Below are 72,089 nucleotides of genomic sequence, written 5' to 3' on the forward strand. Positions count from 1 at the left end.
CGAAGACAAAGGGCTGCATCAACAAACTTTCCCTGAACTGGTGAATCAGCAGAATGGCCAGGACCTCACCAACTCTAGATCCTAAACAGAAAGCTTTTTACCAACAGCCTCCCTGTTCTGAGCTCTTTAGGGCCAGAAGAAGAAAGGCCACTTGGAGGTATAGAATTCTTCTATCTGTTCAAGGCTGGCAGCTGTCAATACCATCAACGAATACAGAACAGTAGCATCTTCTTTCCTACTTCTCAGACCTTGAGCTTTTCACAATTTTGGTTCAATTCCAAGATCCTGGTGGTTGTTTCAGTTTTAAATGTAAGATGCTGAGGATTCTGGGAGATTCTCTTTATTTGCACCAAGAAATGAAAGTATCCATCCCTCTGTTGCCTGAGGAAATGGTCCTTTTCTGTGAGGCAATGATTAAATAAATAAAAATCTGTGCATAATGACCATTCTTAATATGTAATGGTTGCTATCTATGTATCTTTTGTTAATAGACTAATTCACTTTGAGTCTCCAGGGTATTTTGGTAAAACAGGGAATCTAACAAGTAAATATGTAAATATTGCACACATATATCCATATATGTTAGACAATTATTGAAACTCTGTAAATGTAATCGGTATTTGAAAACCCCACTAACACTGAAATAATAAACAGTAATAGTCAACTGCTAATCCTGCAACACTCTGTATTCTTAATTGTGTCTTATATTGGCTTTTAGAATTGGTTTGTGTATAATGTCTATGTATGGAGTCAATTGTTCTTTTTAACTAAATGGGATCATGCAAGGGTGATATCCTTGAACCACTTGAGTCATAGCTCTACTTCTGGCTTTTAAAGCCAGGAGAAGAGTTGAAGAATCTCATGAACTTTCCTCCCCAGTCTGGCTTTGAACTGTGATTCTCAGATCTCCATCTCCTGAATTGTTAGGATTGCAGACTGCCCAACCAATTACTTAAAAAAAAATCTCATCAACATTAAGGGATTCTTGTTACCCCAACTCTTCTACACTTATTCTTGTCCTGTAAATCCATTGTTTAGTGTTGCATACTTTCTAATGTTCTTATTTTGATTTTCCTCTCCACCTGCTTTGTGTTACCTCTGCAACAATATGCAATATTCAGAGGCAATAGGGAATAATTAGTTACATTATGAATTTATTTCTCTAGATTCTACAGCCTTACTTTATTTTCCAATGAACTCCAATGGATGAGTAAGGGAAACTTCTTTTCTTAGTCTTTCCTAAGGTTTAGCTTTAAGTGTCTTAGTCTTTACTAAGGACCTCTGCTTGGCATTCCACATGAATTTCCCAAGCTGTGTTTGCAGGGTCTGAGTAGTCCAGAACATGACATTTCAGTGGGCAATGGCCATGAACTTTGGTTTTGTTTTTTCACAGGTCAGGTGGTTTTAGCTGGCACATAAGCAGAAACAGATGTCGAGAAGGGCGAGGAGATGCACGGTGCCAGTATTTTGGTTCTGGGAAAAGGAAACACTTCACAGAGAATAGGTGCCACCTGTAGGGAGTCTGCAGTTTGCCAAGCAAAACCAGTCTGGCTAAAGATAGCTAAAACCCCAGGGTATAAGTGGTAATGCTTGTGTATACATGACATTGAACAGGGGTGTGTCTGAGTACGTGTCTGGCTATGTGTGTGCCTTGTGCATATTTCACACTAAGCTGGCCCTTTGACCTATTTGTGAAACCAAATGTAGAAAGAAAATTTTAATTTAATATCTTAGCTGTGGAGAACAGAACTATTAAATAAGTTTTGAATGGATGTAGTCAAAACAACTATCCCATAGAGATTTGCTCAGCTATCCAGAAGAATCGGGGGCTTTGAAGAATTATGCAACATCACATATAAGTCTTAAAATACTACTTACTTCTTCCTCATAATAGAACGTGGTTACCTTTGAGGAATTACTTATATTAAGTTCTTTAGATGGAATTATTTTGAGATATTATTATTATTATTATTTTTGTCAGTTGTGAGGCTGAACTCTGGGCCTGGGCACTGTCTCTCAGCTCTTCAGCTCAAGGCTAGCGCTCTACCACTTGAGCCACAGCGCCACTTCCGGCTTTTTCTGCTTATGTGGTGCTGAGGAATCAAACCCAGGGCCTCATGCATGCAAGGCAAGCACTCTACCACTGAGCCACCTTCCCAGTCCTAGATGGAATTATTTTGAAAGTCATCTCTCTGTAGGTGAATTCCTGGACTTCTTGTGATTTAATTTTCTCATATTTAAATTGAGTATAGTAACTGTACTTGTATCATAGAATTATTGACATGACTGAGTACTCTAAGAAAGCCATACTACATAGCATACAGGAAATTATCTATTGCTACTAATATATTGTTGCCATGACCAACCATCATTTTAAAACTTAGAAAAACAGAACCATTTACAATGGCACCAAAAGCATGAAGCATTTTGGGATAACTCTATTAAACTCTGGTCAATATTTGGATGTTCAAAACTATAGTATGCTAATGAGAGAAAGTAGTCAACTTTAAGATGTTCCCAATTAATGGCTTCTGTCCTGGTACTAATGTGCCCTCACATTCAATATGCCTAACTTGTGAAGTAATAAGACATTGTGTATGATTTCTGACTCTAGATCATAAAAAGACATTGCAGATTTCATCTTCCTATCTTGAATCACTTGGTATAAGGAGGTCAAGTCATGTCATGAGAGAAACTGTATGGAAGGTCTTTACCGTACAGGGAGGGGGACACTACAGGTATCCTTCTATCACTAGCCACACTAGAAATAGGTGTGGACACAGTCAAGCCATCACATGACTGACTGTATGTCTGGATACTATTTTGCCTACATTATGTGCCATCAAACCAAAGCAATCCAGATAGACTCTTTCCACGCTACTGTCCCACAGAAACGCTAGGATAATACATTCTTATTGATTTTACACATTCTTACTGTTTAAAACTACTAACACACATATGGAAATTTTTAATTTTTTTAAACACACAGATACAAAGAATTTCAAGCATGGTTATAATCTGGACTTCTTATTTTAGACCATAAAGAAGAATTTTTGACCATAGATGTAAGAGCTATCTGAATATATTACTCTACCTTATTGGAATTTGGCTTTGACTTTAGGAAATGTGAAAGACACCACAAAATATATTGAATTCAGCAGTGTATTCATATCAGAAAAACCGATTTAGGTCATTTATTTTTGTCAGAATAAATCTGAGTGCCTTCCTCCATCCAATCTCTCTCAACTAATTCTTCCTTCACCCAATGGCATTTAATGAAAAGTATAACTCAAAAAATGGAGAACTTAACTTGTGTCTGAAGAAAAAATCTTAGAAAGCTATAATTTTCTATCATATGAACTATACTTTCTAGTCTTTGACCTCAAACTCCAATTTCCTTGACCTTTTTATTTGTGCCAGTAGTGGGACTTGAACTCAGGGTCTAAGTACTGTTCTTGAGCTTTTGCACTGAAAGGTAATGTTCTACCACTGGAGTCACACCTCCACATCTAGATTTTCCTGCTAATGTTGGCTTCAAACTACAATCCTCAGATTTCAGCCTCCTTAGTAGCTAACATAATAGGTATGAGCCACTGTGTCCAGTTTCTTTGATATTTTTAGTGTTAAATATGATATTTCATGCTGACTTTTATTGAATAATAATTTGAAATGTTCAAAGATGCTTGAATACGTTGTTATGGGTACTTTTTCCTAATGGAAGATTCACTTGATTCATGACAAACACATTCAAATTGACTCACATTAAATAGGTTTTTGTGGGGAGAGTGAAAAACTTAAAAGCGCTATGGATAATTTTGAGAGTTTTAGAATAAATTATTTTGTTCTTGCAAGTTACACTTTTTAAATTTCTAATATATTTTTTGTACTGATTAGAAAGTTTACTGTGACTCTCTTACTAATGAATGAGATAGTCCTAAACCTACTGTGATTCCATTTCAAAGTATTGGCAGGATCTTTCTATTTCCATGAGTGAGTTAAATGTGATGGCTGTCTATCAGTCAAATCTGCCAGTCAGGTTTCTTTTAAAGAAAGGTGCCAGGTACAGTGTTGGTCCAAATTCAACCTAAAATTCTAACATGCCACCAGGATTGAGAATCATTGATTTATGATTAATCAATAAATTCTCTGATAGATGTTACATAGGTAAAAGAAATTTAAAAATTAACTAAATTTAAATTAAATCAATTTAATTTAAAATAAATAAATTTGTTTGATTAATTTAAATAAATAAATAAATTTAATTAATTAAAATAAATAAATTAAGTAAGTTTAATTAATTAATTTAGTTAATTTAAATTTATTTAATTTAAAAATTAAATAAATAGCAACAATATGTCCAGTGTCTGAGTAGCACTTTTAAAGTCTAGACTTCTAGAATTTGAGTAGGTACATTGTAATTATCATGGTTAGAACGTAAGTTAAGGCTTTGCTGAATGAGTACAGTGCTCAGAAATCTATCCTATGCTTCAGGGCTAGGTTCCTTGCACTGCAGCAGAGTTCTGTGTCCAGTGTTGGGTGAAACCTAATGTTTATGTCTTGCAAATTCCTGTCGCAGTCACATAGCAGAGGAAGTCTGGGGTGCCAAGTGTGGTTGTGAAGAATCTTATAAATATTTCTTCAAGATGCCAACAGTCAACATCCATTTCTAGGGGCTAATGGCTTATTAGCCATTATACAGGAAACTGGATTGAGGGTCAACACAGTTCTATGAGTTCCATTCTAGAGAATGAATGGCATGTAAGAGAACACTGCCATGCTGTCCCTTATGAATGATTGTCGAGAGCAACTCCACATGTGATCTAGCATCCATTGCTAATGTCTTACTCTTCTGAGATTATGAGTAGAATGGTGCTCAGCATTTGATATTAGGAGTCATCAGGTCAGTACAAAAACTATAATGACAGTTTAAGGTGAAGATAGGTGTTTGATTCTCAGACACATTATTCTGGAAATCTAGCCAAAAGATGTGAACAGAACTTGAATGCTAATATAATGTAAGAACAAACTAAAAAGAACAGAAAAGTTGGGAAAGATTTGACAAGGCTGGATGCCAGTAGCTCATGCCTATAATCCTAGCTACTCAGGAGGCCAAGAGATCTGAGGATAGTGGTTTGAAATCAGCCCTGGCAGGAAAATCCGTGAGACTCTTACATATAGAAAAGGTCTGAAGTAGCACTGTGGCTAAAGTCACAGAGCACTAACCTTGAGCAAAAGAAGCTCAGGGTCAGTTTCCAGGCCCTGAGTTCAAGCCTCAGGACCAGGAAAAATAAAAGATTTGACAAGATTGAGCAGTATTGTGAATAGGAAAGATTATGCTTAGAGTTGAGCGAGGGAGCCTAAGCCAATGAAGGGTATTGGCTAGATTGGTAGATGGGCACAAGTGAAGACAGATGAGCTTCAAGTGAAGACAGAGTTCCAAGGAACAGATAGACAAAAGGATAGATACCAAGAACATGATGGGCAGGGTGGAGAATGAAAAAGAACTGTTATATTTGAAGAGAGAAAGTGAGAGATGACTTTTTCTCTTTTAAGAACATTTCTGAAGACAAGTTAAAAAGTACCAGACACCAAGGTAGCTTTAGGGAGAAGCAAGATCAAGTTTCATCTGCATAAAGAAATATAGATGGTGTTGTCCATTCCAGAGACTATTTTATGTCTAATATTTTTGTGTGGTCCTTTTTTTTTTTTTACTAGAGTCTCTTTTACCACATCTGGAACTTCTATTTATAATACATAGTCAGTGAATGAAATGAATCCGTTACAGCCTTTCCTCTGCCTAAAACCAGCCTGCCTGATTTTCTGGATAATGATCAATTAGATCTAAGGCTGTACTTTTCACTTTATTTAAAAAATTCTCTGTGTGAGGCAGTCCTTGTGGATGGTTTGGTGATGTGCACCAAAGCAGTGATATGTTAGAAATGAACGTTCAGAAACGCTGCTCAAAGGGAATTTTTATTTGGGCCTCAAGGGATTCTTTACTAATGTTTTAGAAACTCTGGAGACTAAAATTATATGCAAGGAGCATAAAACTTTTCTGCTGTCATTGAGTAGCTCTCAATGTTGGTGAAGGAACACTACTGGGAAATGTTATCATTATTCTGTGACAATGACAACATGGTTGCAAACTAGAACAGCTAACCAGGAAGTATATAGATCCTTCCAGTAAGGGTCTGGGGACTTGTAACACCTAGAACACAAAAGCTTTTGTTGGTACTATTCAATTTCTTTGGGTAAACTTGGTAAGCTTTAAGAGGGAAAAGCCTATTAATATATGGTGAAGTAGTATACAAATGGCAGAGACTTGAAAATCAAATGGCACTTGCATAGCACACATAAATTTTGTGAATGCTCTATTTCTTTTTCATTGTTCAAAATTAAAAACAGGACATTTCATTTCCACTGATTAATTATGAATGAAGTAACTCTGTTTCTGCTGACCTTATATGGCTCTATACGCTTCAATAAATTGCTCCCTGTAAGGACACTTAAGGGTACCTAAGAATTATGTGATTCTGGGGGGAGAGGGCAGGAAAGGAGAAATAAAGTGTCATTAATGAATTGAGAGGTGTCAGGCACTAGGCATACAGAATGGATTTGATGTAAGTGCTGTTTTGGGAAGAGAAACAGATATATAAACCTAAGACTATGTTGTCACAAATCATGGAAGTATTGTCTGTATAAAGGAAAGAGAAAGTAATCCTCTAGCTCTGTGAATAACAAAATAGTCCATATGAAATTTTCAAAGATAGAGTATATATTGAGTATAATTCTGGATATATTTACTATATGTAAGACTAATATTTAAATGTGAATGTATGAATGAATATATAAATAACATTTTTACAGAGCACATTATCTTCAGAACAGCTCTGTTCAATTATATTTTATTAAATAAACACCACCATCATATCTGTAAGCATTTTTATTTTTCCCCAACAGCTATCCTTTTAAACTACTTGCTTAGGTGAAATTTGGTCTCTTGTTTCTTTTGGAAGAGCTCAATTGAAAAGACAACTGAATGAAAAGGAAAATATTACTTGGTATGTATATTTGAGCTGGGTATTGAAGGATGCCCAGGAGGATAAATGATTAAAAACATGATGGCAAGAAAGAGCTGTGCAAAATGTATAAGAGATCATGTATATAGAAACAATTGCTTTTCTTTCTTTGGAGAAATCAGTGGTTTGAAATTTAAGTAGAAGGGAAAGATTCATTGAAACTGGGATTTCCTGGGATGGGGTTAAAAAAAAGGTTTAATTACTTGGCTTTCCTGCATTCTTGATCAGCCTCTCAGAGTGCCTCTCCTTAAGCATGCCTGGCTATTCATGTATCTAGGAAAATAGAATTGATCATCATGAAGAGATAGAGGAAGCCAATGGCATAAACTTAGTATCATGTCTTGAATGAGACAAGACATTGCATGTGCCTGAAGGGGTGTACCTTGCATGCATAATTATCATTATCTTTCTCTAATTAAAACTTGAAATGATCACATATAGTTGTGAGATAATAGAAAGTCATTTAAACCTTCTAAACCTGACCCTTCCATTAATGAGAATAATTACAGAATTATCTCTATTATTATGCATATTAAATAAGGTACTCCAAGGATAATACTTCACACACAAGTATCTCTTCAATATCCTTTTATAATAATAATAATAATAATTATTATTATTACTTTAAATTGTAGAGGGTCTTGTCTTCGTCACATGTGCTGAATAATGGTCAAAAGTTTGCATTAATTTCAAACAAATTTTACATTGTTTAGCTCTCAAGGCATTTAGAAAGGTAAAAGAGCACATTTTTTTTACATTAAGAACAGATAATCTCTTCGTTCGAAGGATTGCTAGTAGTGCTCACTGTGAGAATGAGGCCAAGAATAAAGGGGCCTTCAAAACAGTCTGTACTCAAATGATATGTGCAACAAATGTTGCTACTTCTATTGTTTTCTGGCATCTTTCTCTGGTGCTGCATAAATTTTCAGCTAATCATTCAACTTCTGCATCTTTTATATAACTTTAACTTATCCTTGTGTGATATGTTCCAAGAAACTATGTCAGAGAGTTTGGAGGAGGGATCTTGGGCACATACATTTATAGTAACTGGTACTTTTCCTTTAGAAGTAGCAAGCGATAAAGAGCTGTGTAGTCTGCTTCACAAAGAGAATGGGAAATCTTTTTGTAGCTATTAGGATGAGAGACATCGTGAATGAAATTGAACATTGATGAAAGCATCTAAGGCAGGCCCAACTTTGAGGTGACTTAGCTTTTTTTTTTGGTCAGTCGTGGCTGGGCCTGGGCACTGTCCCTCAGCTCTTCAGCTCAAGGCTAGCGCTCTACCACTTGAGCCACAGTACCACTTTTGGCTTTATCTGCTTATGTGGTGCTGAGGAATCGAACCCAGGGCCCCATGCATGCAAGGCGAGCACTCTATCACTAAGCCACCTTCCCAGCCCCAGACTTAGCTTTCTTGATTGCAATAATACACTTTAAGTTAAAAATATAAGTCACACAGGGAGTAAAATAAATATGGGTGTGTAAAAAAAGGGCAGATGATGATAAATAAAAGGCATGTTTGTTATCCGCCCCTAATACAATTGTTATGAGTAAGGATGGGCCATGATACGGAGCCCACATCTGATAAGGTAGTCATAGACTCTGGTAAGTTACAATACAAACAAGTGTGGGAAACAAATTAAATGCAGTAAATATGAGGAAGTGTTATGCAAATATGTAACTAATAATTGGCAATATTTTCACATGTAGCTGCCACTAGAACAGAGAGTTGATCTTGGTTTATAGTTGTTTATTTATTAAAGTGATACTTTCTTAGTTTCAAAAATATTGTAGGCATATGCACAGCAGAGGTGCAAGTTCCTGTCCATGTGTCTCTGCCTCAACCACTTCTCAGAGGGAGGCATTTGTTTGTGATGTGTTCTTCTAGATACTCAGTGCAAAATTTTCTATTGTACATATAGAAAATCATGTATCTATTGCTTCTCTAGTTGTACATGTATTTCTATATGTATATGTAAAAAGATAGGGAATAATTTCCAGCGGTTGATATTCGTGATGTTGAAAACAATTTTCAGATGTGGGAATGAGCAGTGGGTATCAGCCAGCTAATTAAAAGTCGTGGAAATACCTTCTGGGACAGAAGCAAACATGACTGAGAAAATCTTTATCACCAGCGCCACTGTGTGTGTAAAGGGTTTTATGGTTTGTAGAACACTGTCATGAGATGATCTCACTTGAGTTCCATAATAATTCTAGTAGTAGGCTACGGCTACTTCAATTTTTGTTCTAGGTGTATCATGATACTGACCATGGGGAGATCGATGGCTTTATACTGGATGGGGTATCACTCTGATTATAATGGCTGAAACTGAATTGTTTAAAACATGGAAATCTTCAAATGTGTGAAAATAAAAACAAGAGTGGAATGAGCCTTTTTGTATTCCCCATCCAACTCCCACAGTTATTAACCTTTTGACAATCTGAATACTTACTTGTTAAGATATGAAGTCCAAATTTGGGAGAAAGGGGACTAGCAGGAAAGGAAGAGGGAACAAGAGCATATAAGGGGGGTAAGTATTATCATGTACATTGTAAGAATGAATTAAAATGTAATTTTATACAATTATTTTATGCAAATACATACATATATATACACACATATGGTGATGGAACCAACTTTGGGAATCAGAGTGCTATGTTTGCAGTGTCTTGGATATAAACCAATGTACATTCTGTGTTCAGAAGCCCAAAGAAATAGCTGAAGCCCCAGAGAACTCTGATTCAGTTTGCTCTAGGTGAAGCTGTTTGTGATAACAGTTCATTTCACCTCATGTTGCCCTTATGTTCAACCATTGTTACTCCAGTGTATAGTACAATGTCCAGTACATAGTAGGTTTTCATAAATATTGCAGAATGATTGCATCATATTTGTAATGCAGACCTGGCAGCAGGCAAAAGCCCCATGCTTTGTGATGTAGCTAACATCACATTGTTTTTTTTAAGCATGCATTTGGAGTTTTGTGTATCTTGGGTCCTATGAGTACTAATGGTTGAGTCTTATTCCAAGTAGTTTGTGTTGAGTACCTCATATAACTTTTGAATAACCTCTATGAAAAAGATACTTCTATAATCTTTTGCATGTTGCATGATAAAACAACCAGCAAGTTGGTCATGATCATGTAGATTGTAAGTGACAGACCTGGGAATCAAATCCATGCAGTGTGTTCCCAGAATCTGCTCTTAGCCACTTCTCTGTGATTTCTCCAGATGTGTCTACACACCATCCATGGACACTGAACACACTGAGACAGTTTACTAGTGGACGACCACCTTCCACTACTTGATCACTCACCAAGATGTCTCTTTTTTGCAACACTTCCCAAACAATAGGAGGCCAATTACATATGGAACGTTCTTGTTTTCCTTTTTAACAGACTTTGCCATTTTCCCAAACACAACGCATTTCTCTAAGTGCTATGTGGGAGGGGATGTTGTAGGCTTATTTCACCAGGATTTGCTGCCAAATTCTGGTCCTGTGGCTATCAAAGACATATCATTCACTCTGAGACTTCTGAAGGGGCTATCAGCCAGGCTAGCAGGCTCTGATCTGTATTCGGAAGGGACACTATCTTCTTAAGGAAGACATGGGAGAGGAAGTGTCATGAATTGTAAATAACATTGTGAGAGAAGACTTGTCTGGAGATGGAGAGCCATTGCCTTTCCCAAATCAAGACCTCTCTCCCTTTCCAGATTCAACACTTTCAGAACCAATCTTGGTTTACTTGCTGACTTTGCAAGCAGGAAAAAGTTTAAGTTTCCTCTCCTATCCCTGAAATAAGAGTGCCCTAGATAAATATTTTTGTATCTACATATTTGGAATATTATTTAAAAGAGTTTTAAAAGAATGGGGCGAGCCAAGAGTTCATGCCAGTAAACCTAACTATTCAGAAGGCTGAGTTCTGAGGATCACCATTGGAAGACAGCCCTGGCAGGAAAGTCCATAGACTTTTACATCCAGTTAACCATCAAGAGCCAGAAGTGGAGCTGTGGCTCATGTGCTGGAGTGCCAGCCTGTGTGAAACAGTCAGGGACACCACCCAGGCCTTGAGTTCAAGCTCCAGTACTCATTCTCTCTCTCTGTCTCTCTGACTCTCTGTCTCTCTCTCACACACACACACAGAATGAAAGTGTTGAAAGCTTAAAGTCCTGAAAAGGAATGATATCTAATGTGTACTTTAAAATGAAAGGAGTAGGCTCTCAAACAGCATTAATCTCATGTTCCCATTTGTGAAAAGAGGAAGAAAATGTACCCAAACCTGCATGTTCATAAGATTTGCTTGGTAAAAAATAAACAGAAATGCTTGAAAATAAACAAGTAAATAACAATTCAAAATTCTTTTATTATCTTTAAGCAGTTTTTACAAAGGATTTGCCATTTAACAAAGCGGTTTATGAATGCCATGCATCTTATCAATATTGGTGTCCTTCCCTTTGACATTCTCACACCTTTTCTACCCATCCCTTCCCTTCCTTTTCTCAATTTAGTGTATATACAATGAATTCTTGACTGCATTCTCCTCCACTTCCTTCTTCATTCCTCTATCCCTCACCTTTAGCCCCATCCCTCATCTTCTATGTACCCATTTCCCAGTGCTGATTTTGTTGGGCTTTAACTTAGTCTTTACAAAAAATTTTATTATTTGAGTTCTCCATAGGGTGTATTACATTTCAGTTAATTCACCTGTAATCACTTGCATACCACGCAGTGTGTTTACTTGTAGATTTATAGGGACATTCTATCTACCACAAATGAGGGATAAATTTTTTAAAAGCCTGGCACCAACGATGTGGTTTACATCTGTAATCCTAGCTACTCAGGAGGATAAGATCTGAGGATTACAGTTTGAAGCCAGTCTAGGCAGGAAAGTCCCTGTGAATCTTATTTCCATTTGACCACCTAAAAGCCAGAAGTGGAGCTGTGGCTCAAGTAGTAGCATCTAGCCTTGAGTGAAAAGGCTCAGGGACAATGTCCAGGTCCTGAGTTCAAGCCCCAGAACCTGCACAAAAGAAGAAAACAAAAGCAAAAGAAATGCTTGCCTCTGCAAAGGAAGACCTGCCCACTCCAAATATTTAACTGTGTACACTTGTTATGTTTCAAGGAGTGTTAAAAATATTGTAATAGCCAACTTCTACATATATAAGAGAAAGAGAAATCACATTCAATATTTTAAATGGAGGAAGAAAAGCAATATGTTAAACTATGTACAATGAATCTAGTTTGGATTAGACAAAAAAGAAGGATGGTCTTTTAGGTTGTCATTTGAAAAAGTGAATGGGTGAGGATGATGATGGCTGAAATACATTGTATTGGTAAACTGCTTTTTTGAATGTCAACGCCTTTGTACAATTACTTAATAATTTTTTAAGTTGAAAAATAAAGAACAAATGTATCTGGAGCAGGTACTTGTGGCCCTGAGCCTATAATCCTAGCTGCTCAGAAGGCTGAGTTCGGAGAATCACTGTTGGAAGCCAGAGCAGGAGAATCTGTGAGATGCTTATCTCCAATTAACCACAATCTCTGCTTCCCCCACCCCCCAAAAAACAACCACAACAGAATAGAACTATGTCTCAAGTGGTAGAGCACTAGCCTTCAGCAAAAAACAAAACAAAACCAAAAAGACATACCTTTGGGACAGCGCCCAGGCTTTGATTTAGTTCAGGTCCTAGGACACACACACACACACACACACACACACACACACACACACACACAGCATCTGGATACACCTGAGAAGTAAAAAACTCATAAAATTAGGGGACATTGGCTGTCACTCTCCAGATGTAAGGAAGAGTGGAGAGTAAACTAGAAGGACCAACCTTGGGTGAAAAGTGATCTGCTTCTTTCTCAACAGCGCTAGATGAAGTCTACATACGCAGAGCACGTTGAGAGGTTTGGTCATCTAGCGTCCTGGGGGCCCCGGGTTTGGGAGCTTTCGCTTCATTGCCTATCCAGTGAAGTCCTGGAGGGCCGACGGCCTCGCTCTCTTCCTATGATCGTTATTCGGACTACGCTGGCGCTCTCTAGAGACGGCTGTCGCATTTTGGGGCCAGAGTCTGGGAGAAGTCCGAAAACTAAAATGCCTATTCAAGGATTCAGGAGATAGCTGCAAAAACACTCAAAAGCTGCCAAGCGGACGAGGAAAGAACGAGAACCTTGGCAACACCACAAGTGGATTTCCTCATTAAAGGCATTCAGAGGGAGGTTTTCCTGCAGGCTACCGCAAAGCACCTGAAAACCAAATCCCCCAGGTTGGGGTAGGGGGAGGGAGGCTCAAGTCACTGGCAGCTTGGGACCCCCACATCTGGGCCCCAACATTCGCGCCTCCCTGTTTGCTCCTGGGATCCTTGCTGGGAGATCCCTGGGACCCGCAGGGCAGCCGACAGGGTTGAGCTCTTTGATGCGCTGGGTAAGGGCACAGTGTCCCTCATTGTACTCCTGGTGACATTCCCCAAGACCTCCGGGGCCAAGCAACCCACTGAACCTTGAGTGGCTTGCACACAGTTCAGGGCTACAGTTTCTTTCCAAGCAGAAACACAGTTGTCAGGAGCTCCAGGATGGGACGGGGCAGGTGGGGATGTGTAGTGGGCGTGGAAAGCCGAGCAGCCAGGCAGCCCAACCAATGAGGGCGGGGTGGGCGCAGAGCAGCCCCGCCCCGGTCCGCAGGGACCCGCCCCCTGCTCTAGACTTGGTGGGGAGCCCTCACCCGCGCGCACGGAGTCCCAGGACTCGGGGAGGGAGAGCGGGCGCTGGCGGAGCCTCTGCGTTTCCTCCGTCCGTGAGGACACTGAACTCGCGCCCTACTGCAAGCCTCGATCCGGTCCTGCGGCCAGGATAACCTCTTCTACCTGTGTCTGCAGACAGCCCTGCGGGCCGGGGCGCCTTCTCCCTGCGCCTTCCCCAGTTCTGGGCTGCGGGGGGGCTTGGGGGCTGGGGAGTGGGGTGCCATCCATCTCCGCTCCTTCTGTGCGGGTCAAGCCAGCGCCCCAGAGTCCGGGGGCCATGCCCAGCGCGAGGTGCAGGATGGATAGCCAGGCGCTGCTGGCGGTCGCTCTGTGGCTCTGCGTGGAGACCCAGGTCGCCTCCGTGGGTAAGAGAGCCCACTTCCTAGGAACCAGGCTGGAGGAGCCGGGTGCGGGCGGGGAGCGGATCTAACTTGGAGTCCTGCAGTCCGAGAGTGGGAAGGGACTTGCATTTAACAACTAGGCAAACTGAGGCAGCGAGATCGGGGGTGGGGGTGGGGGTGTCCCAGATGGCTCTTAGTCAAGATCCTTTTCCACGCTTCAGGCGTTCCACTGAAGGCTCGGCTGGAGCGTGTCCTGCGGGCCCCGGCACCCTGGGGCTCTGGGGAGGCGGGAGTAGGAAGGTGCCCTGGGCTGGCTGGGCCGAGATGCTCCCGCAGGCGAGAACAGGCGGTGACTCGTTGTGTGGCTGCGCACATCACCCCAGCCCTGTCCCGGGAAGGGAAGCCGCGAAGGGAACCTCAGGCCGGTGGCCCGATGGCAGCTCTTGCAGGAATAGCTGGGGGAACCTGCCTGGCATTTCTTGTTAGATGGAATTCTCGCGCCACTTACTATTTGAAGGGTAGGCAGATGGAGGGATGCTTCCCCTGTCCAGCTCTCCTCTCAGAGAAGGGGGAACTTTGGGACTTGTCTCCATTTCTCTGATACTTTATCAAAACAACGGGGTAGATAGAGGCTTTCGTCAGAAATTCAAGCCGCGTGAACTTCTGCGAGCTTGCTGCCAACATCTAGCGCCACTTTCCCGTTCACTTAACATGTCCCTTTCAAGATTACAGACAAGCTTTGGATGCATAGCTCTTGTTTCCCCTTGTTTTTCTTCTCTCTCTCTCTCTCTCTCTCTCTCTCTCTCTCTCTCTCTCTCTCTCTCTCTCTCTCTCTCTCTCTCTCTCTCTCTCTGTCTCTGTCTCTGTATGGCTTTCCTCTCTTCTATCCTCCTCTTCTCCCTCACTCTTCTCCCCTCCCCCAACCTACAGTTTGTAGACTGATTTCTAGATTTCTAACCTTTGGAGGATGAGGAGGAACCAGTAAAACAATTCTGTTAATACTTTGCTTGCATTAAAAGAAAAGACTCACATGTCTTTAAAAAGATTTTATAAAGATTTTTAAATTAGCATTTAATTAACTTATACAAGCGAAGGGGGTTCATTATGACATCTCTACACATACATAGAATGGATCTGGCTCAACTTCTCCTCTCCTCCCACTGCACTTCTAAAGCAATTTCAACAAGTTCTATTGTTCTGTTTTCATATACTTCAATCATATTCATTCTCAAGGAATCATATGTCCTAAGAGATGCTGACATATATGGTAGTGATTATCTGGCTACTGTTATTGTATTTTCTTGATAATGATTTGGCTCATTATGGGTACTCATTTGTCCCTGCCAAGGCTGGGCTTTCCTGGTTTCTGGGGGAGAGAGTGAAAATCTGGAACACATGCTTGTTCTATCTCCCACAAAGCAGCGCGTTGCTTTTAAACAAGCTGGGGTGTTTCATGGTGCGGCAGCACAACGGTAATCTGGTTGCCCTGAATAGAAGTTGAGCTTGCCCTCTTGGAGTGTGCAACTTGCTTAATTGGATTGGGCTATAATTGGTGCCATCAAATTTTAGAGACAGAGCCACTGTTGTTTTTCCTTCTCCTCTTTGAGCTGGAAGGGTAACAGTGCACAAATTAATTAATGTTGGTTATAAGATTTGAACATAAAAGGGCTTTTATTGAGTAGTAGCATATGTACCTCTTAGGGGCATTTCATTTAGAACTTTCTGAGGAGTAGGTCTCAAACTTGTCACTGCAAATGAATGAAGCTTAATGGAGGGAAACGAAATCAATGTTGTTCTTTAGATGTATATCTGAAGTCATTATTGATAAGCGTGTTGAATGGATTAGTGTGGTAGAATGTGTCTCTGGAATCGTGTGGTGTCTTGGCTTCCTATGAATGGAGAACATATCTTAAAAAATTTATATAGTGAAGGTGTCTAGCGTGAGAAATGATTGCGACCATATTTTATGAGAGAACTCCAAGAATCTTTCAGAGACTGGAGTTGCAGCACAGTGAGGGAATATTTGTCTAGTGTGTGGAAGCCCTGGGTTTGATCCCTAGCTGTACAAGAAAAAGGAAGTTCTTTGGTGGCAGGGTAGACATACCGTATTGAAGCTACTCATTTTACTATTGTTTCTTTTCCTCACGCAAATATACCCAATTAATAGTTTCTATCTTATTTGGATTGTTAGAAGAGTCATGTGAAGTTAGTTCCTCCACTATATTCCTGAACCTAATGTCTCTCAGTCAACTTCCAAGGGCAATCCATTTAAATGAATTCTTTACATTTCCTTTCCTTTATTATTGGAAGACTTGCCTTTGAACAGTTTGCTTTGTTGTTTACTTGTGTCAGATAATTCTCTTTAATGCTAATTAATTGAACAAGTCTACATAGGCCTGTAGCTGTTCAAGACTGCTCCTAGGGCCCAAATGCTGTAGGTTTGTGGGTCTAGGTGCATCGTAAGATAGCAGAAAGTTGAAAAAACCACTGCTGAAACATGTGACTACCAATGTCAATTAGTTTCTTAGTTTCCATGGTTCTTGAGACTATATAATTGGTTAAGAAATCTAGTTATACCAGCAGTCTATTTTGCACATCTATTTGTACCTGTGGGAATATGTGTAGTCAGTTGTCCATTTGCTAACGCTTCTTCAGGAGCCACAGATTCAATGCACTTTGTTTGCTCTGGTTATTTGCTTGCTTGTGCTTTTTATCCATACTACCTCACGTGTGCTTGTATTTGCTCATGTTCACTTAGTTGCCCAACAAAGTCAATACCAGTTTAGGTCAAGGGAATTATGTGTTGTTAGTTTATGTTGGTTAGAAAGCTTGGTTGCTTGTTCAGCATCAATTTCTTTCTTCTCCTTTTGAGACAAGGTTCACTACTGTAGCCTAGGCTGGTCTCGAACTCATAGTCCTGCTTCAGTTTCTTGAGTGCTGGGATTATAGGTGTGCATTACTAACTCTAGTAGGTCAATTACTTTTTAATCTGGTATCTTGAAGATCTTGATCTCTCTTAATGGTCTATCATAGTGGACAGTTTCTCTTTCATGCTTTTTCAACACCTGATAGTTCTTCATCTTTAGTTGACAGAGAACTCAGTTATTTTGCTATAATGTGATCCATGGTAGAGAATGTATTCCATGGTACTTTTTGGTATTGCTTCTTAAACCTCTAGGTAAAGACAGGTTTCTTGTGTGACCTCAGAGCTGTAATTAATGTGTTGAGATTCCTCAGCTGTAGTTAATTAGCATTACATTATTTTTAGTCCTACTCTCTGAGGAAAAGTGTATTAATATGTGTGTATGTGCAAATTCTATTGCTCATCCTCCCATTTTATTGTATTATCTTCTGAGCCATTTTTTCAACCTTTGCTGCTCAGTTACCAGAGGAAGTACACCAACAAATTGACAAAGGACAACGAGACAAGGTCATAGTCACTTTAACCCCTCTCAGGATACATAGATGAGCTGTATAGAACTCTCTCTAAGCAGTATTCACTAATCAGCATTTGGTCAGATGTGTACATCCTATGTTTTATAAGAAATGTCAGTGCATCCTTTCCCAAGGGACTGAGATCATCAGATGAAGGTTCATTTGGTTTCAATGTCCCATATCCTTTTGTAAGACCTTGAAGTTGGCAATGCAGGAAAACAGGAACTCCACCCTAGCACCATGAATTGCAGAACTGTTGTGTTGGTTTCTGACCATCTGCCCATTCTTCCTGTTATGACACAGCTTGTGAACTTTTACTGGGAATGGGGAAAAGTAAAATCTCAGTTTTATACAATGAATTGCTGAAGAGGCCTTTTTTTTTTTTTTTAAAGATTAGAGTATGCATTGTTTATGGAAGGTGTTTCCTATTGGGTCTAACTCTAAATTATTTAATTTGTTTCTAGGTTTGCCTAATGATTCTGTTCATCCACCTTCCCTCAGCATACAAAAAGACATCCTTACTATTATGGCTAACACAACTCTTCAAATTACTTGCAGGTAAGAATTTATTTTAGATTCACATTTCCTGTGTTAAACAATTCATGGTTTATTGAAGGAAAATAATTTCCAATAGGGCAGAATTATAACGGTGTGATAGTAATTGTCCACAAGTATTGAGGTTTCTAAGAACCCATGTGATAATGTTATAGTTTGCTGCTAGTTTTTCTACTATTTTTCTACATGTCCATGTACATCACACCCACATAACACTAGCATACAGTGGACAAGAAATAAATGCAGTTGAGGCCATACTAATAAAGTTGAAGATTTAAGTCAATTTATTTGACTTAGAATGGCTTTTGGGCATCCTTTTAGCCCTTCGTAAGAACCTTATTTCATGGTAAATTCTGAGTGTTGTAGCAATTCAATTTATCCAGGAATTCTACTGAGTGAATGGCCTGCCTACACAGGCTTGCGCCCAGGCTCCACTTTGATGTTCTGAGATGACTATTTTCTCACTTGCCACCAAGAGGTCATCTATTGATTTGTGATTTTACAAGAATAGGTCGTTAGCTGCTAGTGACTAGTGGCTTATACTTACAATCCTAGCTGAGATCCGTGGGTCACAGTTCAGAGTCAGCTCAGGCAGTCATATTCAAGAGACTTTTATCTCTAACTTACCAGCAAAAAGTCAGAAGTGGAGGCATGCCCCAAGTGGTAGAGAGCCAGCTATTAGTGAAGTTATGAGACCCTGAGTTCAAGCCTCACTACTAGCAAAAAAAAAAAAAAAAGAAAGAAAAAAAGAAAAGAAAAGAAGAAGGAACAGGAGGAGGAGGAGGAGGAGGGGGAGAATGAAAATTCAGGTGTGGATAAGGATGGCCAGTAGAGTTTGGGGTTGAATGTAGTGGTCATTCATGAAAGATCTAGAGGTTTCTGAGGAACAGAGAAGGTGATGAATCAAGACCATGTTGTCTCTCCAAAAGAGGGTTGGGATCCACAGAGGATCTTGCCTGCTTACTGCCATTGCCTTATTCTGGAAGAATCAATACCAAGTGGTAAGCAGAATAGTGAAAATCTACTTTAGGTTGTGCTATGAAGGTCCCTGTTTATGGGGGTTCACTTATTAGGGGTAGATCACCATCCCCCAGCTCTTGGGAAGAAACCCAGAAGTGCTGGTTTTTTTTTTGTTTTTGTTTTATTTTTGTTTTTAGCTTGCTAGTTCCCAGTTGATTTCCCTTTTACCTATTCTCAGAATCTAAGGTTGCTAAAAACCCACAAAGATTCTATAGTCCCTTTTGAAACTTGGTAGAAACATTTCTTAGGTTTGGAACAAGGCAGGGAGCATGTTGAAAGTGACTTCAATGATCAGCTATAACTTCATGAAAACGTCGAGCGCTTTGAATGGAGGGTCAATAACATTACAGTTTTCTTGGTATTGTCTCTCTTCTTTGAGGTCTTGTAGATCCATGCTCATTAAAAGTAATCTCTTTTAATGGGATCTTTACAAAGACCAACAGACAATTATTGATAAGTTGTAACAGCAGATGACAGAATGCCATGGACTCAGCTTCAGAAGTCACTCACAGAGTCCTGAGCTTTCTACTAATTCTACTAGCCTGATCTCTTACTCTCCTGTTTACTCTCACTCTGCTCTACTTAATCTGACTTCCTTGCTGTTCGCCTTATACCCCAGGTGTGCCCCTGCCCGGGGCCTTTGCATTTTCTGTCCCTTCTGCCAGGAACATTAGTCTGCTCAATATACTTGATGACCAGTGCCATCAAATCCCCTCCTTCTAGCACATTCCCCCCTTCTCTGTGCATCTTTCATCCTTTTGAACCTTCATTTTAAGTTGCATTACCTTCTCTGGTTGGACTGAGATTTCAGTGCTGAAGACAGAAGCCAGGGCTTGAGCAATCTGAGGCAAATGCTCTACCATTGAGCTACACTCCTAGACCTTAAGGCATTGCTTTTTTTTTGTTTCTTTGTGCTGGTACTGGAGCTTGAACTCAGGATTTGTGTGCTCTCCTTTAGTTCTTTCTTCAACTCAATATTGGCACTCTACTACTTGAGCCACAGCTCTACCTCTGGCTTTTTGGTGGTTAATTGGAGATAAGAGTCTCATGGACGTTGCTGCCTGGGCTGGCTTTGAACCACAGTCCTCAGATCATAGCCTACTGAGTAGTTAGGATTACTAGACACAAGCCACTGATGCTCGGCTTCGGGCATTGCTTCTTATTTGGTCACTGCTGTGGCTTTAGTTCTAAACAATGCTCATTTCATAGTGGATGTTTGATAAGTACTTGTTGAAATGAATGTGAGAGTTTTAGAAAGTGCAGGGCTTTCTCTCCAGCAGTAACTTCTGAGGCTGACTCCACGGTATTTGGTCATCTGTTGTCACAACTTGCCAGGATTAAATTGTCTGTTGAGTCACTTACATGACTTAGAGGACTAAACCTTCCATTGTCTTAGAAGCCAGCCCTATGGTGTGGTCCTTCACATGAATACTTTCTTGGAATTAATTTTTCAGAGGACAGAGGGACTTGGACTGGCTTTGGCCCAACACTCAGAGTGGTTCTGAGGAAAGGGTGGAGGTGACCGAGTGTAGCGACAGCATCTTCTGTAAGACACTCACCATTCCCAAAGTGGTCGGAAATGATACGGGAGCCTACAAGTGCTTCTACCGAGACACCGACGTGGCCTCTGTTGTGTATGTCTATGTTCAAGGTAAGTGGTAGAAGAGAATGCATTTCCCATGGCCACTTAACCAGTCCTAAAACACAAAAGGCACAAAGAAGAATACTGCCCAACAAAAGGCCTGCTCGAAGACAAGGGCTGTTGGCCAAACGGAATATACAAAGTACTTCCTCCCCTCCCCCAGGCTTCCTCAGAAATGACTCATGGATGGTTCTGGAGGACGTCTGTCCCTGGAGGATGCCTATGGCTCAGTTAGTTGGGCTCTAATCTTTTCTCTGTGGTAAATCGGCGATCCTTCATTGGCTGTGGAGACTCACAAAAAAGCCTTCTGGTCTTTGAGGTGGGGTGGCAGGGGCCGGGGGCGACACCACCAACAACAACCTTGAAATCTTTGAAATCAAGGAAGATGTGGGGGGGGACAGTAAATTATAGAGAGGTTTCTGTGGTGAGATATGTTATCTGCAGCAGGGTGAGAGGGTTGTGAAAGAATGCATAAGAAACCAGCCAAGGACTCTGGAGGGTTTTGTTTGTTGTTGTTGTTTTATGTATTTTGTAAGAATCTTTTCTTTTCCTACTTACACTTAATAAAAATATTTTTTCTCATTCATTTGCAAACACTGTATTTCCGAAGGACCCTGAGAGATGGCATTTCTTGTCTTTGTGACCCAGTGTGGCTTGCAGTCTAAAACTCACACCAGAAAGACCAACTTAAAGTTCACATAATGTTACACATAGTCAGTATTTATAATATGAATTATGCTTTCTTTAATATTTTGAATGTCATACACTATTTTTTAAGCATAGTGTCGGACACTATGTTTTAAAGGCTGGAGGTGTGTCTCAAGTGGTAGAGCACTTGCTTCAAAGATCAGACCCTGAGTGAAAGCCCCAGTTTTAATGAATGAGATTACCTATAATTATACCTGTACAATTTTGAAGCGTGTATGGTCTGCCTCATATTTTACTTGGCTATCTGACTTTTCTTATCAGCAAAGGGTGGATTTTTAGAGATATTTTATTTATCTGTTTATATGAAACTTTGCATTCCAGATGTAAGACTTACTTTTTGTTGTTGTTGTTCCCAGAAGCAAGTTTTAAGGGACAGGAATGTTATCAGTTGTGGAGATGTGCTGGCATACCTCTACTTACATGTCAGTGGTGTCATTCCAGTGCGTGGAAAAGTGGGGGTAGACCATCCCAATAACCTGTGTCTTTCTTGAATTGCACAATGGTTGGGGATGAGTTTTGCTCAGGGTATGCACAGTCCAAGACAGAATTCCATGCCCTCCTCCCTCCCCCCCACCCCCCGTAGGATTTGAAAGAGACAAGGGCTCAGATCGTAGAGAATTTCTGGCCCCTTTTGATCTGGCAGTCTTGGGAAAGGAGGCTTTCTTAGAAGATTGCAAGGATTTCCTGCTTTTAGCCTGCCTGGAAATACTACAAGATGAACCTCTCCCATAATATCTCGTTACTTCCTTCTCCTCCAGTCAGGAAACCTGGAGACATGTGAAAATTCATTTTGCCACTTACAGTAAACATTTTATTTTGAGAGGATGGGTGGCTGTTTGGGTTCCTTTTGTTTACTTCCTTTTTAGGGCTATGGAAATAGAATTGATTTACCAAATAGCTTTAGTCTTATGTCAAAGGGTTAATTTAGCTTCCAAAGGTTCTCTCTGTAAGCAAGTTATATAATATTCCATAACATGTGGATGAAAGGTAGGCAGCATGAAGAAGTGACAGTATCTGGCACTGCTTATTTCTCTTGTCGCTGCCTTGGATGCACCATTAAATTCTGCTTCCTGTTGCAGCTCAGTATTCTAAGCTGAGCTATCCAAGGTTTTGGACATGAAGTTTAACAATGGGAAAGAAAACACTAAATGTAGTATTCCCTGCAGACAGGTCTTTTAATGTCCCTCTCTACCCCGCTGCCCCCATCCCCACCTAACTTCCTTAGTCTTTTGACCCTATTCTCTCCAGCAATGGATGGAGCCAGGAAGTGGGCTCTGGTCTCATAAGATAATGGCTATGGCATGTGGTGGGCTAGATTGGCTGCTTTTCCGTGCTTTCCAGCTGGGAAGGAAATCAAACTTTTGCTGTTGCAGGGAATTAGCTGCTTTTCTTCCCTTTGGTTTAATTAACTCTTTCTTCACCTTTGAAAATACTCCATCAGATAGGTGGGGAATAGCGAGATGAAATGTTATCTTGTTTTATCTCTGAGATTTCTAGCATGACGCCACACCACACCATTTCTATCTTTGGGGATTTAAGTGTGTTTCCAGCAGCATGCTAACATTATATGAATAATGATTGAGTGACAGTAAAAATCTCTTTAGTTTTCGTCTCAGTCTTTGGTGTTGTGGCTTTTCAAATATTCGTTGTTGGAGATATTAATAATGGCATAATCTTTAAATGTGCTTGCAAAATGGTGAATATAATTCTCAGTTCTTCATGGTCATGAATATTGTTTTATAAAGCCACTTCTCTGCAGTCTTCACACTCTTAAAATGTCATATAATAAATTCTCATGAGTAATTGAATTCAGAAATTATTAGTTTTAATTTAAAGATCATAATTTGTTTTCATAGCATTTTCATTAGTTGTCCAAGGAGAAGATGAATTTTTTAAAATTGCAAAACTCATTGGTTTAGTGTATAAACTTCATTTTAATTTTAAAATAAGTATGTTTCTTCATTTTGACAAAGACATAGTATTCTGTTAAAATGTGAAACTTCTTAAAATAGATTCATCTTGCTGCTGATGCTCTTTGTGAAGGAAGACAATCTCATTCTGGGAATTGTCTTTAATATTCTCTGCCTGTCTGACTTGTTCTCTCTCTCTCTCTAACACACACACAAACACACATGCACACACGTGTGCACCATTGGAACAGATATATGCCTATAGACTCATTTGTGGATGCTTTTGCCTGTGAAAGACATCAGTTTCAATTACTTACTTCCTTAGCATTTATGAGCTTGAAAGATGGCTTTCTCTTACGTCAGCAACTCACCGGTGAAAGTCTTTTTTCTTCTAGATTACAGATCACCATTCATTGCTTCTGTCAGTGATCAACATGGAGTAGTGTACATCACTGAAAACAAAAACAAAACTGTGGTGATTCCATGTCGTGGGTCCGTTTCAAACCTCAATGTGTCACTTTGTGCGGTGAGTTTCATTTTTCGATCATCTCTCAAATCTGCATGATTTTGAGTGACTGTGAAAATGGGTAGCCTATTTCCAATATCATATGCACTATAGACTGTAAAGATCCTTTAGGAAGTGTTAAAATGACAGAGAATAAAACCAGCTTGCACTGTTCAAAATAATCTATCTCCTATAATGATCACTATCATGATGTTTCTTTTTGTTATCCAGAGGTACCCAGAAAAGAGATTCATTCCTGATGGAAATCGAATTTCCTGGGACAGTGAGACTGGCTTTACTATTCCCAGTTACATGATCAGCTATGCTGGCATGGTCTTCTGTGAAGCAAAAATTAATGATGAAAGTTATCAGTCTATTATGTACATCGTTGTGGTTGTAGGTAAGAAGATATTTCCTTCCTATATTGTTAATACCAGACAGGACAGAGTGGCATTCTACATGAAGATCTGGAGATTAAGGTGTAGGGTGAAAGAAGGATATTAAAAATATATTAACTCAGGAAATGGGGCAGGACAATTAATTGCATCTATTTTTTTTTTTTACCAAGTAAATGGACGCACAATGGATTTTTTTCTCTTTCCTTGCTGAGACCAAGGATGGAAAAGAATACTATCCTATGTGTCCATTTTATGAAAAAATTAATATAGCATTGCCTGGTTTCAGCTCTTTGAATTGGAACTATTTTCTGGAAAGTTAAGCAGTTTAGTAAAACTGACCCCATTGGCCCAGACTTTTCTACCCACTGGGCTACAACATCTTTGAGAACCCTGAAGGTAGTGATAAAAATGCCAAACTCTTGGTAGACTTTTTTCCCTCCTGAAAGGTACCAAGTATTGTTGAGGCCCTGAGGAGCAAATGATAACACATTTTGTATTGCTTAAAAAACAATTGTGCGAATTCATAGGTTTCTTTTCTGTTTCCATTTATTTCTTTTTCTATTTGCTTTCTCCAGGGTACAGGATTTATGATGTGGTTCTGAGTCCTCCTCATGGAATTGAACTGTCTGTTGGAGAGAAGCTTGTCTTGAATTGTACAGCCAGAACAGAGCTAAATGTAGGGCTCGACTTCAACTGGGAGTATCCTTCTTCAAAGGTAACACTAGCAATTCAAGGCCAGACCTCTAAATTCTTTGAAAGTAAATCCCAATAAAATTTGCTTAAGAATCCTCTTGCCCAGATAAAATATAAAGTCATACACACACACACACACACACACACACACACACACACACACACACACACACACACACACACACACACACACACACACACACACACACACACACACACACAGAGTCTTTAGGAAGTTTGTAGACTATAAACCACAATCTAGAAAAAGATGCAGTGCTAGTAGCTCTGCCACCACATTGTGAATAATTGTTTTCTCTAGATGATTACATCTTTCCATATTGTGTTACTTCTCTGTTTTCAACAGCCCTTGATCTACAATATTTTCCCTATAAGGAATTTTCTTTTTAAAAGGAGGCTCAAGGTACACATCTCCTGAAAAGGTGGTCATAGTGCTGTGTTTTCACAGTCCATATCTATCTTATTCTCATCAAAAATTTAAAAAAAATCTTAATTCACTTGCTTTCATTTATGTATCCTGAATATAAATAGACTTGTTGCTTATAGAATGTTAAAAGTCCCTGCTACTAATATTAATTAGTGTTCATCAAGAGACAGGATTTTATTTATCTGGAAGTTATTGGATAAAGTAGTGTTGGCTTGGGAAGTTCAATTTAGTGCCTTTTTCTTTTAAGCATCAGCATCAGCATAGGAGAATTGTAAATCGGGACCTAAAACCACCACCTGGCACTGTGATGAAGAAATTTTTGAGCACCTTGACGATAGATAGCGTATCCCGGAGTGACCAAGGGTGGTACAACTGTACAGCATCCAGTGGGCTAATGACCAAGAAGAACAGCACATTTGTCCGAGTCTATGGTAAGCTACATCTGCCTCCTTGGAAATCATTATGTGCCTGGACAAGTGAGATGACAAATTTAGGCCATCTTACTCATTTAGAAGATGCTTTTGAGAAAAGACACATGACCTAAAAGTCAAGAACATAGCTTTAGGGTCAGGGGCTTAGGTTAAAAAAATCCCAATTTTAAACTAAAATTAGATACTTTCCTCAACACTAAATATTATCTCAAGTTGTTGCTGAGATTTTAATCATTACTATACCAAGTACAGTGTTTCTCTCTCGGGTGGTTTGAACATTTCATTGTACTGTAATGCTGAAAAACATGCTTGAGTAAGTACAAACTTTGCAAATTGGAGCAATTCAGATTCAACCACTTTCTGAGGGGTTCATTCATATAAATCACCTAATGATTCACTTTCTCCGTTGTATTCATAGAAATGTCTCAGTTGCAGTAATTTGTATAGATCTACAGATCTCTTTTTATCAGCTTTAGTAGGGATTTTGGGTTTCATTGATGAGAATGCATCAGAGACAGGCAGGCTCTGGCTTATGATGTTTTAGAGTTACTCTTCTCAGGAATACTTTAAAGAAGTCAGGGCAGGAGGGAGACCAGTCAAGAGGCTAATTGCTTCCAGGAGAGTCAAAGTGGAGGTATTAAGAAGTGATCTGATTCTGGATCTACTTTGAAGGTGCAATCAGCACGACATTCTGAGGGGTATAAGAAGAAAAAGAGTAGAAGATGATCAAGAGTAGAAGGTGATTAGCATCAACTGTTGAGAGAAGACAGAGGAAAGACGAGGATTTGGGAAACAGTATTGAATATGTCCATTTAAAGATGCCCATTACACATCCCAATTGGAATATTTAAGACACAAACCTGAAACCCAAAGAAGTCAGGGCAAGAGACACTGAGGAGGTGAGGGAACTGGTATTTTAAGCCTAAAGCTAGAATAGCATAGAGACAAATCAAGGGTTCTGACAACTGAGTGCTGGGCACAACAACTTGTGGAGAGCTTTGTAGGTGCTGAAGAGTCTCTGTGATCATTGGTGACTTGGAGAAAGCTGCATAGAAAAGGTTCCTTAGCCTGTGCGAGGACACTTAGGAAAGAGGAATGACAATGCAAAGGCAAGAGAAAAGTGACGATGTGACCCCTAGGAGAAGACTATGCTAGAAACAAGAAACTAAACCAAAAAGCCATTTACTGTAAGGTGACATTTACAGTAAGGTGACATTTACAAGCATCATTGCTTTTATTTTATTTTCTTCTAGCGAAACCTTTCGTTGCTTTTGGTAGTGGTATGGAATCTTTGGTGGAAGCCATAGTGGGAGACCGTGTCAGAATCCCTGTGAAGTACCTGGGTTACCCAACCCCTGAAATCAAATGGTAATTATGGGAAGCAAAGGCAAAGCATTGTTTCACATGAGAGCACAACTTTTGCATTGCATTGATTCCTTGGATTTCCTCCCCTAGGTATAAAAATGGAAGACCCATTGAGTCCAATTACACGATCAAAGTGGGCCATGTACTGACAATCATGGAAGCAAGTGAAAAAGACACAGGAAATTACACCATCATCCTTACCAATCCTATTTCCAAAGAAAGGCAGAGCCACATGGTCTCTGTGGTTGTGAATGGTGAGTCCATTCAGTCTCCTTCCTCTCAAGCTTTTATTAGGGTTAGTATGATTAAGTCCTTCTAAGCTACCAACCTCTCATTCATTTGCCTCCCGCTGGCTTCCTTTCCCACATCATGACTGGATAAGTGCATAAAAATGGGGAAAAATAATCTAAGAGACAAGAGTAGAAATGAGATATTGAATGGGGTGCCCTGGCCATGTTTCCTTAAAACACCATAGAAATAGGCAGTGTGGCAGTCAGATGCCAAATGAAAGTAGAAGGTACCAATAACCAAATGCTGGGCATTGATTGTCCACAGAGTCAGCTGTCAAGCCTAGATTGCTCTCTCTTTGTTCTTGTGGCATGGGATTAAACACCTGGTATGCAGATGTTTCAGACTCTTCCCTTTGCATTTTGTGAGAAGTGTTAGTTTGATGCTGTAGTTAGTGTGTCAACTACAACTAGAGGCACACAGGCAGATCCTGTCTCAGAAGGCCTTTGCACGTGGACACGGTTGGCGTGCTTAGAGTCCAAGATCTGCCTCTGAGCCTGTGAAGGAAAGAGACTAAGCTTTTGATTTAAGGATGAACTATTTTTTTTTCAAAGTGAAAGACCTAAATAAGTATTTGAGGTGGGGGAAGAAGAGTGCCATGGGTCAAGGGAATGTGGGAGAGGAAAAAGTGATATAAAACATGTCTTCATTGCAGGGCTTCTGGAAATCTTTAATATGCTAATGACTATTGCCAGTTTCCAGGGAGAGAGACAGAATATTCAAGATTTGACAAAATTATCTGATGGGAGAACTTTTTCCCTTGAGTAAATCCATTAATATCTTGCTGCAGTTTGAGAAATGCTCCTTTGTTGTGTTCCCTACTGGCACGGCACATTAAAACTTCAAGATAGTCTCTCAAGACATTAAGCCACTCCCTATATGTCCTAATACTCCTCTGTGTGTCTGCTGGACCTGGCTTCATTTCTTTCTTCAGAGAGTATTTTAAAGATAACAGGCTCTGAAGAGGTTGCTTAGAAGGATGAGTGTCCAAGGTATGTGGGAGAGGGGAGAGACTGGAAAGTTAGTAAGTAGGATGAGAGAAGGGAAGGATCAAGCCATGAGAACAGCAAAATAGACATTGAATAACTCCCTTTTTAGCACTTCATGAAGTCAACAAGCATCTAATTCACCACAACATTTACTCTGTTGTATGAGGTAAATACAAAAGTGAAGTCAGGTTCTGAATGTACAAAGGAAGGTGTAAATCTGTGTAGAACACATTCCTGTGGCCATTAGCCTTGACATGCTCTCTCTCTCTCTCTCTCTCTCTCTCTCTCTCTCTCTCTCTCTCTCTCTCTCTTCTCTCTCTCTCTCTCTCTCTGTCTGTCTATCTGTCTGAGAGAAGCTTGAGGTTGACAGCAGTAAAATAATAGTTTTGTGTAGGGACTTTTGAACTAAAAGAAGAGGAGGAGGAAAGAGGGAAAGAAGGAAGGGAGGAAGGAAAGGAAAGAGGAAAAGGGAAGGAAAGGCAGAGGGGAAGTGAAGAGGTGTATTCCACAAGAACTCACGCCTTCCTTTGTATGTTGTGTTTGCATTCAGAAGTCAGTGTGTGGGTTTGTCTGGGGTCAAGCCACATACTAAGTGAGTGACCTTGGATCGGCTCCTTAAGTTTTCTATTTCATTCTTTTCATATGCTAAGTGGGCATAGTAAATGTGGTTGTGAAGATGAAATGCATGAATCATGATAATAGCTAAAACAGTGTTTGGTACATAATTGTAATGTCTCTATTCCAACACGAGGGAGATTGGAGGAGAGAAAGAATGACCTCTATGTGGAGGCATGAGATGTGAGGCTTGCATAACGTCACTCAGCTTATTTGTTTTTATTATTATCATCTTGTTATTATTATTGGTTCTGACATCTCTTATTTACAAGTCCAGATATTTTATTTTATTTTTTGGTCTGTTGGCCTGGGCGCTGTCCCTCTGCTCAAGGCTCAAGGCTAGTGTTCTAGCACTTGAGTCACAACACCACTTCTGGATTTTTCTGCTTATGTGGTGCTGAGGAATCAAACCCAGGGCCTCATGCATGTGAGGCAAGCACTCTACCACTGAGCCACCTTCCCAGCCCATGTGCAGATTTTTTTTAGTGAAAGAAAGTGGGTGTAAAAACAAGGAGCTTTAAAATGTCAGCTTTGGTTGCTGAAAGCCTCTTCGTTCATTCCTCAAAGCCGATTGGCAATTTAGAACTTGTCTTTCCTGTCTCCAGTCCCACCCCAGATTGGTGAGAAAGCTCTGATCTCTCCCATGGATTCCTACCAATATGGCACCACGCAAACACTGACGTGCACAGTCTATGCCAACCCTCCCCCACATCATATCTACTGGTACTGGCAGTTGGAGAAAGAGTGCTCCTACAAGTCCAGGTGAGGAGGATCATGAAGTCTGCTGCTCTTGACATTCTGCATTCTTATAGTCATGCCATATTGCAACTCCATTCTAAGCCAAGAAGGTCCTGCCTAAAAGTGGATACTAGTGGTGCTTGGCTTTGTATCTAGGTTGTAGCACACATCTTTAGTTGGGGTATCTCATTGTGTCACTGGCAAGTTCTTTCTTCTTAGGTGGCTCCTTGGCATATACTTCTTCCAAACAGGTTATTCACTAATTTACTAATTGTCAGCCTGTGGGTTTTTCTTCTTCTACAAATCAGCTGGAGACTAGCACACTGATCTTTCTTATCTGTGAGAAGGCCCATCTCTTAGAGGAAGTGCTGATGGACGGGAGGGAGTGATAACCTAGCCTAGCCCTCAGAGTCTCAGGCGAGGCTTATCAAGTTCTAACACAAGTCCAGACATCCTTAGGGAAAACAACAACCACCCTCACCACCCCCAAGAAGTCCACTTCCTGTTGTTGTTTTTGAAATGACCACTACTAGTTTCTGACTATTTCCTACACAAAGGCCATGGGTCCAGAGAAATGACTTTCAGAAGCCTAGTGGCTTCTAAGTTTCCTTACTTTCCTTTGAACTAAATAAACTTGAATTGTCTTGTCGATCCAATTTATGAATGGAAGTTTGTTCCTAAAATAGCTGCTTCCCTCCTGTATCCTGAATGAAATCTACCTAAGACTTTTTCCCTCCTTATTGAGGCCTATTTTTAATTGGCGCCAAGTCTTGTTAAGTGGTAGGCTATCCTGAAAATTATTTCTAAGAACATAATAAACAAAGCCTGACCCATGGAACCCAATTTGAATTAAAGACAAGCTAAGTCATAACCTGATGTTGCATCCCTCTCTTGTAGCCAAGCTCTTTTAATGACAAACTCGTATACTTGTAATGAATGGAGAAATGTGGAAGATTTCCAGGGAGGAAATAAAATTGAAGTCAAGAAAAATCAATATGCCCTAATTGAAGGAAAAAACAAAGTGAGTGTCAAGTTCTTTCATTTGAAAAATTTATCTCTGTATTTCCCTCTCTTTGTGGAAGTATGGTCTAATAGTATATGAGGCATATTGGAGATTAATAATCAGATAGATTGGATAATCTAATTGGATAATCTAGCACTGTAAGTCAGTTTGAAAGCACCATTGACTCTCAGCAGTTCCCATTAGATTACTAAGAGTTTCTCAGAGAAGAATAACACATGGATGCATTTTATGTCTACATCCACTGTAAGTTAATTCTGATTCTGTAAACATCAGAAAAATGTGCATCATGTTATTGTATTAAATCACAGTATTAATCTGATGATTTCTCAAAACACTTCTTGGATATTGTGTGAGCTACATACCAAACTGATTAAAATTGTGAATTTGAGGGTGGTCAGTGTGGGAATGTGACTGAAGTGCAGTAGAGGTCACAGAAATTGTGGGGACTGCTCAGTTTTAGTCTGAATGCATATACAAGAATACAGACTAGGTTTTTTAATAACCTAAGTTTTTTCCCCCCAGACTGTGAGTACTCTTGTCATCCAAGCTGCAAATGTTTCAGCTTTGTACAAATGTGAAGCCATCAACAGAGCTGGGAAAGGAGAGAGGGTGATCTTTTTCCACGTGACCAGTGAGTACTCTTCTCTGGAGGATGGGATGGGTCCTTCACAAAGTATGTCTGAGCTCTGAAATGCTCTTGTGTCCTTGCCATTGATATGAGTGGCATGGTCCAGTGGAAGAAGTTGGTTTATTAATGGTGATGATTTTGTGCATAAATGAAAATTGCTCAGGTACCTCTTGGGCTTATGTGAAATCAGTTCATAAACCTTCACTAGAGGGAGAATTATTTCATGCATGCTTTAAGCCCCAAGACATTCTGGAATCTCAACCATCCAGTTCGCTGTCTCCTTATAGTAAGTGATAATACTATTAGAACTCTGCTTGTTTGTATTATGTAGCAGCCTGAAGGCAACAAGAAGATGATAGTGTACCATCTGAGGTAAAATCACCCTCTAACACTGGGCTTTACATTTCAGAGGGACCTGAAATTACTTTACAACCTGCTACCCAGCCCACCGAGCAGGAGCGTGTGTCTCTGTGGTGTACTGCGGACAGGACTATGTTTGAGAACCTCACATGGTACAAGCTAGGCCCTCAGGTTCTACCGACCCACACAGGAGAGCTGCTCACACCTATTTGCAAGAACTTGGATGCTCTTTGGAGACTGAATGCCACCATGATCTCTAACAACACAAGTGATAATTTGGTTATGGAGTTCCAGAATGCAACCTTGCAGGACCAAGGAGACTATGTCTGTTCTGCTCAAGACCGGAAGACCAAGAAGAGACATTGCGTGGTCAGGCAGCTCATCATCTTAGGTAAGGGAGGCAACTCTGGATCAGGCAATTGGCATGCTGTAAATAGATCGTGTAAATAAGGTGCTCTGTGAAAAGTTGTACTACCTGGGAGCTTATGCAGTAAGCTGGTACACATTCATGCAGGGAATGCTCTGGAGGAAGAAAGAAGCTAACATTGATGAATTGGTATGTTAAAAAAGCAAATAGCATGATTCTACTAAACCTCTATGATGAGCTCACTCACTAGTATTTGCAAGAAGGGGTTAGTTTTCTGCTTTGTTCTTGGACATTGATTGATGTAAGTCTACCCATTGTGGGATACCTACTGGGAGAGAAGACGGTGCCAGTTCACAGTGATGGATGGGATGAGAACACAGGCAAGCATTGGGTACTATGAGGTCTCTATGTCCATGTGGACTGGGATTGGTTTCTGTTTTGCTTCATGCTGTAGGCTCTGATTATAGAACATACCAGCATTCAGAAGTGCTCAGTGAGATGCCTGCTGTATGGGCAGAATGATGGAGGGATGGGTTTAGGACCTAGAAGGACCCACTCTCCATGCCTCTGAGTGCATCCCACATGGTCCTAAGTAGCTATGTTTTTCTATTTTATATGAAGAGTGTCATAAGATTCAGTGCATTTACACTCAGATTGTATGAGCAGTGCCTTGCTCAGGGCTTTGGCATATTTTAGGAAGTATCTGCAGACGCTAACATAAGACTTGATTCTTTAAAGACTCAGGTGATAGAAGTAAAAGTGTCCAAGTGTATTTCTCTATCTCTGGTTTTCCTGAAATCTGTCTTGCTTGTGTTTTGGTGGAAATTAGACTGCAGTTTTAGACTCATCAGATTCCATTATTATTTCATCTATTTACTAAGTTATAAGGAATCTGAAACGCTGTTTGGTCCGTGAGCCTTTATTTCATGTCTTTTCAGCAGGATCACTAATGTTAATACATTAAGACATCCAATAATGTGTCAGAACTGTTCTTACTCATTTTATTTGACTTAGTGACCAACAACATTAAGGTCAGCCTAGTAAACTGATAGGTTGAAATGTACACTTTCCAGCTGTTTACAGATATGAAAACCATTCCACTAGTTATAGCTACAGTTTCTGTGCTTTCTTTTTTTATCTGCAGAGCGCATGGCTCCCATGATCACAGGAAACCTAGAGAATCAAACAACGACTATTGGCGAGACCATCGAAGTTGCCTGTACAGCATCTGGGAACCCCCCTCCACAGATCACCTGGTTTAAAGATAATGACACACTAGTAGAAGATTCAGGTGAATAGAACCTGTCCATCTCTCTGGATGTAGAGTTTTCCTAGGGAATGTGTGATATAAACATTTGTTTTATTTCTTGATTGGTTTAAAAAGTAGACACAAAGCAGTATTCATGTGAAATGTCTGACTCATGTCCTAGACTTGGAAGCAGAGTATTTGGAGTCTTCTTGAGTTTTCATAGAAGCTTCATGGGAGACCAGTCAATAGTCAAGGCTATGTGTCATGCCACTTTGGAGTTAGATAACAGCACAAAATGAAGGGCAGCTGTTGCGTTAAAAACAAAAAGCACCTGTGGCTCATGCCTGTAATCCTAGCTACTCAGGAAGTTGAGATCTGAGGATTGCGGTTCAAAGCCAGCTCAGGCAGGAAAGTTCGTGAGACTCTTACCTCCAATTAACCACCAGAAACCAGAAGCAGTGCTGTGGCTCAAGTGGTAGAGCACTTGCTTTGAGCTGAAGAGCTCAGGGACAGTGCCTAGACCCAGAATTCAAGCTCCATGACCAACCAAAAAAACAAAGTATTCCTGAAAATCTCCACAGATTGCATCATTAGAAAAAAAGCACCATCACTGTCTTTCCTCTTTTAGGTATAATATTAAAAGACGGGAACCGTAACCTGACTATCCGCAGAGTGAGGAAGGAGGATGGAGGCCTCTACACCTGCCAGGCCTGTAATGTGCTGGGATGTGCAAGAGTGGAAACGTTTTTCATAATACAAGGTCAGTGTGATGGCATAAGCACATCAGATGACTTTTAGTTTGGATCTTTCATGTACTCACATACTTGGGTTAGATATAGTGGATGATAATATATGTATGTATATACATTATGTATGTATATACATTACGTATATATGTATACATTACATATGTATTCACCTGAGCAGGTGAATCATGGCATTTGTTATATATGGACTGCACCCTCCTACTCCCCCCAGCCTTTGTTCTTGGGTTGTGCTACTTTCCCCTTACTTTGCTACATGTTTATAGTTAAGTTGGTTTTACTTGTATGATTCATATTTAGGGGAAAAAGAAAAACACCTTTAAGCTTTGTTTCCTATAAATAAAAATAATAAATGAAGTGGCAGAACAAAATGTATGTTTTATTAAGTAGTTGTACAAAGAGGCTTCAGTTTCAGATTCAGGGAGGAGTACATTGCATCTTGATCAATGTTCACCTCTTCCATTGCTCTCTCTCATCTTTCCCCATCCATCCCTGCCGTCAAGCTAGGTAGTTCAGTTTGTATGTAATGTACATTGAATAAAAGACTGTCTTTGCTCCATTTATGTGCTTCCCATCTCATGGCCTCCCTCCCACCCACAGAACATGTGGGTGATTTTTTAATATTCTTTGTACAGGCTAAGTATCTCTAATCCAAAGTACTTGGAATCAGAAATGTTTCAGATATTGTTATTTTTTTCAGATTTTGGAATATTTGCATATACATTGTAGATATTTTTGGGTATCAGACAGGAGAGTAGGTGTAAACACAAAAATTCATTTGTTTCATGTAAACCTCATTTATACAGCCTGAAGGCACTTTTATACACTATTGTTAGGATGTCTGCATTTTGATCTTACACCAATCACCACATGAAGTCCCCTGTGGAACTTTGCACATGGGGCTTCACATCAGTGCTCAACAAATTCCTGATTTTGAGCATTTGGGTTTTGGATTTTTGGACTGGGATGCTCAAGGAGTATTTTGTACACTTTCTTCAATAAGAATATAATCTTCTAACTAGAAGACACAATGAATGTTATTTTACTTCTGTTGGCAACACAATTCCTGTCTATGCAGTTTTCAATGTGGGGACAATTCTTAGCCAGGTAAGACAGATATTCTCCCATCCTTGATTCTTTGGATGGCTAGATTAAGCTATAGAAAAGATGCTTCTGTATTTACTCAGAATTTCAGTTTAATCACAAAAGTCAGTGCTATTCAATCAGTCACAAGGCTTCAGAATTTTCATTGGATGAGAGGCAGTTAAGATTCCCTTGTAAACAATAAGTCATGGCCTTTCTAAAAGGGGAAAATGTGTATTCCTATCTAGATTTGGAAGAAAGTGTGTGTGTGTGTGTGTGTGTGTGTGTGTGTGTGTGTGTGTGTGTGTGTGTGTGTGTGTGTGTGTGTGTGTAAGAGAGATACAAAATCTAGCATTTTCTCCTTGTGGAACAGTAATTTGTGGCAGACTATTTTTCCTTAAGAAGAAATTTTGTAACTCACCAGGGAAACAGGGAAACGAGTGTGTAGACGATGGGATGGTATGCAAGGGGAAGAAAGCCAGGCAGGTGATAGAAGGGGCTGATGAATTTCTATGAACTCATCCTAACTTGTCTCTCAAACTCTAGCTGTTGCTCTCTGTAATAAGTCACACCTATTTGTGGAGTATTGCATCTAGACAGATTGACATGTTTACAACTCATAGGCTTATTATTATTTCATGAACTGCTGTTGGAAATGCAGACTTCAAAGGATGCAGTGGTTTTGTCATTTCTGAAGGGATTGATGTCTTAAGATGAGTCTCTGGTACCCTGCCTCCCTCTGTCAGCTGTCTGCAACTGGTTACAAATGCCTAATTGAGCACATTGGCACAGAGATGATAGAGAACAGTAAGAGAAGGGATAGGGATTCTTTTTGTTGTTGTTGTTGGTCGTGGGGCTTGAACTCTGGGCTTGGGTGCTGTCCCTGCGCTCTTCAGCTCAAGGCAAGTGCTCTACCGCTTGAGCCATAGCTCCACTTCCAGTTTTCTAGTGGTCAATTGGAGGTAAGAGTCTCATGGACTTTTCTGCCTGGGCTGGCTTTGAACTGTGATCCTCAGATCTCAGCCTCCTGAGTAGCTAGGATTACAGGCGTGAGCCACCAGCGCCTGACAAGGGGACAGGGATTCTTAATAAGCTTTCTAGGCTCCCAAGGATTCTTATGGGCATATTATTATATGCACTTGCTTAGCCAGTTGGATCTTGGACCTTCCTAATCTCTTGTATATGGACATTTAAATCTATACATATAGATAAAGAATTACTTCCCTAGAATCACCAATGAAACAATCTATTTCTAGGCATCCTCAGAGCTTGCCTTGCAACTGCTAACTTATTTTTCCAGCTAATTAATTGATTGCCTTCTTGAGGACTTGAGATGTCTGTGGGCCATTCTCACAGCTTGGGCAGCAGTCGATTCACACTGCACAGTGTGAATAGACAGAGGGAGATCCCCAGTGATAATTGCTTCCTTATCATCTCTGTGCTAATCACTCTGGGTTGAAAGCCTCCTTCTGCATTTAATTTCCCCACTTGGAACTGTCCTGTAGCTTTCCCTGACCAAGTGTTTTCTTTTCTCTTCCACACCTGCTTTTAAACTTTCATTACGGGGCCATGCCTCTTTTTCTAACACAGGCTTGCTTCGTCTCACAAGAGCAAGGGCATGGTCACCTCTTGATTGACCCAGGGACTAGGGTGAGGGTCCTCAATTGAGTAGCTTAACTTCTCTGATCTTCTGTTTCGTTATCTGAATTAAATGAGGTGCTATTTTTAAAGTAATGAGTATATAGTAGGTGTGTGATTGTGAGTAGATCTCTGGTCAAAGCGTTACATTTACTTCCTCGTGTGGTTTCTTAAACAGTCCTTTTTCAAATTCTCCTCACGTCATGACATTGAGTATCAGGATAGGTAAAATTAGACTTTATTTTCCCCAAACAGACTTCCTTTTCTTCTCTGTAGACCATCATCTGTTTTCTTTCCATTGAAGAATGCTCTTTCTCAACACATTTGAAGGATAGACATTTGTATGTCTATCCTGAATTACTTTAGAATTTTACTGCTGGAGTTATAGTGAGTGTACTGCTGGAGAGTCTCAGAATGAGTGTTTTGTAAACCTTAAAATTTCCACTAAGAATGCTTGGGACTCCATCTGAAGTAGGTAAGTTTGAGGTCATCTGATCCTGAAAGCTATGTGTTTCCAAATGCTGACACTCATTCAATTGTGATGTGATGCATTCAACTCACCTTTTCCAGGTGCCCAGGAAAAGACCAACTTGGAAGTCATTATTCTCGTAGGCACTGCAGTGATTGCCATGTTCTTCTGGCTACTACTTGTCATTGTTCTGCGGACCATTAAGCGGGTAACAAAATAATGTCCCTTCTGTCCCTCACATGTTGGTTTTCATGATTAATGAAAGGGGACTGGGGTTCTTTGAGATGTTTCTTCCCATTGTTATTGGCTCAATGGGCACATTTTTACTTGAATACAATAACATTCTTGCCCATTTTCTTTGGCTGGATCATGGGGCATTAATTGATAGGAGCCACTAGAGGGGAAAAGGGGTTGGACTGTCTTGTGTAATTAAGATTTTAAAAAATCTGAACTCATTTGGGGCTTAAGGGTACACTGGAAGCAGGGGTTTAATAGGACTACTCTCAAGTTCCATGAGCTTTATTAGAAAATGAGATATCACAAATGAAGCTCTTATTAAACAACAGCAATAAGTACACAAAACAACTACTAAACAACAGGGTGTATGTGACTGGAAGGGTTGATGCTTTCCAGGCCAATGGAGGGGAACTGAAGACAGGCTACTTGTCTATTGTCATGGATCCAGATGAACTGCCCTTGGATGAACATTGTGAACGCCTGCCTTATGATGCCAGCAAATGGGAATTTCCCAGAGACCGGCTGAAACTAGGTGCATTTTCAATTAATATTAATTTGGTTTTGGGTTGACCAGGCCAACTCCTCCTCTTTCAGGATAAGAATAATAAATCTAGTTTATTTGGATTTTTAAGCATTGTGGTTCTTAAATAATAATCTTATTTCTTGAATTTGGGTAATTTCTGATTTAATCTTTTAGGGGGAGGGTCCTTGATTAGCTGCCCAAAGCAGGGCATTTGGAAAACACATGGAGAGTACATAATTAAACCCAGTCAAGGGAATAAACTGGGTTGCCAAGTTTAATAGGGGAATACAACCACCATGCCCAGTTGGACTGTTTGTGTATCACTTTGGTGATGTGATAACCCAAGTCCATTTTCTGACCATTGATTCCAGGTAAACCTCTTGGCCGTGGTGCTTTTGGCCAAGTGATAGAGGCAGATGCCTTTGGAATTGACAAGGTAGCAACTTGTAAGACAGTGGCCGTCAAGATGTTGAAAGGTAATAGCAAAATTCTATGGAAGTATCTCTCTCCCTGTGTTTCATCCAGTTATTAGACATGATATCAAGCTTCTATTAGTGGCTCTGATCTTACATTGGACAACCAATCAAGCCTGGAGATATAATTCCTTTGTGAAAATTAGAAGCAGATTCCTGCTTTGTCGCTTTATGTCCATGTTCATGGTGTGGCAAGCCTAGGTAGGAGCAGATGTCACTCCTAACTAGGAGTCTTGGCTGTCTTTCTGCACTTCTCAGCTTGCTCACACAATTGAACTTGGTAGTCCTGGGGATAGGGAAAAAGGATATCAAAGAGGAAAAGAAAAGAAGAATTTGGAATAGAGTCCTTTAAATATCAAATATTTGGGGTCCATTAAAGTAAGAATTTAATTTTGAATTTCAAAAACAGGTTTTGTACTTAGTTCTTCAGAGCATGATCCCCAAGATAAGGACACAAGTGGTTTTTTCTTTCTTGCTATTGTTTCTAACATATTTATAAGGTGATTATTTTGTTGCTTCATAAGTCCCTTCCGCATGGTATAACCCCTGTTTTCACTGTATTTGATGTTGGTATAATTTGGGGAGAGGAGGGGAAAAAAACAAATTGTTTAAATAGGGATACAGGTGGACCCATTACAGCAATGAGATGTACAAAATGCTATGTTGAAAAAGGAACCTTACAACTTTGGGGATGGGGAGTGTGGTCATGGAGATGGGAGGGCAGGGATGGCAGTGGAAAAAACAAAGGAGGAGGCAACAATGCTTGATAAGAAATGTACTTATTACCTTGCTCATGTAATCGTGACCCCTTTGTACGGTATTTTCACAATAAAAAAAGTTATTAAAAAAAAAGAAAATGCACCCATTCTATAGGTTACAGCTAGGTTACTAGCTTACAGCTGTGTTACCCTGGGAAGATAAGGTATACAGTTGCATGCAGTGGTGGGAGGGGAAGCAATCATTGTAGGTTGAGGCCCTCATTGATGATTTCCCTTTTTATTTTGGATCTGTAGAAGGAGCAACACACAGCGAACACCGAGCCCTCATGTCTGAACTCAAGATCCTCATTCATATTGGCCATCATCTCAATGTGGTCAACCTTCTAGGTGCCTGCACAAAGCCAGGAGGTGAGTCCCTGTGTGTATTTCTGGTTGCTTCTCTGCCAGTATTTGAGGGAAACAATGCAACTACTGTAGCTATGATTCTGAATACTTTTCAGATTCTGAAATTTCGTGGACACTACAGTTACATTGTTCTAAATCTTCCTCTAAATTAAAGATTGCCACATCACTATGGTACAATTTGTTAACTTATACAGTACTTATACAGATGAGAAAAATAAACAGCAACAATTGAAAGCAATGGACCTTAAGAAAAAGTATCCTCAGGGCCAGGTGTAATGAGGCACACCTGTTATTTTAGCTTCTCTGAAGGCAGAGGTTGGAAGATCTTTCTGAGGCTGGTTCCAGGTAAAAATGTAAAGACAAACTAAAAGGCTGGATGCATGGCTTAGTTGGTAGAGTGCTTACTTAGCACTGATCCTGGGCTCATACCCCAGTACTGCTCCCCCCAAAATAAAATCCTCAGGTAATTGCATTGGAATGAGAGTGGATAGGTTTTCTTCTGACACTTGGCTAATCCTGTAGTAGAATTTGCCTTTTGGAAAAAGAAAAGCTATAAGATAGCATTACTTTATAATATAGGATCAATTTATATGACTCTGTTCCAATGAAAGGTCATATACAGATGTCCTCTGGGACATTTTTGGGTTGATCGATTTACTGAGCACTTAGTGAGAAACAGAAGCAAAAATGTATGTTCTGTTCTTAACATGGCGTGCCATCTGCAGGCCCTCTCATGGTGATTGTGGAATTCTGCAAGTTCGGCAACCTCTCAACCTACTTACGGGGCAAGAGGAATGAATTCATTCCCTATAAGGTACAGTGTTTCTTAAGTGCACTTTGGCCATGTTGTTGCATGGAGGAAGACTCATTCTATCTGGTCTGCATTTGTTTTTCACTTGAGATTCGATGGGGAACTTCTGAGGGATGTCTCACTTGCACTCGAGCTATGTAACTCCCTCTTCTTTCCTTCTGGAGAGACCTATGCTCCCTCATGTTTTATTTTTGTGACTTAAAGTTCCTGAAGGTATCAGAGCTGGGGAGAGAACAGGGACAGCAAAGGAGGGGGAAGAGCTGGGGGAAGATTCTATTCTTCCTCCTATGAAGACAGACATTCAAGAGTACCTGTCCTAGAAGTACCTATGAGGGTACTCGAATGGGAATACATCTGAATGCAATGTGAAATGAGTCATTTATCATTTTCAGCTAATGAAGGAGCTTGGCTGTGGAAAAGAAACCCTATGATGTATAAAACTTGTCCTCAATTTCATCTCAGATCTGCAATGTCTTGAAATTGATGTCTTTTTTTTTCTTTTGGGTCTGCTTTTGTGAGTACTTCAACTGTTTCTACACTCCACTACATTTTATTCAATGAACTAGTTTATCTGCTTCTTCACAGACCAAAGGTGCACGGTTCCGTCATGGAAAAGACTATGTTGGTGAAATATCCATGGATCTAAAACGCCGCTTGGACAGCATCACCAGCAGCCAGAGCTCAGCCAGCTCAGGATTTGTTGAGGAGAAATCTCTCAGTGATGTGGAGGAGGAAGAAGGTACCAATCCTTGATTGCTCTGTGCTGAAGTATGTGCTTGTAAGGATGGACCAGTGATCAGGGCATGGCAAGGACTTGGTCATGGGATAAAAAGATATTTATTCCTGGCCGGCTTCTACTTGGTCTCTTTAAAAGTGAAATGTGGTCTGCTCTGAAGTAGGGAGGCCAAACAAGGCTATTCTGAGAAATCTAGGGAGCTGAATAGGGAGAGCAGTTGACAATAATCAAACCAATAGTCTTCAAATACTGGACCAGGATTTATTGGCAGGAAAGACTCCAAGCCATATTCTGGAAGGGAGAGGAGGCTGTCTGAAACTTGATTAGCTTCCCATTGCTTTTAGTGCTTCAACCCCCTTTGTACTGTTCATCAGCACAAATGGACCCTTTCAGCGAACCTTCCCTGGGACAGTTTAGGAGCCATCCGTTGTCTCTATTCCATTCTTCCCTCATCTTCTAACCAGTCTTCATCTTCACAAGCAGATTTGTCTGCTTCCGTTAAGTTCCCAAAGATATCTTAGTGGTCTTTTATGGGTGGTTGGATCTGTGGCCTCAGCAATCTCTAGGACTTGAGTTAGTTACAGGGTACCCTGAATGGTTGCTTTCCTTGGAAGGTGAAGGGACAGCGCACTGGACATAGAGATGAAGCTTCTTGACATCTGGCTCTTCTCTAGGTGTGAGTTTAGAGGAACCCAATCATGACCCAGTAGAAGAAACCCACTTCTTCAGATAGAACAGTCTATAGCTAGAACTTATATGTAACTTCTTTCCTTTAGAAGATGAAGTAGGCACCATGAGGCTGGCACTGGCCAGCATGGGGAGGTTGTGCAGGCCTTATGTAATGGCACCCACATCTAGTGGAGTGATCTCCACTCTGATTCTCCTTGCTCACACAAAGGTGGCCAGTGATCTGAAAACCCAAGGGAGTAAGGCGGTGTTGGGAATAGAAAGGGCCTAGAATGATAAGCCCAGTATTTTGCTTCAATTTTTTTTATTTGTAAAATGAAGGTTTCATGAATGGTTCCCATAAAGCCTTTGAGCTCAAAGTATAAAAATTCATTGAGTAAAAAGTCTTGTAGCCTTTTATTACTTTTAGCCTTTTTATTACTTGTGCCTTTTATTATTATTACAACTAAGTTTGTATTTATTCTGATTTTTGTATCCAGGCAAGAGACCATACGTCTTATCTTACCAGACCAAAGTTAGTGGATCATTTTGAAATACTCATCAGTGTCTTAGTATTTATTTGTACCACTTGCCCTGAAGTAAATATTACCCATTTACATAAATTCATCTTTCTTTCATGTTCTTGTTATCTTGCATTCATATCCTTGGAGGGAAAATAAAACATCCTTGCTGGTCAAATTTAATGTATTTGCAGCACTTTTAAGTTTGGAAGTGAGAGAAGTAAATCTTGTCCTGGTATTTTTAGTTACCCATTGTAGAGTGTAGTTTGACCTGTGGTCTTTGTCTCAAGACAAAGCCCGGAGAGAGAAAAAGATTTGATGGCCCTGAATATTGTTGTTTTATTTTTAGCATTCTTGATATGAAACTATTGTTAGTCCTTTTGGATACATGAAAAAAAAAGGAATAAAAACCAGTAACAGCTTAAAACAGTAAATTTGAAAGTCTTCTTTCTCTGTTCTCCATTCTGGGTTTACCCAGTTCAATTTGCTTAAAATGGAAAAGCCAGTATTTCTCTTAAAAAAGGAAATCAGTATGATGAAGGCTAATCATATTAGGCTTTGGAAAATGCACAGATGAGAGAGGCACTTTCTCTCTGCTTTTCCTTCCTGAAATTTTCTCTGGCAGACTTATAATACTAATGTACTGACTATGGGCATATTCATCCGTGTTCTCTTACCTCTTCTGACAGTGTCTGAGGACTTGTACAAGGACTTTCTGACCTTGGAACACCTCATCTGTTACAGTTTCCAAGTGGCCAAGGGGATGGAGTTCTTGGCATCACGGAAGGTAAGACAAGTCACGGAGGTATGAGCAGATCACCAACTTGGTGTCCAGCACCAGCCTGGTACTTGTTTGAAATGTAAATGCAGACATTTCTAGGGCTTTGGAAGAGCTCTCCTAGAGAGATTTGTTTTTTCTTCTAATGAAAGGATTTCATGAACTTAATTTGTATAAAGAATACTCAGCTAGCTAGTATTGCTAAACACCAGGCAGTCTAAGCATTACTGTGCTGACCACCAAGCAAAGCTCTCCATTCTTATGGCCTTATTTCTGGTGAATGAAACAAATAATAAGCAATATAAACAAGCAACATACATAGCAGGTTAGATGAAAGTATATACCATGGGGAAAATAAATCAGGAAGGGCTTGTAGAGTATATGGAAGTGGCATGTTTTCATGCACATGTGCTTCTACTGGTGTGTATTTTAATTTTAAACAAGGTGGGGGAGAAAAATTTACTGAGAATATGACATTTAAGCAATGACCTAGAGGAGGTAGTGTGTGTGTGTGGGGGGGTGGGGACTGAGCCTTGTAACTATCTTGGTGCAGGACAGTCTATTTTTAATTTATTTTATATTCATTACCACCCATCAAAAAGTATTTGTTAGTAGTATAATTAGAAAGCCGGAAAGACAGGCTTCGGATGAGAATGATTACAAGAACTAAAATTAGAAAGTAGGCCAAACAAAGGCAGAGGTGGAGACTGACAAGTTACAAATATTACAAAGGTTGTAAACATCATAGTCAGGGAGGGAAGGTAAGCTGAATACGTTTACATTATACACGAAAGACTAAATTAATATTCAGGAAAAGTTTTCTGTTAACACAATACATGTGTAGCAGCCTATTAGGAAAAGGGACACTTAAATGTTTTTTTAGTTATGAATTACAATGAAATCTCTAGCCATTTGATTTTGTTGTTGTTATCACCATCATCATTATTATTTTAAGGCCAGAACTCACCATTGAGTAGGATTCCTTTTGGAGTCTAGGAAGGGATTGGGATGGTGGTTAGAAGCTGGGAACCCTTAAGTTTTTCTTGTATCTACCAGGTGATTTCTCAAATGCTACCTAGTTGTCAGATTAAGAAAGAAAAGCTCTTCAGTACAAGGGAAAATAGAAGTACTGTATGTTACATGGAACTACCAATTTTGGTTAATCATACCAGTCAATGTTCTTCTGAGTATGTTTCATCCATAAGGGAGTACTCTGCAGACTGGGGTGCCGGGTGGTTGGATGGGGTCAGGAAAATGCCTGGCCTCCATGATAATCTCTGCACTCACACAGAGTCTCATCTAAAATGTATTCATTCCCCATGCTCTATGAGACTCTTATTCTCACAGATTTATCTGTGGTGCTTCAATGAGGATTTTGGTCGTAATTATGATAGCTGCTTAGTAGACGAAGTTAGATGGACTTAGAAGACAGAAAGAACTTGAGGAGTTGACGAGAAGGTTTAAAGCTAAGGTGAATTCCATTTTACGTTCTACTGTGCTAGAGAACCAGCTCGATGTGTGTTAGGCTGGCATTGCTTTCCAAGGCCTTTATGGTAATAACTAACACTTTGGAAATAGTGTGAGCTGCTCTGGGAACCACCAGTCATAGCCAGTCCACTTCCAGTTTCCAATGGAATAGGAAAGTATAAAAAAGATCCGCAGGCCAATGAGAGCACCTTGTTTCTAATTTCTGTGCATTCACTCAAGAGAACTCCATTCTGGGGACTCCTTAAAATAATGGTATTTTTTTAAAACCAAATTTGGTGCCAGATAAAACGGATGTGTGGATGTGATCAGAAACACATTGTAAAATATGACACCATCATCATACCCTGACTTAATCATTTAACTGAAAAGGCTGGGGCTCTTTATGAAATAAGCAGATGTGTGTCTCCACAAAGCTCGTGGACATTTTTCCTGAAGTGTTGATGAAAGATACTTGTTAATCAGTTGCTTCTGTGATGTGGGATTTTTTTCTGAAGCATGAGATCACAACAGATGTAAAAGCGATCAGCTATGTCGAGACCTAATACACATATTGTTGCTTCGGTAGTGCATCCACAGAGACCTGGCAGCACGAAACATCCTCTTGTCGGAGAAGAATGTGGTTAAAATCTGTGACTTTGGCCTGGCTCGGGATATTTATAAAGACCCAGATTATGTGAGAAAAGGAGATGTAAGTTTCTAAGATGAACACTGTAACCTATTAAATTGAAGAATTGAAACTTTTCATAGCAGATTGAAGAACATGTGTTGAGGGGCAAAGAAAAAAATTTTTTTCTTTGCTAATTTGGGATCTGATTGTTGTCTGTCATCCTTCCAGGCCCGTTTGCCTTTGAAATGGATGGCCCCGGAAACCATCTTTGACCGAGTGTACACAATTCAGAGTGATGTGTGGTCCTTTGGTGTTTTGCTCTGGGAAATATTTTCCTTAGGTAAGTCTCTTTGTCTCTCTGTCCAGACTTTGCCTAGGATGATAGAGGTTCATGATCCTAATACATCTTTTCCTCTGTTGTCTTTTTGCTTCTATCAAGTGAAATTTCTTGAAAGGTTTGGATTTCAAAATCTACAAGTAAAAACACAGAAGACATAGTACATAGATGATGAGGCTATTCAAGAATCGAATTCAGGGCTTTATAGAAGAGAAAGACAAACCACATAAGCCCTCTTTCTTGATTTGCTCTAGGTGCTTCTCCATATCCTGGGGTAAAGATTGATGAAGAATTTTGTCGACGATTGAAAGAAGGGACTCGAATGAGGGCTCCTGACTACACCACACCAGAAATGTAAGACTTCAAAAAGCATCACTTAGTTCTTGTTTTCTCTCTTTGCTTCCAAATTTTTTTATGCCTAGAGGGATTTTCTTTATACAGATCTCCTTCATCTAGTTTGTGTCCTTCTTTTCCCTTGGAACCTTTCTTAATAATCTCAAGCCACCGAGGTCTTGGAACAGCCACTGCTTCTTGAAACATGAGTACTTTATTAGCCATGCCAAATAGTTTTTATTACATTCTTGTGTGTGTGTGTGTGTGTGTGTGTGTGTGATATTTTATTTTCTATACACATAGGGACCTCTGAGTATCTTACACAGTTTTGCATCTCTATGTAGCATCTCAGCTCAGGATGGACTCTCGCTAAATCCTTGCCATTCAAGAGCTTATTTGAGCATCAGATCCTGAAGAAAAGAGGCAGTTGATGCAATCTCTACTTTGCTTCTTTAGGTACCAGACCATGCTTGATTGCTGGCATGAAGAGCCCAATCAGAGACCCACATTTTCAGAACTGGTGGAACATTTGGGAAATCTCCTACAAGCAAATGCTCAGCAGGTTTGTCAACCTCTGTTTGAGAAGCTTCTACAAAAATAACTTCATTATAAGGATTTTGCTTCTGTCTAAACCTCCTCATAGCTCCATGCTACATCTTCTTAGCCACTGAAGAAGGAGATTTGTTCTTCCAAATCTGAGCAATAGTGCTTTGTAAAAGCTGTAATTATCCTTTTAGAGAGTGAGCCCCTAATCCACAGCCTAGGAACAGATAATTTTTATTCCAACTACTTATCTTTTGTTATATCTCCAAATGCTGTTCTAACTTTACAAAAAAAATGGGTTGAACTTTAGAATGTCAATGATGGAATGAACTTTCAATAATTTTAAATAAAGTTTACAGGCAAAAATACATCCAAAGTGTGGACAACAGATTTCTTTGTCCCCCACTGGTAAAGTCCCAGACCTTCTCTTATGCTTCAACTGTATGATGTTAGACTTATGGCCTTTTAGAAACTTTAAGAAAGTTAGTTCATCTCCAATCAACAGCTCTTACTACAACAGAAGTCAATATCCTCTTTCTTTTCTTTTGAACAGCTAGAGGACAATGGGTCAAATCTGTTTTCATCCATTAAAAACTTCCGAACATTTAAATATATCCGATTACCCTTTCTTTTGAGAAATAACATTAAAATGTGCTACTTTTTTTTCCTCAGTAGCCATTCTCCTACCCATTTGTAGTGCTTTCCTTTTTAGAATGTTGTCCATTTTTCTATTGCCTTGGAATGTAGAGGCTAAAATTTAGGCTCTGGAGAAGCTGGTGTGTGTAGAGAGGAGTGGGTGGAGAAACAGTTTCTCAGCTCTGCATAGCTCTGTGTGTTTTGTCATTATCTCTGTTACCATAGCTTGGGTTGTCTTGGTGGTTACCACCATTCTCTGTGGTCCTTTCACCCATCTTGTTTTTATTTAGTGCCTTTGATATACCTTCATAGACACAGGCCTGGCAAGTGCCCTTTTGCTTTTGACAGTGTTTTAACATTAACTCAAAGACTCCCATTCAGATATAGGAAATAAGGCACCCATAGCCAAGAGCTGCCAGGCCCTTTGTTTTCACGAGAAGGCCCTTGAAGGGCTGAAGCCATAACAATGGCGCTTGGTGTTTATTGTTTCAGGATGGCAAAGACTACATTGTTCTTCCAATATCAGAGACTCTGAGCATGGAAGAGGATTCTGGACTCTCTCTGCCTACCTCACCTGTTTCCTGTATGGAGGAAGAGGAAGTGTGCGACCCCAAATTCCATTATGATAACACAGCAGGAATCAGGTAGTGTAAATGGCCAACATCCCTTCAGGGGGGACATCAAGGCCATCTGGGGAGGGGGAAGGAAGATATTTTATAAGGCTGCTCTGCTCCACTTCCCTGTAATTCAAGTCCTGATACTCTTTAAGCTGGAGTGTTCCCTGAAGAAGGTCTGGGTAGGTGAGCCGCCTCCCATCTGTGACCCATGTTGCTGCCACAGCTCTGCCTTTAGGAATCCCAAGCCCCACAGCTGTAAATAGCTAGAATGCCACAGTTCGTTAATCTCCACAAAAAGAAAGCAATTTCACCAAGGCATCTGTATTAAAATTATCCCCATGTATGCTTTTATTAATGTGAATTAAATGGCTTAGGAAAGATTCAGAAAAGAAGAGTTCTGTACATATATGAGAACACACTTATGGCTCTCTGACAAAGAAACATCACGCTATGGTGCAGTGTTCTGAATTAGAGTGGATGCTACATCCTCTCCCCAGTCGGATTTATTTGCATAATGGGACGTCTGGGCTTATTTCAAACATTTGTACTACAGTCCTGTCCTGGTTTGCAAAGGGATTGTGCAGGCAGCTGGGCATAAGAAAAGAGTTGATAAGGGTTTCTACAATAGATTATTAAAATTGATTTTCTTAAGCCTGGGACTGCTTCACTTTGCTATGGGTGTTGTCCTAGTGGTTAATAGTATGGGTCCAGACTGGCCTTCTGAATGTCCTGAGACTACAGAGAGGAGCAAAGAGCTTGCTTTTGTGTAAAGCCCTCAGCCTGGTTGTCACAACACAGAGGCTGAGGAGGCACTAGGGACAGATAGTTTGTCTCATGAATCCTGCAGGGCAGTAGGAACTGTGAGGAAGGAGAAGAGAGAAAGCTTAGAAAGGTTAGGTACCAACAAGTGAGCTGTCCATTCTGGTGTGTGTGTGTGTGTGTGTGTGTGTGTGTGTGTGTGTGTGTGCACGCATGCATGCTTATTGATATAGGGTCTGGCTCTTTGTTTTTTCACTCAAGACTAGCACTCTACTAGTTGAGCTACACCTCCACTTCTGGCTTTATAGTGGTTACTTGGAGATAAGAGTCTCACAGACTTTTGTGCCTAGGTTGGCTTCAAACCATGATCCCTAGATCTCAACCTCCCGAGTAGTTAGCATTACAGGAGTGAGCCATTGGTGCCCAGATAACCATTCCATTTATATCAAGAGCACTTGGCATCTTTCAAAGAAGTTTTCCATATATTACCAGATTTTGCACACATGAGAACTTTTAAAAATTACGATCCATTTTGGATGCAGATGTTGAACCCCAGGCTCAGCTCAATTACCTGGGAACCACACAATAGTATGATTAAAGAGCTAGACATTAGAGGCAAGTACATCTGGGTGAGATATCTAGTCCTGCCTTTTCACTACTTTGTGGTGTGTCAAAAGCCATCTAACTTTTCCCTCAGTTTCTTTATCTGTGAAATGAGGTAAGGCCACCGGTGCCCTTTGCAAAAGCTTGTTTGGAGAAATGCCTAACATAATGTGTTTCTCAGTGTCTGGCACTTGAAAGCACTTAATAAAGAATAGCTATTTAGTGAGTTGTTTACAGTCACAACTCTGAGATGAACTCAGGTTCTTTATTGTCTAACTCAGTGATATTTTCCCCTGGTCCCAGGATGGGTCTGGGATAGCAAGAATCACGAGATGGGATTCCCATGTTTACAGAATCCAAGTTCAGTTTCCTCTGGCCTTCTGTGTCCTACCATGCTAGTATTACCTACTCCTTAATCAGAGAGATGTTCGGTGGTGTATGATATTCCCTATGTTTTGTGACCAAGTTGTGTGAAGCTCCCAGTTGGAGCCTCTTGGCATGTTGGGTGCTTTTTCAGATGGTGCTGAGCAGGAGATGAAATCCTGTTTGCATAATGGAAGAGCCAGAGTGATAATGGGTCTAAAAAGGGACTGTTAGCATTTATCCCCAGAAACATGGACAAATGTGACACCATGTTTCCAGCGCTGGCCTAGCTCCGGTTTTCTGTCTGTGAGTTTTGAGTTGATCTTTCTAGTCTATTTCCTTTTAGCTACCCATAAGTAAAAAAAATTGGAATTTTTTATCCTCCTTCTCCCTGCCCCAACTCCCTGCTTCTTTTCTCCTGATTGCCTTGAAATCATCTGTGTTATGGGAAATGCTGTAGTGTGGCATCTACACACTGTGTGCTTCCTTGTAGTGTTCTCAAGAGGTTCAGTTTCTCTGGGGACAATGGAAAGAGCCTGTGGGACTCTCTGAGGCCTTGTTCTATCCCCTCACATTTCCAGCCAAGTAGGAAAGCTGAGGCTTTCTCGCTTGCTTTCTCCTAATTTTCAACTCCATCGTATTATAACTAGAGCTGGACAAAAACATGATGGTGGGAGCCAACTTCATGATTTGTTGTCCCTTAAAACTATTTTTAACATATTTGTTCATTATTTATTTAGAGAAGAGGCTGAGAAGTGTCTGTGTGTGTGTGTGTGTGTGAGGGGGTGGAAGAGAAGGGCCACTATGTCTAGACTTAGCTTTGTTTCTAATTTCCCCTGTGGGTCAACGCTGGCCCCAAGTTTGCATGCTTCCTGCAACAAAGTATATACTCTTTGGACTCATCTCTCATCAAGGGCAGCTTGGGGACCATCTGCGGTTGCTCTGTCATTTCCTCTGGGGAGTGTTGCCTCCCACTCTGTGCACCTTATCAAAGATTCCTTGGCAGTTTTTTTTTTCTCCCAGAGAAAGCAAAGCCCCGATATGTAAGTTTTCCTCATTTTGGTTAATTGCTAGTGATGATTAAATACCCATGGTAAAGGATGCCTGGGACAGCCTGATGGATAGATGATCATGAATTTGGATCTCCTATTAGTTGGTTTGAAAGAGGACTGTCCTTTCTCCATCCTGCCCGCCACGTGGTCAGTACACACGTGGGAATGAGGAGAGCACTGTGCACTTCTATGAGCTCAATAAAGGATCCTGGAGCAATCCTGTCTGCTGCTCACTTCTTTCCTTCCTGATACTCTTCCAAGGGAGTGGAGTCAGGGAAGAAAACCCCACATGAGTCTGTAAACCTGCCTTTGAGCCGCACTTGTCCCCTTTCCTAGCCACCTCCTCTACCCCCGCAACACACACAGTCTTAGATTCATCATTTCCAAATGGGAAATAAGAAGATCTGTTTTGTAGTCTTGTAAGGAGCAGATGCAACAATATCTGTGAAAATGACTTGTCAGCTGTGAGGGAGTGTGCCTGTTTTTTTAAAATTACTGGGTTTAGAATTCAAAGAGTTGTTCTTTCTAAGGCAGCTTCATTACTGCCCAAACCCACTGACTCTGCTGGGTTCTGTACCTAGATGTCTGAAACTATTTCTTTTTGTTTGTTTGTTGTTGGTCATGGGGCCTGAACCTTGGGCCTGGGCACTGTCCCTCAGCTCTTCAGCGCAAGACTAGTGCTCTACCACTTGAGCCACTTCCAGCTTTTTCTGCTTATGTGGTGCTGAGGAATCAAACCCAGGGGCTCATGCATGCAGAGCAAGCATTGTACCACTGAGCCACCTTCCCAGCCCCCTGAAACTATTTCTTTTATTTAATTAAGCTGCCCTTCTTTCATAAGTGTAATATTTCTTACTTCCTCCTTGGTCTCCCTGCCTCTGGTCTTACCCTTCTCAATCCAGAATCAGTTTTCTTTCATCTCTGTCTCAATCTCTGTCTCTCTCTCTCTGTCTCTGTCTCTCTCCCTCCCCCTTCCTCTTTCTCTGTAGTATTGGGATTTCAACTCAAGGCCTCACTCTTATTAAACAGGCCTGCTCTCTATCTCTTGGGCCATGCTTCTAGGCCTTTTGCTTTAGTATGGTTTTTATACAGGGTCTCATGCTTTTGTCTGGCTTTCCCTCAGATTTGGATCTTCTTCTCTTCACAACCTCCACCCTAAATAGCTGGGATTATAGGTGTGAGCCATGGTACCTGGCCCAGAATCAATCTTACCTTACTTTGTCAATGACAGGTCTCCCATCGATTCCCATTGCCCTCCTTGTAACAATCCCAAATTCTAGCTATGTGATTGTAGACAAACAATTTCACTGTTTGGTGCCTCAATTTCCTCTTCTGAAAAGTTGGTCTGATAATACACCTTTCCCCTGAATGGGCCACTGTGAACAGTCCAAGAGATGAGGCGTGCAGAAGCATTCAGCACAGTGCTTTGCAGAGTCTCAGGAAGGGCTTCCTGAATGAGTGAATGAAGGACTGATGATACCACCAGCAGTTTTTGACTCACACTACTTCTAGGGACTGGATTTACTTGTCTTGTTCCCTGTATTTTATGTCCTCTCTCTTGTGGGGACTCCTGAGTGAGGATGTTTCCCATAAATCTCATTCTTACCACTGGGCAATGAGGAATTAACTCTTTCGGGAAGAGACCTTCAGCTTCCATTCTTCTCCTTTGGCTGAGATGTTTGCAACTTGCTTCAGAAAGCTGCTTGCCTGGAAAGTCCACTGGGATAAAAGTAAAGAATGTGTTTACTGTCTCTGTGGGCCTTTCCTATGAGGACTTCCTTTATCTCCACTTGCCTCCCACAGTTTTTGATAGGATTATAGGTCTCCCTGAAGGCCTAGTGACAGCCAGGGAAGGCATAACCTCCAGGGAATAGGTGATGCATTGCTTGACTCGTCTCATTATTTGAACCCCTGAAGGAAATGGATACTCTTTGAAATTCAAGAGTGGAAAAACAAGCTTTGATTGACAGAACATTGCTCTTGGTAAAGACACCAATTCCAGGGTTTGCCATGATCTCCTTGTAAACTAGGAAGAGGTAGCTTTTACCAGTGTTAAAAATGATTTGATATTTATTAGTGTGTATTGATTATACAAAGCTAGGACTCTTATTATGATATTTGCATAAGTGCATCTAATGTACACTGATAGGACTTACCAGTACCTTTTATTTTTAAAGGCAACTGAGGCATAGAACTATTCATGACTTTCTCAAGTTTGTGTAATCAGTGTACCTAACATCCTTGGGTATCAGTGTTGTCAGAAATACACAAGCTATCTTGAAACTCTTAAGCCATTTCTATTTCCTGATTCAGATAGGCAACTGGGGGAGCTAAAAATAAGGGTGAGTGAGACTCAGTGCACCCTACTTTGTGCACATAGACTACATGTGGAAGGAAGAAGCTGTCTTTAGATCATGGCTGACTATGTGACCTTTAGGAAGACCTGTGATGTTTCCTCTGCTCAGATTGTTCCGTGAGCATTTTTTTTCCAGAGCAACTTTCTTTGGGGATGGCTGGAAAGATGTGAACCACCTGGTAATATGTCCAGAGCACAGAGACGGAATGGCCTGCAGTGGGAGGCCAGGCTGAAGGCGGTTGATTGCTTAGTCTGCTGTTGTCTCTAGTCCAACACTGGACCTCAGAAGCACAATTCAAAGGAACAGAGCCTTCTGAGTTATATTATACTTTCAAATGGACTTTTACAGGAAATTAAGCCTTCAGTATGTGCTTAGCAAAGAAAGATGTTTTTAAAAGTTATTTTTCTTTTTCCAGAGGATATTTTGAAGGTTGTTATTAAACTTGTGGTTGAAAGATAATGAACTTAGGTATCATTTGCGGTATCTGCAACCAAATATACCACCACTCAAATATAAATATTTGTTCTTTCGCAGTCAGTATCTGCAGAACAGTAAGCGAAAGAGCAGGCCAGTGAGCGTAAAAACATTTGAAGATATCCCACTGGAAGAACCAGAAGTCAAAGTAATCCCAGATGTAAGTACATCTTTTAAAAATAGTCTTAGAAATAATACCAAGGATGAAACACTATCTGGATAAATATTAGCCTAAGCATTTGAGTCTTGGAGCTTCATTATAATGCTATCCTTGAGACTATGTGCATCATGGAGACATTATGGAGAGGGAACTTTGGGTTTTCCATAAGAAAAGTGCCTGGTCCAAAGTTCAGTAGAGTTTAGCATCATATCCAACGTCACTAATTGGCAACATAGTAAACAGAAGGATAGATGCTGGCATCCTGAGTTACTTTCTACATTTTTTCTTCTCCTTGGTCTCACTCTACTTCTAGGAAACAGTTGTTTCCTTTTATGGCATATACAATTTCTATCTCTGATAGCTTTACCTTTCTTGGTAGGAAGTTGGGCTGTATTATCTGCTAAATGGGCTAAGAAATGAGTTTAATTAAATAACTGCTCAGTGCATACACTCAATCAATGGCGACATCTCACTATCTCTTTAAAAGGACAACCAGACAGACAGTGGCATGGTTCTTGCATCAGAAGAACTGAAAACTTTGGAAGACAGAACCAAATTAGCTCCATCTTTTGGGTAAGATTTGTGTGTGTGGGGGGGGACAACAATTTTTCATAGGACCTTTAGGAAGGAACTTAGGACTTTTAATGTAAGTTTAGTTTTACTTTTCATGTTTGATGGTTGGTGAAATTAGCAACCTTAAATTAGCAACCCAATAAAGGGCTGAATCAGTGAAATGACAAATGTAAAAAAATCTACAGTAAATTTGAGGATTTAGTCAATTTCTATGAACAGATTCATGACTACTAGGGAATTTCTGAATGAATTTATTATTACCATGTTTCTATGGCTCTGGTATTATAGAACTCATTACCAAGATGATTGATTATTAATATCTCTGGGACTCAGAAAAATTTTCAAACCAGTACACAAATGGATGCATCTGCCCTAAGAAGTATGGCATATAAATAGATATAGGTTTATTACTTAAATCTTTAAATGTCATTGTTTAAATCATTAAGTATTTGATCATGCGGAAAGTTAAATTTGTTTTTGAGGGGCTGGGAATATGGCTTGGTGGTAGAGTGCTTGCCTAGCATGCATGAAGCCCTGAGTTCGATTCCTCAGTACCATATAAACAGAAAAAGCCAGAAGTGGTGCTGTGGCTCAAGCAAAAGAAGCTCAGGGACAGTGCCCAGACCCTGAGTTCAAGGCCCAGAACCAGAAAAAAAAAAAAAGATTTTGAATGGAACCTCCCCTGCATGGTGCAACAAAAATTGTCTTTTGCTTTTAAAAGGTGTACATTATTTTAACACAAAAAATACTGAACATTTCTATATAAGAACAATAGGGGTGGGCACTAGTGGCTCACATCTGTAATCTTAGCAATTCAGGATGCTGAGATCTAAGGATTGTGATTCAAAGTCAGCCTAGGCAGAAAAGTTCATGAGATACTTAGTTCCAATTAGCCAGCAAAAAACTAGATGTGAGGTCTGACTCAAGTGGTAGAGAACCAACCTTGAGTCTGTAAGTGGGTAGGGAGAAGGAACTAAGCAAGAACATAAGGCGAGTTCCAGCCTCAGGACCAGCTCACAAAGAAAAATCATAATAGGGATAGGGTAAAACTTGTTATATATTTGCAAGAGGATTTCTTTTTGGCAAGAATAGAAAAGATTTTTTTTCAATTTATAGTGTAGTTGTTATAAAAAATGGGAATGAATATCCATGGGTTTTTGAGTGATGCTTATGTGATAATAATAGCAACAAGAATAGTGTGCTATTATGTGATTTTATTTTTTTAAGGCTTGACAAGAAAATTTGAAAACCACTCAGATGGTTCATTATCTATTCAAAACATGCTTATTTTGTAACTACTAAGTGTCAGTTGTCAAACCACTGTTTAAGACACTTTTATCCAGGTGCTGGTGGCTCCTGCCTGTAATCCTGGCTACTCAGGAAGCTGAGATCTGAGGATCGCAGTTCAAAGCCAGCCCAGACAGGAAAGGCCATGAGGCTCTATCTCCAATAAACCACTCAGAAAACTGGAAGTGGCGCTGTGGCTCAAGTGGTAGAGCACTAGCCTTGAGCTGAAGAGCTGAGGGACAGCGCCCAGGCCCAGAGTTCAAGCCCCATGACTGGCAAAAAAAAAAAAGAAAAGAAAAAAAAGACATTTTTAAACAACTTTTATGAGGTTGGATTAAAAGAATACCTATTTCCAGTTCTCTGAGAAGGCTTTTAAGCTATAGAGGAACACAGAGTTACTAAAATCATGTGTGTGTGTGTGTGTGTGTGTGAGAGAGAGAGAGAGAGAGAGAGAGAGAGAGAGAGAGAGAGAGAGAGAGAGAGAGAGAGAGAGAGAGAGAGAGAGAGAGAGAGAGAGAGAGAGAAAGAGAAAGAGAAAGAAAGAGAGAGAGGTCTAGAGCTTGAACTCAAGGCTTGAATGCTATCCTTGGGCTCTTTTGCTCAAGGCTATTGCTTTACCATTTAAAATATAGCTTCACTCTGGCTTTTTGGTGACTAATTGGAGCTAAGAGTCTCATGAACTTTCCTCTTAGGGCTGGCTTTGAACCACAATCCTCAGATTTTAGCATCCTGCTAGCTAAGATTACAGGCATGAACCTGTAATCCTGATTTTTTTGGTCAGTTTTTACTAGGAATAACTTGAATAAAACATATATTAAGGAGAAAAGAAACCTTAGAGAAATTGCAAAGACTGAGGTCTTAGATTAACATAGCTGACATGGGTAAGCCTCGGCACGATTACTCTGTCACTGAAAACATTCTCTGGCTGTTGCTGAGTGATGGGTCCTCAGTCCATCCCAGGAATGTGCTTTTGATGGGTAAAAACCAGTTTTTGACATATCTGGTTTGATTGCACACTGCTTCCAGCTATTCGAGCTGAAAGTTGCTCAAGGACTTTATTAACACTGTGCATGCCCTGTAGTCTCCTAATCAACGGAGTGGAGGAAACACAAGTGAGCTTTCAAAGCACCCCGATTTTCTTTAATATCATGAAAGGGGCCTATTGGCTCCTATCATTGTATACAAACTTGTCAGTTGGCAAGGCCATAAAAATGTTCCATTGGTCAGAGACGCTGCATAGCTCAGCAGCACTGGCCTTTCATCTCACCCCAGGCTTGAAAGACTTGGACCTGAATAAGAGGACTTATCTCCAACTACTAATTCATGCTCGTACCTGAAAATAGACCTTGTCTGCGTAAATTTTGATATGCTGATTAACAACTGCGAGAGAGCAGGGCTGTTGTCTCCAGGGAGATTACAGCCCACATGAAGCCAGCAATGGGGTTAGGGTAAGAAGCCAAAGAAATGTCTTCGGTCCTCCAGCTCATTTGGTTGTGTTTCTCCCACAGTGGACTGATGCCCAGCAAAAGCAGGGAGTCTGTTGCATCGGAAGGCTCCAACCAGACAAGTGGCTACCAATCCGGGTATCACTCTGATGACACAGACACCACTGTGTACTCCAGTGAGGAGGCCGAACTTTTAAAGCTGGTGGAGTCTGCTGTGCAAGTTGGCAGCCCGGGCCAGAACCTCCAGTCTGACCTGGGGACCACTCTGAGTGTCTCCCCTGCTTAAAATGAAGCAGCCATCACACACATACCTTACTCCTGAAAAATCACACGAGGTGCTGCTGCTCAGATTTTCAAGTGCTGATCTTTCCACCACCAGGAAGTAGCTACATTTGAATTTCATTTCAGGAAAAAAGAAAAGAATAGGAAAAGGACCTTGGACAGTTGGGGAGCTATACCTCTAAGCATTTCCTGAGAAGATGCTTGTGACCCAAGAATGTGTTTGTGTCTCCTTCCACTGTTGACCTTGTTCTGTCTTTGATTCATTGAAAAACCATGTAGAAGGCACCCTGCAGCAGGTCTCGCTCCGAGTTAGAACAAAAGATGGTCAAGAAACGGTTCCCCCAGTCCCCAAGCAGTAGCCATCCCTAGGGAGTGGACAGTTTTTTAAAACGAAATGATAAACCAGGCAGTGGAAGTGCTTTGGGTGTTAAAAGATGGGCAGGATTTGTAGGGCCCAGTCCACCTGAAAGGGTCTGTTGAAAGTGTGGTTTGGGACTGATCGAAAGGAAGACTCCAGCCCGTTTGGCAAAAGCACTGGAGCCTGGCTGTGCATTGTATTAGGTCTGGTGGAGATGGTTAGGAAATACAAAAGCTGCAGATGAAGATCCTGCTTTTAGAAGGTTGCGTGCTCTCCCCAGTTGGGCTAAAGGCAAGGTCCCTGTGCTGTTTCCGACTCCTAATGAGAGTTCCTTCCGGACTCTTACGTGGCCCCTGGACCAGCTCCAGGAAGGAAATGATGTCGCTCTGGCTGCCTTGTCTCCCAGGCTGATCCTTTATTCAGAACACCACAAAGAAAGGACATTGGGCTTGAGGTTCCCTGTGGTGTTGAAGAGTCCAGGCTGGACAGAGCAACTTTTGGGTTTTCTGGGTGAATACCCACTTATCTGTCTCCACGGGAGATGTTTGAGACTGAACGCAGTGGATTCAGAGTTAAGCTATAGGGTGAAGTTTCAAGAAGAATTCATCTTTTTTTCTTTTTTTCTTTCCATGATCCCCCAAGCATTCTCACACCCAGTTCATCCGTACTTTAGTTTGTGGCTTCTACCCTCCAGATAACCTGATTTGGTTTGTTTATTCTCTACTAGCCAGATTTCAGATTCCTTTATAGCCAAAATTGTAACAACATCTATTGTATTGTTTAGACTTTTAACATGTAAAGCTGTTTTCTACTGATTTTTACCCTTCTTTTTTTTTTTTTTTAAAGGAAATGTATTTTTTTGTTTGGTACCATAGTGTGAAACGCTGGAAACAATGACTATAAAACATGCTATGGCACATATATTTATAGTCAGTTATGTAGAACAAATGTAATATATTAAAACCTTATATTATATATAATGAACTTTGTACTATTCACATTTGTATCAGTATTATGTAGCATAACGAAGATTGTAATGCTCGCAACAACTGATGTCATTTTATTAAAAAAAACCAAAAAATTTAAAGAACTCTTTTCCAAGGTTGTATTAATCTGCCCATCACTTCTTTCATTACTAAACTGGAGTAGGAGGAAATAGATGTAACATGGTTGTCATTTTTACTTATTTTTTTATCCTTATAGAGTATTTTCATAAACTGTTCACATACTTCATAAGCCAATAAACATATTCATAGTAAAATAGATGATAGTATAATATTATCAAAACTATTTTGAGGAGAATAATTTCTGGTTTGAGATTACTTCTTCTTGCTCTTTTTCATTATGCAAGTAATTCACACACAAACACGTTTGTGTCCTATCCTAAGTGCTATTAAAGTATTCAGGAGATTCTGTGGTCTTCTAGGGAAGGTCATGTCTATGAGAATACTGATTCAACTTCAGGAGTAAGGGATGATGAGACAGGCAGCCAGACCTCAGAGAGGCACAGGGCAGATGCACGGTCTCTGGTAATGTGTCATGATCTTTCATAGTTAAAATGTCATACCCATTACACTTTTTTTCTGTGTTCCGTACTGGGAATTGAACTCAGAGCCTTACACTCTTGCTTGGCTTTCTCGTTTAAGGTTGGTGCTCTACCCTTTGAACTACACTTCTACTTTTAGCTTGTTGTGGGTAATTGGAGATAAGAATTTCACGTATTTGTCTGCCTGAATTAGCTTCAAACCATGATCCTTAGATCTCAACCTCCTGGGTAAGTAGGATTTATAGGCATGAGCTCCTAGACACAATAACCATTATTAAAATGTTTAGTGATTACCTTTTCCTGAACTGAGAAAGCACTGTTATCTAACACATCATTGACATCAAGAAGTGGTCTTATTGTGTTCATTTTTAAAAAATATCACACTTTCAAATGCTTGTCTAGTCAAATTTTACTTGTTTTTGTTTTAAATTGGCTCCTTAGTTATTTTATCCTAAGACATGTTCTCCAATAACTCTTTAAATTTTCTTCTTTGATGGCATCTAAACTTATTTGGGATTTATCTTCATATATGGAGTGAGATAGGATCTGCCTTGACTGTTTTCCCAACCAAATCATCAATCGTGACAACTCTATTTATAAATTACACCTCTTTCCCAGAAATCAGAATTGTCTGCCTGGTACCATTTTCAGTCCTTATCATTTCACTAAGACATTCTGCACAACTTTCATGATAGTGGAATAGAAGGCTGTGTGTGTGGTTCCTGGGGACATCATTTAACCAAACCCAAGGAATTGGTTGGGATAAGGGTCTTCTGCCAAACTTTGTTAAACTCAAGGTAGGATTGGCTCTGCAGAGTTACTCATCTCTTCCTGTCACCACAGCTTCTTCCAGAAAAATGAGGTGTTTCAGGATGGAAAGACCTGGTAGGAAAACAAGCTTTTCTTCACTTTTTAATAAAGGGTTGTTTTTCTTGAGTGGCTCCTGGCATGGTTTCCAATGTCAAGACTTTACATTCAGCTACAGCTTCACACTTTTTAAAGCAAAGCTTCTTGTACGTTGGGCAGGACAAAGAGGAGGAGTGGTTTGGCCTTTCTCTTCTCTCTGCCTTACGTCATGCATGTCTTGTTCAGAGTTTTTTTTTCCTTTTTCTTTTTTTTTAATTCTCACCTTACTTGCCCCTGTATTGAAGGGGGGAAAATGTGGCTTTTAAAAGCGCTTCCTGCATGGATGTACTTTCAAAGTGTTAATTGGAAGCATTTGGTGTATTTGAGAGCAAGATTGAAGCCACAGCTTCGGTGGCCTCCTGCCTTCCTTTGCTCTCTTTCCTCCTCCTGCCTCTCAAAGCCTCTGTCTCTCTCTGCCTTCTTTTTCTCTGCCCTCTAACCTTTCTCTTCACTGCAGGGCAACCCTGGAAGCCTTTCTCCTCCACAGCATGACAGGAGAGGGAAGCATGTTGGGAGGTTCAAGTCAATGACCCTTAAATTAGATTCCCCCATCATTGCCCATTCCATTATCCTTGGCAATGAAGGACAGAAAAAAATGTAAAAACTGCAACGTAAGACTGCAATTTTGTAGTTTCTAACTGAATCCAGCTTCCCCTTTTCTCCTTAGCTTGTCTGTCTCTCTTTCTCTGACTTGGATATTCATCACATGTAATAAAATATAAGGGAATTCAGAAAGCTTAAAAAAGCAAGCAGCGTTTACTACACAGGCGTGGACACTTGCATGTCCCCTTCGCAGCATTCCCTTAGGGGCAGGGTGCATGTCAGTGCATTCTTGGATTAGTCCCTAACCATAGCTCAAAAAGGGAGCTAGCCTGTTTCTGATGAAATTGTATGTTAAGTGAAATCTCCTCCATGAGAAGGGTTTAGGCATAAGTAAAAAAAAAATCTATACAGATTTTTTTTTCAAAGCAATCTGCAGTCCAAATTCTGGGAAAGGCCATAGAATGCTTTTAAGTGAGAAAGACTTTAAAACGATAAAAATTGTTTGCTCATATTTTGACTGGAATGGAATGGGGTAGTAGAATCTGGGAGGAGCAACTCAGAGAAAACTTTCATAAACTTTCATAACTTCAGGCCTGAAGTTCTGGATCTAAAGAGGTGGAACATACCAGTCCAGCAGAAGTCTGACTCAGAGATAAGGGGTCTGCCTTAGGAAGGATTACATGGAATGTACTGATAAGGGCTGTAGGAAACTGACACTCAGTAAACTTCAGTTCCAGTCCATCAAATTGTACCTGAGCTGCTTTTTCTAAAATATTTTTTTAAAGTCTTGTCTTTAAGTAGTGTACAAAGGGATTTCAATTCAACGTGTCAGCTTGCAAGTGGAATACATCTTGATCAACGTCAGCCCTTCTATCATTCTCCTCCCTCTCTCCCAACCCCACCCATCCCCTCATTTACCTGGGTCCATTGTTACATAGGTACATTGAATATTCATTATGACTGTATTTACTCACCCTTCCTCTCTCTATTCATGTGTTCATCCCCAATGACGCGTATTTCAACTTCCTAGTATCATTGTGTTAAACTATAAGTTATTGAAAGGAGTTATACCCTTAGGATCCTCCTCTGGATATACTATATTTTAGACAATATTTTATGTGTGTGCATATATATATGTACATATACATATGACCCTGTATATGTTTTCATATGTTTATAATTTTGATCTAACTTCCATGTAGGAGAGAACACATGTTTTCTGTGTCACTCTGAACCTGACTTACTCCTATACTTTGTATAATGTAAGATTTTCATGACAGTTTTTGATGCCTCTAAGACAATGCCAAATTTGGTGATTTTACTAAATATTTTTTAAGGCTAGATATAAAAGAATGAAGACAAAATAGGTGGCTTTATGTGTTTTCTTTTTATCTTAGTCTGACCTATTTCTTACACCAAATACTTTAGAACATGTAATCAGTGTACTTACCCCAACTGGTTGACAGCATAATCTCATACTTTCATTGGGGGAAGCTTTTAACTTTTAGAAAAAGGGCAGAGAGTAAGAAACTGGCATTTGCACTAGTTTTTTTCCAGCTTTGTTCTGTTTGTCCCTTTTTTTCCCTAGGAAGTAACACTTCTGGGGTTGTTTTTCCCTAGGAAGTAACACTTCTGGGGTTGTTTTTCCCTAGGAAGTAATACTTCTGGGGTTGTATTATCCTACCCTCTGTTACTATAACTGACTACCACAAACAGGTATTTACAAAGAAGAGGAGTCTATATAGCTTCCAGAAAGCTGGCAAGTCTAATATGAAAGTTCTGGCTTCTAGTGAGGACCTTCCTGTTACATCACAATATGATGGAAGATATCACCCATTGAAACAGCAAGTGGGTTGCTGGTCTACCAGCATCTGTCTTCCACTTCCTATGTAGCCATGAAGGCCACCATAGGGTCCTCTATTACCTTCTCAAAGTCTCAACTCTCTTTAATATATGACTCTGGGGATTAAATTTTTTAGCACATGAACTTTGGAGGAATATATTAAAACCATAGCAGAGGAATAAAAAGAAGGAAGCTTAATTTTTTTTAGCTAAAGGTACTAACTCTTGGGCTCACAGAACATGAGACAAGAACTAACTCATCCTCTAAGCTAATGCCATGAGGAGAGGTTTAATAGAACCATGGAATCTTGTTAAGTCAAAATAACATATACTGATAAAAGAGGCTAACAACATTTCATGTTTGACTCATTCACACAAAGAGTATATAACTGGGAATAAAAGTCCAGACAAGGCAGAGAATTCAGACTCATTGTAAGATCAACAGCAATATCCTATATTCATTTTCCAGGCTATACAGGAAGCTGGTGTTCAATGATCTGGCAGATAGGGGTAAAAAACAAGGCTTCCCACTGAAGTCAAGTGTCAGAAGCTCAGCTCTTATTTCTGAACTTCAAATAAGCAATTGTTTGTTCATATTTGAGTGTATCTATTAAGTGCTTACAATGTGACAGATATTCTTTCTAAAAGTATATTAATATTAACTCTTGTAATAAAGACCCTAAAGGAACATCTAAGTGTCACAGTGTGAATTGGGTGGGTGAGGGCAGGGTCTGCAAAAGGACTCTCAGGCAATGGTCTCCACAAGTGCTGTTGAGAATTAAGTATATGCTGGACACCTACAGGTAAGTAGTGGTTAAAATTAGTTTCTTAACCAGGTGCCTATGTCTCATTCCTGTAATCCTAGATGAGGATCGTGGATTGTGGTTCACAGCCAGCCCAGTCGGGAAAGTCCATGAGACTCTTATCTCCAATTTAGCACCCCAAATACCAGACACAGTGAAGCTGTGTCTCAAGTGGCAGATCATTAGCTTTGAGTAAAAAAAAAAGCCCAGAGACAGCACCTTAGCCCTGAGTTCAAGCCCCAGGATTAGCACCAAAAAGAAATAAATAGGTTAAGGATTGCCAACAGAATCATAGTGGAGAAGAACTCTACTCTTACTCTAGTACGCTCTGCATCTTCATAGTCTCACCTTTGTGGATTGAGCAGAGTCTCTTATTGGCTCATTCTAGGCTGTGTTCAGAAACTGTTTTAGGCATTGTATTACATAGATTTATCATGTAAGTCACCTAATCTGATTTAAGACTCAAGAAGCACCTGGGAGGAATGAGTTAAGAGCTGGGTTTTATTTTCATTTTTGTTTATTTGGCTGTAGGCTAAGAAAATTAGGCTTCTCTGTATCTAGTTCACCTTGTTGCAGATTTGCATGGGACTTGTAAAGCAAGAAGAGAGTCTGACAATGCTTTGGAAGAGTTCCATGTTGGCAGGGACTGAAGAGCACACAGAAGGAGTCTTTGGTGTTATTATAGGTAACATGGGTTGTCCTTTATACTACTGTTCTGCACTTAAAACTTTTCTAATGGTTGAAAACCCAGGATATAGAAAGAATAAATCCAATTGTCATGATAAGTTTTGCTTAAGAATGTTCTAGTAGGAATTGTTTCAGTGGTTTCCTCTTGAGCATTTCAAAAAAGGTGATCAGGCAGTGTGCAACACTTCCCAAAGACACCTTTTTCACCAAATGAAGTGTGGTTCTGTATAAATTATCTTGAGACTCTTTTGAGCAGCTAGTACTAGAAGAAATGCATCTTTCTTCAGTTCATCCTAGGTAGATCGTGATACAATGCTGTGCTTTTTTTCTGGCCCTGTCCTGTCCAATATACTTGGCAAATTACCTTGAAGAGCTGTCATGAAATAAGAAAAAAGGACTCTCCTTCTCTTTTCACCTGATTTATTAGTGGATTTCAGAGCTCTTCCCTGCTTCAATTCTTAGTCTCTGGTAACAGGGTAGCAGTGGAGAACATACTGCTGCTTAGCTGGAGGAACAAGGCAGGAAGTGGCAGGCCAGAACTCACTCCTGAGTTAAATCTTACTCAGGTTGCTAATAATACTCCCTTCAGAAAGTTTCCATGAGTATTAATTTCGAGCGGCTTATCTGTTAGAACAAGTTTAATCAAGATCGAATTTTTAGTAAGCACACACATATTTATTGCTTGCATTATGTTTATTTCATGGTGATGGGCCATTAGTTAGACTTGGGCACTTTGAAGGGTGGTGAACTAATGTTGATTACTACCAATTGCCAGTCATTGCTTCATATATTATTTCATGAAATCCTTGCAATGAGTACCTTCAGTTGGGTATTGTTTTAATCAGATGATGAATGAAGGTTGGCTGTTGAGGTTTTAAGATTCCATATGCAAGATCACACCAGGATTCAATCTAGTTTACTGAAGACCTTGGAGACATGTTAAGAACCAGAATGGAATCTTTCCTCTTAAAAGCAGTGAACTGAAGCTCATTACATGTTAAGGTGACCAAGTGCTATTAAAAAATCTAAGTATTGCCTTCCAAATTCTTATCTTTAGGGCAGTATTACCTACAATATAAATCTATTGGGCAATGAATAAACATACAAGGTCAATGTCATAATAAACGCCTGGCTCCCCAAAGGAAGAAACTGTGTCACACATTAGTTACATTGTCTTTGAACCTTATGCTTTTCATGGGAATGAGGATTCAATGGGATCTATGTAAAGCATGCAACATGCCACCTGATAGGTGGAAGGCAATCAAGGAATGTTAGCTACCATTATGTCCTTAGCATGATGTTACTAAGAGTTATTAAAGATTATTAGTCAACAATATTCACCATTAATTACTACGGAACATCTTGATGGGAGTCCCCATGGAGATTAGTCAACGGATGTGAGTCAAGTTAGGTACACTTACAGTTTGTGACCTACCAGTTCTCATAGATTTCTAGTTAACAATCTTTCCCACTGACAACCCAGATGAAAGTCTCCAGTAGAATATACTGTTTTTCTCTGATATTTCTCTCCTATCATGAAGAACAAACTGCTGACATGAATGTAAAAGGGAAATTATATGTTGTGGGAGGATAAGCTGGAGGGGAGGAAATGAGCTGAGGATAAATAGGATTATATATATAATATATATATATATATATAATATATATAATATATATAGTGAGTGGAAGGAAGGGAACATGGCAATAGTGCTTGTTCACAGTACAGAACACATCTATGGAGTTATCTCAGTGAAGTCCCCTTGAATTATAAATGTAGACTCATTATTTTAAATTAGTAGAAGACATGTTTGAGAAGGGTATCATGTAAGAGAGTTGACTCAGGACGAGTGTACTGGTCAGAATTTGGAGGCTGGGTCAAAAAAGTTAAAATGATTTTTCTTTTTATCTTTTCTTTTATTGTAAAGATGATGTACAGAGGGGTTACAGTTACATAAGTAAGGTAATGACTACATTTCTTGTCCAACAGTGTTACCCCCCCTCATTTTCTCCCACTTTCCCTCCCCTCCGACTTCCCTCCCCGCAAATTGTAAAGTTTGATTCCAACGTAGTGTCTTGTGAGTATTGCTGTTGCATTGGTTCACCCTTTGTCTTTTGTCTCACCATTTTGTTATTCTCCTTCCCTTCCCCAAATCAGATAAACATATATAAGACACAGGGTATCAGAATCAAAAACAGTGACAGCAGGGCATAAACTAAAGGGGGGAAAAAAGAAAGAAAAAAGAAATAACTTCACATGGTACAAAACCAAAAAACCAAAAAACCACAACTCTTGTTTCCATATCTTGGAGTTCATTTCAATTAGCATCACTTTATATGGTCATATGTACATAGATATTGAGCTATTGTGTGTAGGACTATCCTAGACATATACTAATCATTACAAATTAGCAAAACCATGAAGCCTATGTTTCTTTGGGTCTGGCTTAGTTGGCTTAATAAGGTGATTTTTCTATACAAGTTTTCTACATAAATTTTCAGATGGAAATGCCCATGAATTATAAGGACTAAGGAACATGGTTCAAGTGATAGAGTACCTGCCTAGCAATTGTATTCCCCTGACTCTCCATACCACCCCACAAAAATGCAACAAAACAAAATAAAATAAACAAATAACTTAGAATTATATAAACACTATTAGTTTGTCAAAATAAACAGTAATCTATTACAGTTTTTACATGGTGAATTTACTCAATAAGTAAACTCATCAAATTAAAATTATTAATAAACCAAAACCTTTAAGAATAGTCTTAAAATTTTATTGTAACTTGAAACGACAATTTCCAGGAAATTTCATAGATTAGTTTTCATATTTTCTTTATGCCATGGTTTTTTCCAAGTTGAGGGATATGGGTTTAAACTTTTCATGACTATTATTGACTCATTTCTCAATAGCTGATTCAGGGTAAGATTATATTATGTACTTGCCATTAAGATGAAATTCTGTGTCAGGATCCAAACTAATCACACCAATTTGAAATGCTGATTTTTTTTCCTGCCAATTGCTTCAAGTGTAAAAGTAAGATATATGTCACATGAGGCATCACTACGAGTGCTAAAAATGTCCAAATATTGAAAAATTGAAAATGACATCCAGAAGACATGAGAAAAAGTTAAAAATGGCTGAATCATTTCCAGTACCTTAGACTGCTTCTGTTCCCTGCTGTATTTCTGGCACTTAAAACAATGCCTGACCACTAGCCCGCAGTAAATATCAATGGACAACCATGATACCATCAGTCACCTAGTGAACAGAATCTTAGCCAGCTGGTGGGGTTCTGTTCACAAAGTGACTGATAGAATTCTGATTCCTGCACTCCTGAACACCAGCAAGTGTAAAAATCTCTTCAGAAGCTGTTGTGGACTGTGTTTTGGGGGTGTGTTGGGTTTTCCAACTGAACATGGTCAAAAGGCAGGGGGTGTCCTGCTCCCTCCATGCTGGTCAGATGTACTTGGACTTGGACCCTCAATGCTTATAAGCATGTGGAAGTGGTAATGGGAGCACACCTGCATGCTGCCGCCATAAATCATCTGATTCTGTAGCACGTGTCCTTTCTTTGGACCTCTTGACTCCTCTTCTCCCTAGAGTAGGTGGTGGCTGTTCTGACAAAACAGGTGCTGGAGAGGGCTCAAGGCATTGTAAGGAGTTGAGAATCTGGGCTGGATCAGGAGGCTCCAAATACCCTTTCAGCCTCACACATAAGAGACCAAGCATGCAGGTTCCTGGGTGACATAGCCCTTGCATTTGGATTTGAGCTGCACCATGCGATCACTGCAGACTCATTTAGCTTTCCTTAGTCCACATCTTCATAAAGAGGAGATCATAATAGTGCATGTCTCATAAAGTGACTGTAAGGATTAAAATAATATGCATAAAGTATTTTGTACAACACTTGGTACATGTAAGCAGTTGATAAAAGAAATCGATGAAAAGCAATGCATGAAGCTGACTCCTTTTTTGAGAACTAATAACAAGGTTTCTGTCTCAAGGGCTTTAAGAACAAATGTCTAAGACCTCACTAAGTTCTCCTGAGGGCAAGGAAGTTATGATTATTTTTTTTCCAAATAGCTGCTTCCACAAATGACGCCCAAGTATATACACAACACTTCAGTCTTTGCCGTAGACTCCGGACTTCTGCTTTGTTCAGGGGTCTGGGAGGAATGGAGACAGGAAGAGGAGTTGAGACACTGGCCGCGGGGCTGGAGTCCAGGCTGGGGTAAGCAGGGAAGTGAGCCTGTGAGTCACAGGCTGGAGCTTTCCAGTGGTGTTCCTCTGGCCCCTGGGTTTTGCAAATGGGGAGACATTTCCTGTTCTTTGCACTCTCCAGCCCCCGTTCAAGTTCCTTAAGACAAAGTCTTGAACTGAATTGTTACAAACCAAGGCAAGGAGTCTTTTCAGTGTCTGCCAAGGCTGGGGAATTCCCAAGCCTTAAGAAAATGGTGTTGAGAACTGAGGCCTCCCTGGCCATTGTGGTGAAATGCTGAGTGGCCAGATGCTGGGGACTGCTTCACTATGATGGTGGCATGCTGAGCCTCCCTTGCCACCATCATGGAGAAAGGAAACTAGTAACATTGACTTATTTCCTCTGGGGTTGGAAAGCCTTAACTTGTGAGTTAAAAGCCAAAGACATATCCTATGTACACAAGGGTATTACTAAAATAGCCCTTCCATAGCAATCCAGGAAAGGTGAAGACTTCATTTTGTCTCAGCTAAAGTAAGTTCACCCCCTGCCCCTTCCCTGGGATTTGCACACTCAGGCTCCATATTGAATAAAGGTTGACAAAGGAAGTGTTGATCACCTTGGGGGGGGGAGGCTAATGTGTGGCCATTTTTGGTCCAGACCCTGGGTCTTTGACAGGTTTATGGAGGACAGAAGGCAGGAACAAATCTTCTTGGCTGAGACCTCCTTCCCCCTACCCCCCCCCACTTCAGGTTGAGACCCCCATTTAGGCCTTCCTCCAGCTTGAAGACTGATTAGGCCCAGGAGGCTTTGCTAGGGTCATTTGGAAACTGCCCAGGCCCTGGAACATATGGCACTGATAAAGATCTCACTCTCTAAGATAAGGAGCTGTTTCAGGGAATCTGAGGAAGCCAAGAGTTTGTTTCCATAAAGCTGGACAATGTGAAGTATAATCTCTACACAAATGTAATTAGCTGTTAGCATATTAAGTCGATGTGGAAAGGGGTGCTCTTCTGGCTCATAAATTACGGTGAGCTCGCCCCAGAGGAACCAAGCGGAGGGCAGGTATCTCTTCCTGCTAGATTGCTAGCCTGGCACCTGATGATGGATTAGGAGGCCAGGCTTACAGTAGTTTTAGCTCTTAAGGAAATAGGCCTGGAGGAGCCACAGTTCTGAAAGACCAAGAGCCTTTAAACCTTTTGTTTCCACAATAAGGGAGACTTTGAAGAAGTCATATCAAGGCTCAGCATGGTAGGGCACTCACTTAGTGTTTTCTGCTAACTTCAAGGCTCCACTCTGTGATGTTAGGTTGTCTGGGAGGACCAAGGGATCTTGGTGAAGGCTACTTTCCCTCCAGAATGGCCAAGAAGAAGTTAGACAAAACCATGAAAGCTGTTGTTTCATTAGGGGTTAACCATCTGTCAGAAGGAAGGGCTCGTACACAAACTGAAATAACTACTAAAAGCCTTCATTGCATGGATTACTTTTATTGATTTAATTAATAAAAATAGCAACAACAATCTATAATTTTGGGTGGGGACGGTTGGTTGTGGGCTAGTACTCTACCACTTTGAGCCACAGCTCCACTTCTACTTTTTTGGTGGTTAATTGGAGAAAAACAGTCTCATGGACTTTCCTGGGATCCTCAGTTCTCAGTCTGCCACGTAGCTAGGATTACAGGAGCGAGCCATCAGTACTTGGCCAATCTGTCATTAACAGCTTACTCTGTTAGGCGTAGTACTAAGCAGGTGTATATCTGTTCTGTGATGTATTTCTCACAGCAGCCCTATAGCTAGAACTTAATACTATTGTCAATTTACAGATGAGTAAACTGAGGTTTAGACAACTTGAGTTTTCTATTCAAAATTACGATTAATAAATAGAAGATTCAGGTATAGACATGAGACATGGATCCTAGAGTTTGTTATCAAAATCAACCCAGAATCAATGTAGAAATGAAGACTGGCAGAGGCTTCAACAATATGCTCTTCTACTTACCTTCTCCTTGAGCTGAGGGGTTTGATCTTTCAGAATTCACTGGAGCTTTCCTGTCATAGTTCATGGTATGTCACTTGGGAACTTTTTTTTGCCAGTCCTAGGGCTTGAACTCTGGGCCAGATCCTGTCCCTGAGCTTCTTTTTGCTCAAAGCTAGCCACTTCTGGCTTTTTCTGTGTATGTGGTACTGAGGAATCGAACCAGGGCTTCATGCATGCTAGGCAAGCACTCTACCACTGAGCCACCTTCCCCATGCTCGGGAACTTTCGTAGATGGAAAAGAATCCAGCATAGTGGAAACCACTTGTTATCTTATTTTTGTGTTTCCTCCATTTTCTAGTGATGGGGCTTTCTTTTTTCTTTTTCACATCAGGACAGGATTGTTTTCATTTATTACTAGCATAAATTAACCATACAAAATAGTGGGCTGGGAAGGTGGCTCAGTGGTACAGTGTTTGCCTTGCAAGCATGAGGCCCTGGATTTGATTCCTCAGCACCACATAAGCAGAAAAAGCCAGAGGTGGCTCTGTGGCTCAAGTGGTAGAGTGCTAGCTTTGAGCTGAAGAACTGAGGGACAGTGCCTAGGCCCAGAGTTCAGGCCCCATGACCAGCAAAAATACATAAATAAATGAATAAATAAATAAAGTGAGTTGCACTGTGACATTGTCCTAAATACATACAATATACTTTGAATATATTCATCTCCCCACATCCATGGCTTTCTTGATCTATTCTTCCCCTTTCCCCCACCCCCTTTCACTTATTAACAGTCAGGGAGGGATGATGCAGAGACAGGATTTAGGTCAAATTTTGGGATTGGCCAGTTAGCCCTGCAGTTAGAAAGGCTCACTGAGGCAAGTCCTGGTAGCTCACTCTTACAATCCTAGCTACTCAAAAGGCTGAGATCTGACAATCCTGGTTTAAAGCCAGTTCAAGGAGACAAATCTGAGAGACTCTTATCACCATTAACCAGCAAAGCCAGAAGTGGAGATATGCCTCAAGTGGTAGAGCAACAGCCTGGAGTGAAAAGCTAAATAAGAACCCTGAGTTCAAGTCTTAGTATCAGCAAAGAGAGAGAGAGACAGAGACAGAGAGAGAGACACATAGAGAGAGAGGAAGGAAAGAAGGAAGGAAGAAAGGAAGGAAGGAGGGAAGGAAGGAAGGAAGGAAGGAAAAGGCTCTCAGACTTTGAGCTTGAGTAATTGAGTAGCACACCTGGTTTGAGATGTAAGACTGGCATTTTCTTTCTCTTCTGGGGGTATTCCCACCAGAAATATGTGAACACTGAAAATGCCTACTCTGAAAATTCAGTTTGCATTTACTGTGGACACAGATAGTGATATCATAGCTCTTCGTAGCTCTCTTTACAAGGCTCATGGGGTCTCCCATCCACTGACATGTAATGGAAACTTTCTAGAAATGGAATCACTCTAAGTGGCAGCTTCTCTTAAATAGCAAGTGAACTCTTCCACCAGGCTCTTAATTAAGTCTCAAGCCCCTGCTGGCCTCTGTAACCTATTGGGGTTGTCAGTCTATGAGAATTAGGCTGTATCATACAGCACCGAGTCTCTACCAAGGGACAGTAGGACACCAGGTGTAGGATAGCAGGAAAGCATATGGCTTTGTAGCCAGCCAGGAGCAGGTAGGACTGGGGCATAGAGTGGCCAGGTGAGTCAGACAATGCTACAGGAAAACACAGTCCTCTCTATATCTTATTGATTGCCATTTTGTGATTTGAGGCAGCCCAACATTAGATTTTACAAAAGTATGTGTGGGAGTGTTGTGGGGCCAGTATGATGGAAATCTTCTAAATGCCTGGCCCCTTTTCCAGAGCCTTAAAGGAGATAATGTCTCACCAGGAGCTGGCTGGGGGCCCTTAAGGGTACTTTTGCCCTGAGGCCTAGTAACAATCACAAAGTCATTCTGATAAAGCCTTCCCCTT

The 72,089-nt window shown here is 40.4% G+C and overlaps 1 protein-coding gene across 2 annotated transcripts; it reads left to right on the forward strand.

Moving 5' to 3' along the window:
• Nucleotides 1-14,040: 14,040 nt before the first annotated feature.
• On the forward strand, nucleotides 14,041-58,815 carry Kdr (kinase insert domain receptor). Of its 2 annotated transcripts, XM_070012877.1 has the most exons (30): nucleotides 14,041-14,188; nucleotides 18,064-18,157; nucleotides 20,629-20,825; nucleotides 23,830-23,960; nucleotides 24,171-24,339; nucleotides 24,913-25,052; nucleotides 25,723-25,906; nucleotides 27,160-27,274; nucleotides 27,362-27,525; nucleotides 29,769-29,925; nucleotides 30,799-30,922; nucleotides 31,448-31,556; nucleotides 31,963-32,304; nucleotides 33,425-33,571; nucleotides 34,158-34,289; nucleotides 37,585-37,691; nucleotides 38,117-38,252; nucleotides 38,615-38,719; nucleotides 39,730-39,843; nucleotides 40,566-40,654; nucleotides 41,237-41,390; nucleotides 43,264-43,361; nucleotides 45,406-45,528; nucleotides 45,676-45,787; nucleotides 46,039-46,138; nucleotides 46,574-46,679; nucleotides 47,789-47,940; nucleotides 53,582-53,681; nucleotides 54,169-54,254; nucleotides 57,050-58,815. In XM_070012877.1, the coding sequence occupies exons 1-30, from the start codon at nucleotides 14,101-14,103 to the stop codon at nucleotides 57,270-57,272; spliced, it is 4,098 nt and encodes a 1,365-aa protein (XP_069868978.1). In that variant the 5' UTR covers nucleotides 14,041-14,100; the 3' UTR covers nucleotides 57,273-58,815. The 2 variants fall into 2 exon arrangements, with proteins under 2 accessions (XP_069868978.1, XP_069868979.1); XM_070012878.1 differs by lacking the exon at nucleotides 20,629-20,825 and having other exon boundaries at nucleotides 14,110-14,188; nucleotides 57,050-58,812.
• Nucleotides 58,816-72,089: the final 13,274 nt, after the last annotated feature.

Source organism: Dipodomys merriami, unplaced genomic scaffold, assembly GCF_024711535.1.
Source record: "Dipodomys merriami isolate MVZ:Mamm:240054 unplaced genomic scaffold, mDipMer1.0.p SCAF_9, whole genome shotgun sequence".
NCBI classification, from domain to species: domain Eukaryota; kingdom Metazoa; phylum Chordata; class Mammalia; order Rodentia; family Heteromyidae; genus Dipodomys; species Dipodomys merriami.

Excerpts from the sequence above, each read along its gene's own strand:
- Kdr (XM_070012877.1), top strand. The coding sequence starts at position 14,101 with ATGCCCAGCGCGAGGTGCAGGATGGATAGCCAGGCGCTGCTGGCGGTC. Across the intron at positions 38,720-39,729 it reads GGCCGTCAAGATGTTGAAAG|AAGGAGCAACACACAGCGAA; the intron begins GTAATAGCAAAA and ends TTGGATCTGTAG. Across the intron at positions 39,844-40,565 it reads TGCCTGCACAAAGCCAGGAG|GCCCTCTCATGGTGATTGTG; the intron begins GTGAGTCCCTGT and ends TGCCATCTGCAG.